Raw genomic sequence first — 72,089 nt, 5'->3', positions numbered from 1 at the left:
GTAATTAGGCTTCTAAATATAAACAATTCTGGAGTTCATACAAATGTTTGGAGATGAGAAACGACTTCTACTACATTTAAACCAAATGTTTTGTTCATTAGAATAAAATCGAACGTACCTTTTTATCTCCTTCTAGTGCTTCTTGGAAGTTTTCTTAAGTTGCCTGTGTCCCCCCGTTCCTCGCCTCTGAAAACAAAACCTCTTTGAAAACATTGTAACAAATGCTATTTTTGGACAATTTAGTTTAATTCAACCACAATGATTTTATTTCGGTCGATGTCACGTCGTCGTTTCTTGTTATCTTAGAGGGAGGGTAAGGTTTTTTGGGTTTTTTTTCTATTAGCCACATCCATGAGAATTCGGCTTGAACCATTTTTTCTGGGATACAGAGACTTACTTTTTGATCTGTTCTCTCTGCAACCCAGAATCAGATGTCATCGGAAACTTCCGCCAAATCGACATTACGCTATATTAACAACTGCTCTGCCTGTCTGACCTGTTTTCGTTATGACACTTTTGGTAAATAAAGCAAGCTACAACTCTCCAAATAACTTTTACTCTAAATATATGAGCTCTAATTCTCAATTCTGTATATGGCACTGGTTATAACTGCCAGCCTGTCTACATCGGCCCATTGCACAACACACACGTACACACACACGTACACACACGCACACACACACACACACACACACACACACATATATATACATAAGTATATATATATGTGTGTGCGTATATATGTCTCTCTCCTCTCTCTCTTTCTCTCTCTCTCTCTCTCTCTCTATATATATATATATATATATATATATATATGTATATATATATGAAAGTGAAAAGTCGTTTGCTTGAAGAATGGCTGTTAAATAAATATGGTAGCTTTAGCATCGTAGGGACGCGAATGTTGACGTGAAATATAAATAAAAACAGACACATGCACGAAGGTTCTGTAAGTATTTTTCTATCTTTATATTCCAAGTTATATTCCAAACAATCATAAATGCAAATCAGAAAATATTAAATAACTGTTTGAAATAACCGGGATAGTGCGAGTTTGGAATATGTCAAGAATATCATATTTTTTCAAAAAGAAAGGTACCGAAAAATGCTAAAAAATGGAAAATATCATGAAATCGGAATCAGAGTTCATTAGTTGAGCTGTCAATCTTAAATAATACTTGAAATTAGGTTGGAATTCTAATCATTGTGTTATTTATATATATATATATATATATATATATATATATATATATATATATATATATATATATATATATAGTCGTGTGCGTGCATGCGAGTGAAAGACATTTGTGCGTGTCTGTGTGTGTGTATGTTAATGTTTTAAATATTGATTTTTAATATATTTTTATTTTTGTTCTTGTAACGAGGACTTCAAATGCTATTCGTGTAAATCATACAGGGAAAACAAAGAGTGGAGAATAAACTGAACAATAAATACCGTAGATACAAACTGCCAATACGCATGCGTCCTTTAACATTTCTTAAGAAACCTGAAGGATAACAAATAACAGAAATCAATGCGAGAATGCAGCTTTATTATGAAAAGATTTTTTAAAAAACAGCCTCCCACATGAATAGTTTTCTATGCGTAACTTTGTTTTCCTGCTCTTATAATTTGCCATAATATAATGTTAAACTATTGGAAAGGCGAATGTATTTCTTTACAATTGTCGGTGCCTGAATCTCCCATATTCAATGATGAGATTTTAGTTATCGAAAAGATATTCACAGTATTTTATAATAAAACAGCGATGATCTACAAAGAAGTATTTTCTTTGCAATGACCTTCATAAATTGGTTACCAGTGAAAAGAAAATGATTTTGAAAATTTGCTGAACAAAGAAAGAATATGCAGAGACGCACATACAGTTTTTGAGCGTCCATAAAAATGTATTTTGTCTCGCAGCCTGTTCTTAAAGCAACATTTTTATTTTTTCCAAATAGTGTTTTTAAGTGATTTATAAAAGAGTATTCACAAATTTGTAACCTTCTTCCTTAAGTATTTATTCCTTGAAATTTAAAATTGTTTTCTTAGTGTTCTGCAATTTATTTGTGCTCGTCATTTACCTTTCGAGTCGCATGAAGCGAATACCTTGTTTATAATGGATGTAGACTACACGCAACAATGTATAGCAAAAAGTAGAGATTAAATAATGTTTTACATCGAGAGGAATGGGTAATCCGTTATAAGCTGGGGATTTTATGTTGATTATTTGACAGTGAGAACGCATTGTTTTCAAGTGGGGTGTAAAAAGTGTGAACATTTCAAAATCTAACGGTACTACGGCTGTAGCTTAGTCCAAGTAGACGTCAACTACTTCTGGCCTCACTGAGTATTAAAATGGGAATTTCAAAATTAATGCCTCCTATTTTTTTTCATCCGAATGCATCAGAGAGATTGCAGATTGTATTGTTATGATGACTTAAATTATGCATCTATGACCTGACAGTTATATCTCTTTGTTGCAGATATTGACGGTGTGAGACCCTAAAAATCTCCTGTCATTGGCAATCCAACGTTGAGATGAATTAAATTCCAATTTTCTCCTTAGATTATTATTCGACCAAACTGACAGAAATATCCTTCAAATAATTGAACTCAACGCTAGATTGCCCAGGTCGTATGATATCCTTTTTCTATGAATTTCAAATGATTTTTAATAACATTTTCAATATATGTGCTGACGAGCAAAATATATGTTTATTCATAACTGATCATTTATCTAACTGGATTTAATTTCCTCTGATGATATAAGCCCTTATTGAAAATCTATACATTAAGGAAATAAATAATCCTTTCCATATTCTTTGTTTATAATAATAAATTCTTAACTTAAATATATATTGATGTATGTTTTAATCTAAAAAAAATTCTTTTAATTTTTACACTCATATTGTGCTCTATATTGGACTTTACCTTTATATATATATATATATATATATATATATATATATATATATATATATATATATAATTTGTCTTTACTTAAGCAGTGGTTTGTTGCTACACAGCCAGGAGCATATTTCGGTCTACTAGTATTAACTAACTAGAGACCTCTTCAGACAACAACCTTTATTTCCGAAAACGGTCTCTTGTTATTCAATACTAGTAGACCGAAACATGCTCATGACTGTGTAGCAACAAACTACTGCTTATGTAAAGACAAATTTAAAATGTAACTTGCTCTACTTCTATATTGAGCACTCTTGTATAAACCTCGTTATATTTCATTGGTTACCCTACCTTTCAAAAATAGCAACCTCAAAATGTCTTTGCGCCTTATCTGTTGAGCACTATAACAACGCAGGAGTTTCTACGCAGAAGCAATGGAAAATCCACTTCAACATCTCTCTTAAGAAGATTTCAAACACAAACAAATGAAATTACCAACTTATCCTTACAATGAAAATAGAGGATCCACTTCGAAGAATGAGATGGAAATCGCATTTTTCCTCAAAAACATAGCAAATTAAGACCATAAGAACTACTATGGTTTTTAAAAGCCAGGAATCAGCACCTCACATGGAACAATTGGATTACTTCGAGGCGGATCTTGCAAAGATAATCAGGAATATAACCTTCTATAAAAGGAAAAATAATTTTCCAAAGGAACTAGATAAAATAGTGAAAAAAATCCAAAACACAAAGGAAATTCTTGTCAAGGCGGATAAAACACACAATTTTTATAAGATAAGCATACCTGAAGACCTTAAATTATTGGAAAAATGTTACTAGTCATTATAAGAAGACAGATTTCGATTTGGTGGGAAATATAAACTCTGACAGCAAATCTATCACTGACAAACTCTATATTAACAATAGAGTCAATAAACAAGCAAAAAACAAGCACGCATCCTCTTAAAGGACGTTCCGATGAGCTCCGTTGACTCTGAAGAAGTACAGATTTAGTGGGACTATGCATCCTATATAACCTTACTAAGGATATTGAGGTTGTCACGATCGGCCTCTATAGAGACGATGGCCTTCTTTTCGTTATCATAAAAGAATTTCAAAGGAAATTCAATAGAATTAACTTTAAAGTTGAAATTACCACGAACATTAAAATAGTCCACTTCCTACATTCACACTCATCCTCAACAAAGGAATTTATTAACCCTATAGGAAAGAAAACAGTAACCATTTATATGTCAACCCCCTCTACAACCATCCTAAAGCTATAATTAAAGATATACCCAGATCTATTAGCAGAAGAATTAGCTCAAACTCCTCATCCAAAGAAATCTTCGATAAGCACAAATATCTTTACAACAGATCCCTAGTTAACAGTGGATAAAAGGAAACCAAATTAGATTATATAGAACCAACAAGTAATACACGCACATCTAGAAAAACCCGTAAAAGCAAAATCATTTCATTCACTCCTCCGTTCAACCAAATGGCCAAAACCAACTTGGGGGGAAAATTCATTAATCTGATTAAACTGCATTCCCTCCCCCAGACACATGCTCCACAAAATATTCAACAAAAACACCATCAAACTGAGCTACAGCTGTGGTAATAACTTAAAAATCATAATAAAAAAAATGAAAATAAAATTTTAAGCAACGACACAGAACACAATTTAGGGAGCAGGGTAACAAGAACATGCAACTGTATCAAGCTAATATTAGGGCAAAGAAAGATCCCACCACTTGCAAATCCTACATCGGCCAAACTAGTAATACCTTTAAACAGAGATACACAGGCCACAAAAGCTCTTTTCTAAGGCCAAATTACAGAGATAAAACATCATTGGCTACATACTACAATGATCTAACGAGTAAAAATTTGACACCTATTGTTGATTGGCACATCCTAAAAAAGCAAAAACTTGTCAGTCACTAAATTCACCTTGCCATCTTTGATTAAATCAAAAATTATTTATCATAAAATTTAAGGATAGGGAGAAACTCTTAAATAAGAAACAGGAAATCTCCATTAATTGCAGGCATTACAAATCGCATCTGCTCTCTAACTTGCAAATTACTCCCCTATATATATATATATATATATATATATATATATATATATATATATATTAAGTAATGTGATTTATAATTTAAAAGTTTTAAAATTTTTTAAATTTAACAATCAAAATTTAATTAAATTAAAAATCAGTTTCATAAGAAGGAACAACAACAAAGTCAATTATCTGTACGATCGTTTCGGAAATCCGTGCTTTTTATTTGTGGTATACATGAAGTCACGTAGAATAATTATACATAGTTTTTTTGGTAAGCACGGTCTCCTCATCAGCAAATTTAGGAGGATTTCTATTGAATTGAAAAGACACCAAAAATAAACCTAGCATTAAAAGTAAGGCAGATGAATCTGAAAAATTGAAGTAAAAGGTTTGGATATAAAATTTATAAGAAAATTAATAAGAAAATTTGTATAGGTTAGAGATAGAAATGAGTAGAAAAAATATATATATTTTTGAATTTACATAATAAATTTGATTTAAAAATATATAGATATATAATTACCTTTTGGTTTTTCTTTTTTTGAAATCAGGAACTGTATTTAAAGTAGTCATTTAGATGTTTGCTATAGCTTTTTATTTTATTGAATGATGAATTTTAAAAGGGCGACGCTCGTGCAGTAAATTGTTTCCGTTAGCGTATTTTGATTTAGAGACGCTACAGTTAATATCTATAGAGAGAGAGTTTTTTTTTTTTTTTTTTTTTTTTTTTGCAAGTTTTTAAGGGGAGATAATTGTCATGGCTTTATTTATTATTTGATTTACGAGTCTAAGGGCGGTAATTGGTTTAACTTATATATATATATATCCAATCAACATATTAAAAGAAGCTCTCAGCAAAGCATCGCACATTAGCAGACACAACCTACTAACATACAAAAACAACAAAACATCCACACGAATACCTATGGTATTTCACTTCAATAATAACACTAAACATTTATACCCCCCCCATCAAACAGATGTTCAAACAATTACAACAGGACCCCACACTAAACACAATATACAAAAAGCCACCCATTTGTGCCAACTTATATTCCTTACTCACATCCACTCGGATTAGCACCCTCACATTTCAAGGAAACAAACCTTGCAATAGGCCCAGATGTCTAATATGTAGACATATTAACACCAACAGCACATTCATCCCTACAGGCACCAACATCCATCTCAAACTCCCCCCTCTAAATTGCAATAGCTCAAATGTAATATATCTGCTATACTGCACCGAATGAACAAAAGGCAATTACGTGGGGAAACAGGCCTGCAGTACCGCCTACGCCTTTATACTCACGAACATACCATTAGAGACAACTCTACACAGCATCCAGTAGCTATCCACTATAATTTACCTAACCACACATTAGACAACATCAGATACATTCTCATAGCATCCAATTTTATTACAGAACACCAGAGACGAAAATATGAAAAAAATAATTCTAAAACTCAACACGCACACTTCAGGCTTTAGAAAGAACCTAGGACTACTCAATGACTAAATTTTTATAACAACAGAGATTTTTCATAAATATTTTCCTTAGGACTGAAATGCACGGTGAGATGGCGTAAACTTTTTTCTCTTGCTAACTCTTTCCGAAACCTTCACATTTTCCCTAATTTGTCTTTCCTTATACTCTCATAAATATTGGTCTATGTATGTGTATGTGTGTGCGCATTATATACGCATATATGTATGTATTCAGACGAGTGTATGTGTATATGTACCTGAAAGTGTATGTACACGTCAGTATATGTGTATATATGTATATGTATGTGTATGTATATATATGCATATATATATGTATATGCAGATATATGGGTATGTGCGTGCATGTATGTATGTGTGTGTGTGTTTTCAAAACACATTTTCTATAAGTGTTAAGTTTCTTCATATTAGAGTATATATATATGTATGTATATACAGAGTGTCTCAAAAAATGTACTCACACTTTAACCCTTGCTAACATGCTGTATTTTTTGTGTTGCAGGTGTGAGGTGTGCACCACATCATGGCAGGAAATCAACTTAGCTTAGAAGAGAGGAAGTTTTCCTGAAATGTGATTGGAAGACAGAAAACGCCATTGAAGTGCAAAGACGATTCAGAAGGGAATTAGCAAGACCACCACCTACGCGCCGGACCATCGTTCGCATCAAAGAGAAATTTGAAGCAAATGGAACCGTCCAGAACGTCAACAAGAAACGTTCTGGACGACCCCGGACATCCACGAGCCCTGGAAAAGAAGAGCAGGTGCAGGAAACACTCTTTCAATCACCACAGAAATCATGAAGCGTCTGCACTGGAAATGCTACATTCCAACACTAATTCATGCTCTCAACGAAGACGATCCTGACCGGAGAGGCGAATTCTGTGAATGGTACCTGGCAAAATGTGCAGAAGATGAAGGATTTCCACACAAAATTGTGTGGAGTGATGAGGCAAACTTTAAATAAAATGGCTCCAGTAATCGCCATAATTGCACGTACTGGGGTCCTATAAATCCTCCTGTAACACTTGCCAGGAGTAACAGTGTGGTGTGGGATATCCGTACTGGGCATCATAGGGCCACTTTTTTATTAACGAAACTGTCACTGGTGAGAAATACCTTAACTTGCTTCAGGAGTTTGTTGATCCACAAATTTCTGAGATGTTTGGTGATGACGGCGAGATTTATTTCAGCAAGATGGAGCACCTCCCCACTACCATCGCGATGTACGAGCTCACCTCGATGCAGCTTTTCCAGACCCATGGATTAGACGAAGAGGTGCCATAGACTTCTTTTTGTGGGGATATCTCAAAGACAAAGTTTATCGCACCAAACCAAGAACAATTGATGCATTGAAAATGGAAATTGAAAGACAATGTCACAATATTCCTAATGGCCTGTTTCGTGACATTTGCGAATCCCTTGGTGCACGTTATCAGTGTTGTCTGGACAATAATGGTCATCGATTCGAACATTTGCGAACATGATTCTTTAATCACATTTATCTTCTGTATTCGAAGCTATTCCATTTCACTGTATGTTCATAAATAAAGGATTTCTCGCCATTCGAAGTGTGAGTACATTTTTTGAGACAGCCTATATATATATATATATATATATATATTTTTTTTTTTTTATTACATTTTCACCCCAAACAAGGCACATTGCCACTTTAATGTAGGGGGCTACTATCAGGGGAAACATCTACTGGGGTACTATGTAGGGATTAGGGCAGCGAGATGTTGGTTCACATTGCACTTGAACTTATGCATGTCAGTACAGTTGGGGAAGCAGTGACCTGGAATGGAATTCCAAAGTCTAGCAGTTCTGGGGAAGAAACTACTGGAGTAGAAAGATCTTTTACATCTACGGATCTCTACAGTGTGGGGGTGGGATTTTGTAGCTTTTCGGGTCTGTCGAGGGTGTTCACGTCGTGGGGGCACAAGTGCTTGCAGTTCTTCAGAGCATTCACCATTATAATACTTGCAGGACAGGCAGAGGGATGCAACGTTTCGACGATGGGACAGAGGCTGAAGTTTTGATGCCAGTTTAGGGCCTATCAGATTTGCGACTCTCTTTTGAACCCTGTCAAGGAGCGAGAGACTAGTAGCCGATGTACCGGCCCAAATGTGACAGCAATAAACCATACATGGGCGAATAGTGGCCTTATAAATGTACAGGATACTTTCGGGTGTTAGAAGTTTTTTAGCACGGTAGAGAGAGCCCACCTTCCTCGCAGCGGCCCTGGCAATGCCCTCGATGTAATTGTTCCAGCTCATGTTTCCTGTGAACGTTAGGCCAAGGAGCTTGAAAGACGTACTCTCAGCTAAAGAGTTGTTGGCCATTGCTATAGGTGGTAGAGAAGGTTTCTTGTAATTATTGAATGAAACCAGTTTTGTCTTGGTGGCATTGAACGTTACCATCCATTTTTGTCCCCATTCCACTACTGATTTGAGGTCATCCTCTAGTGTTTCTGCCATTACTTTAGATATATGTTCATTTGTTTTCCTGTCGTGCCTGCTATAGAGTGTGGTGTCATCAGCATATATACCCATCTCAGAGGCAATTTTGTCGGGGAGGTCATTTATGAATATCAGGAACAGCAGAGGACCAAGGATAGATCCGTGGGGCACTCCCGCATTTATATTATATTGTTTAGACGTACGACCGTCGAGGACAACCTGGATTTTTCTCTTATCTAAGAAGGATTTAATTATGTTAAGTATTCTACCAGTGATACCGTAAGATCTAATCTTCCTGAGGAGACCCTCATGCCATACCCTGTCAAAAGCCTTAGATATATCTAGAGCTACCGCTCTGCCCTCTCCCGCTTTGTCCAGTGAATGGTATATGCGTTCAGAGATTACAGTGAGGATGTCTGCCGTGGAACGGGCTTGTCTAAATCCATATTGATGGTCGGTCAGAAGTTTAGCATCTGTAAGGTGCTGGACTAGAGCATGGTTAATTAAGGTCTCAAATATTTTGGCAAAAAGTGGGAGGAGGCTAATAGGGCGATAATTTAATGGGTCAGTTCTTTCGCCAGAATTCTTGAATACTGGTATTACAGAAGCAGTTTTCCAACAGCTCGGAAAGCAATATTCATTAAGGCATTTGTTGTAGAGTTTGGAGAGAACTGGAGCTACTTCGGCTGAGCACTTTTTGAATAGCACAGCTGGGATGAGGTCGGGTCCACATGCTTTGGAAGTGTCAAGGTTTTTTATGATAGCATGCACCTGGGCAGGGGTGATTTCCAGATCGTCTAGCGTGGCGTCTGTCCGCATAGGAAAGTCAGGTAGGGGGTGGTTTAGAGGGTCCAGTCTAGAGTTGGAGGCAAACCGACTGGCAATCATGTTAGCCTTCTCGGTTGCTGAGCAAAGAACCTCGTGATTGTTGGTTAGTGGGGGAATTGTTGATTGCCCATTATTTACTACACTGTTGTAGATTTTCCAGAAGTCACGAGTTCCTAATTTTTGTGCTTCGATGCGTTTTTTAGTGGTTTCCGTAAATTCGTAAATATATATATATATATTTCTCGCACTCCTATAACTCTTTTCTCGTTCTTCTCTTTCTCCCTCCCTCTCTCTCCCTACATTCGCTTATGTAGACTTGTGTATATATGTATAGCTGTCTCTACATGTAAATATATGCACAAACATTTATGTATGTGCATGTGTTTTTGTTAGTATATGTCTATGTGTATATATGCATGCGTTTATGTGTGTATATATACATATATATGTATATATTTGTACATGTGAGTATTTGTTTGTATACGTATGTGTATGTACATATTAATATATAAATTAATAAAAAGCAGCGTTTCGTTTCTGTCTTAAGACGGTTGCATTTAGAAACGACGTTTTCGTTCTTTTTCAGACGAGAAATGGCCGTTGATTTACAAATGAGCATCATAGAGTTTCTCCTCATAACGTCTTATATCCTTTGAATTCTTATTCTCTCTTGGAATAAATAATATCATTAGAATCCAAAAAATTGGATAGTTAAAGGCGCGTTTCTTCATTTGTATTTAGTGTTTAATTTTTAAATTTTAATTTATATGTGTATATGTACTTTGTGCATGTGTGTATGTGCGTACTTATATGTGTATATATTTAAAACTGACGTTGCACCTTCTCATTGGCTACATATCTTCCTCCTTCCTTTTCCATTCCCCTTTTCCCCGTGTATGCTCAGCACTTTCACTACACCGATGAAGACTGAAGGATCGGTCGAAATTATGTCCATGTAAAAAAATTTTTTAATTTTTTTTTCATATTATTTTGTATTCCTGCACGTCACCAATTGAAAACGAATAAAGAACAGTTATAAGACTTTATACTTTTTGTATTCTTCTTTATTCATTTCCATTCATATATATATATATATATATATATATATATATATATATATATATATATATATATATATATATGCTAGCATGGATACCCAGCGTTGACGGGGTCGACATGAAGTGAGGTTTGGCCACACCTGCTGTACTAAGAATATTGAACAGTTTTTCATAATTAGATGTCAACTTCATCGTTGCCCCAAGAAACATTTCAAAAATAAAAGAACGAATGAAAACACGAAAATGTACCCCCCCCCCAAAAAAAAAGAAGTACGTCACAAACTCTCCAACAGATATTTCGGCAGAAGGGATACGAACAGAAGTTATTCTCCGGATATTGAGCACCTTTTTATAACTATATTCCAGTTTAACCGAATTTCTTTTATACTAACTCAGTCTAGAAAGATTTGTTACTGTATGTTGCAACGAAAACAAACATGTAAATAATTCCGTTTCAAGAATACCAAAGTAGAATTTGTGGTAATCGAAAGTTTATCTTAGAAAAATGATGACTTATGACTTATTGCGTTATTAAAAGAAACAAAAAATAGCTACCATGTCAAAAAAACAACGTGAAGAGAAAAATGGTAAAAAAACGTAAATGAAAGTTTTGTTTTGTTTTTGTCTTAAATAAAGAATCCTAGTTGAATTGACTTGTTTGTTTATTTTAAAATGAAAATTCAATGGACCACAACGTTAATTGCGAAATCACAGAAATTATTTTATTTAAACTAATTCCAAAAATAATGCTTGAAAGTGTTTAGTTTTAATATACGGCGAAAAAGAAAACAACACCAAAAAAAAAAAAAGAACACCGGTCGTGCCCAAGGGAACTAAGTCAAACCGATTCATAAACAAATCGATGTCTGTAAAATAAATTAAATTTAACATGCCTTCAGTATAAATCAAATTTAAATAATTAACTTAAATAATAAACTTAAATAGAACACTTAATATAATCCTCTCACTTTAAACAATAACTAATACACAACTATTTAATAAAGTCGATTTTCCTTAATGTAATATGCAAATGAAGTCACCTCTTTAATCTTATATTTGACAATAATCATAGTATATATAGGAATAAGTAATAAGATAAACTAATGGGGATTTCTATATATTAATCAACTTGTGAACAAACAAATACACAGACAGAAATACGAATCTATATACATATACTATTTTACCGTTATTGGATATTTTACCCTTAACTATCCATTCACGTAAAATCACATTTTTCGTCGCCCTATTCCCTCTGCTTCACTAGTTGTTACCAAATTACTTATAGTTCCATTAAATACTTTTGCAAGCAAAATTCGATCTCGCAATTTGCTAAATCCTACTCTCTGATGAGAAGGAAAGTATTTATTCGAAACTCCGCCGATTAAGGACTATCCACTTATTTTGTGATTCCTTTCTAAAAGTAAATATATTTAACTCTTTTTCAAAGTGTTTTGTAACATGTTTTATTAACTACTTGTTCTTATATATATATATATATATATATATATATATATATATATATATATATAACTACTGAATTACCTCACATAAAATTAATATACGAAAGTATAGATTTACGCGTAAACTTTAAGTATTTACTTCAAAAGTGCTCAATACGTAGGTAGAGCTAGTTAGTAAGTTATAAAATGTATATGGCGATTAAGCTACACTGAATATTCCGCGTTTCATCCACTCTAGGACTCTTCAGACCAAAACATAAGCCTGAAGAGTCCTAGAGTGGATGAAACGCGGACTATGCAGTGTAGCTTAATCACCATATACATTTTATAACTTACTATACATATATATATATATATATATATATATATATATATATATATATAATTTAAAGGAGATTAGAATAATAGTCTAAAGAGCTAAGTGTATTTTAATGTAACAGTGAAATTACTAGTTTAATTAAAATACAGGAAATGCTCGTTGTAATTTAGATATATAATAAGCTCGATAGTAAAATTGTTTAATTTTTAAATTGTAAATCACATTACTTAATATATATATATATATATATATATATGTCAACATGATTGTGCCGTATATATATATATACATACTTACCCACCCGCACAGCAAAAACAGCATATCCACCCCATCTCATTCACACTCCCATCAAAAACTCACAAGAATATATATTTCCCATTGGATCCTGAAATTAAGAGGTCAGCATATCTGACCGAAACCTACCCCCCCCCCCCCCGAAGAAATTCTATTACGCACACGCCTGCTCACCCAAACCTAAAATTCACCCTTCTCTCTCTTTACCCTCTCTACCGTACCCTCCCCCTCCTCAATCCCTCATCTAAATGGTTTCCTTCACCCCTTTTCAACAAGAAAGCTGACCAGCAGAATACCAGGAAATCAGCCCATATCAGAAGCTAATCATCTAACACATCGGATCGAATAAACATCTCTGCGAATATTTTTCAACCCACACCATTGATTTTCGAGGTCCATCGCACCACAGATATGCATTTATAACTCGGCGTTCAAATTCCATCACCGACGGGAATATATGCAATGGAATGAAACATTCATCCAACATCTGATACAATGTTTCTTCATCTAAAAAGACTTTGGATCACATCTACCAAAACATATTCAACTCACCAACGAATGCGGGAGCAACGATACATTCTTGTTATATGGGATTACTGCCTTCTCCCCTGGACCAATATTATACCTACCTGGCAATAATACACCAGAATATATTGTACTCCTTTCGATAATGGACTGCCCAGGTTGTGTGAAATTACTTTTTCTATAACTATTTTCGTATAATTATTATTCACCACCCAAAAAACTTTTTCAATATTCGTGCTGAAAAGCAAAATACGTGTCTATTCACAGCTGAACATTTTGCTAGCCGTATTTCATTTCCTCCGATGATATGAGCTGTTATTGAAAATCCATGGATTAAGGAAATTAACATGACCCCCTTCCATATACTCCTATTTTCAAACAATAAATCTTTAACTCGAATATATGTGTCTATATTTGATTTTCAGAATTTAACTTTAACCAGTAAGCTTATATATTGCTCTATTCTTAAATATTGAGCTTCTCCTTTTTGGATAGGATCACCCTGAAAGTATTACCTCACGTAATATCTATCAGGATATTTCACATGATTTTTAAGCTGTGTCTTATCTCGCTTATATATATATATATATATATATATATATATATATACCGTACTTTGGGGTAATTGCGCGAACTAAAAACAGTGCTCTTTATATGCGTCGTTGCAAAAAAAAAAAAAAAAAAAAAAAAACACGTTAAGCTAGCTGCGCAATTACCCCGGACTTGGCGCAATTACCCCAAAGTACGATATATATATATATATATATATATATATATATATATATATATTATATATATATATCCTAGCATAGAGACCTGATGTAGTATTGAATGATGATCAACAGATGTTTCAAACTCCATATTTTTTTCTTATCGAAATCTGTGAAATCGCTTGTTTTTTCAATCAGTAAGACTGCCTGCTCTAGGTGAGGGCCCATTGCTGTACACTGGAAGGAAGCTTCACATGCCTCTCCCAGTGACGTAGTTCACAATACTTTGCAGTCTACACTGCAGCGTAGGGAACCCACTGTTGATTTTATAAAAAAAAGTATTTTATATATAATGCAAAAGTAAAGTATCATGCTTCAATTTTGCTTTAAAAAGAAACATTCTTTTTCCTAATCGAAAAAAAAAAAAACCTGGACTCGATTCTCAGCGACACTCTCCGCTCTAACCAGGTTCCATCCGGTTCTCGAAAAGTCAACGGCTTGACTCTTCGAAACATCTTAACTCCCGGCCTTATATTATCTCATTCATGCAAATTAATGCGCAATCAAACCTGTTGATTCGTAGCCTTCTCATCTCCTATCGATCAGGTTTCGAGTTCGCACATGCAGCCCACCTCCGTGACTGCAGTCACACTCAATTTTCACTACACCCCCCCTCTGATCTCATGATCATAAACTGGGTATGGAAGTAGTATCCGTCTCCGCTAGACACAGGTAGCGCCCAACACTCCGCTAGGCGCAGCTTGCGCTCGACACTCGGCTAGACATAGCTAGCGCTCGACACCCCGCTAGACATAGCTAGCGCTCGACACCCCGCTAGACATAGCTAGCGCTCGACACCCCGCTAGACATAGCTAGCGCTCGACACTCCGCTAGACATAGCTAGCGCTCGACACTCTTCGACAAAGACAGATACTACTTAGCAAAAGTGGGGCTACACGACTAAATACAGAAATTCATTTTTAAATTTCTCATTTAAAAACGACTTTACATACAAGTCGACTAAATCGCAGTGTAGCTCTTTTTAACAGCGACTACTTTTTCTTAAAAAACAAAATCGACTTGAATTCTACTCTCACCAAAATAACTATCGTTCAAAAACGACTCTTTTTCTCCTTTTCAGCACGACACGATTTCATGTTAAATTCCGTATTTAAAAATAACTTTTAAATACATACAAGTTGTCCGAATTACATTTTAAGTCCTTTTAACAGCGATTACTTTTTTTCCAACAATAAAATCCGACTCGAATTGTACTTTTATAAAACAAATCTATCTTTTAAAAACGACACCCTTTTTCCTTGTCAGCACAACAGGATTTCATTTTAAATTCCGCATTGAAATAGGACTTCTATACATACAAGTCATCTGAATCGCGTTTCAGGTTCTTTTAACAACGATGGATTTTTTCAAACACAATAAAATCCGACTCGAATTTTACTCAAGTAAAATATTTTTCGTTTAAAAACGATAACCTTTTTCTTTTCAACACAACAGGAGTTGCCTGTAAATTTCTCGTTGAAAAACGACGACTTTAATGCACACAGGTGATCTGAATCGAATCGTTAAGTTCTGTTAATAGCGACGACTTTTTTTAAACAAATATAAGCGAATTTCATTCCAAATTCCACGTTTAAAAACGACGGCTTTAATACAAATAAGTAGACGGAACTGCATTCCAACACGTTCATTTGACGGCGATACATAGAGAAATACAACGAATCCTACTGGGATAACAAATAAAAAGACAAAAATGTCCGACTTCATATCTTCAACCTTCGCAGTTTGACACGACTCATTCAATTCTCTCTTCGACAACGCTTTTAAATTTTTAACGCGACTTTTAATTTTTCCGGGTTCGACGCGTATCATTTAAATTTCTCATTTTATCTTGGCCGCATTGATTCCATATTTAACGGGGAAATAGCTTCTAATCGAAAAGAAAACCTGGACTCGATTCTCAACGACACTCTCCGCTCTAACCAGGTTCAATCCGGTTCTCGAAAAGTCAACGGCTTGACTCTCCGAAACATCTTAACTCCCGGCCTTATATTATCTCATTCATGCGAATCAATACGCAATCGAACGTGCTGATTCGTAGCCTTCTCGTCTCCCCTCACTCGGGGTTCGAGTTCGCACATGCACCCCACCTCCGTGACTTAAACACTTAAAATTAAGATGTTTAAAATTCAACGTTATTTCAAGCCGAATGGATTAGGTCCCCGCTAATCGAGCCACAGATGTCTCGTGATGCGGGGTTCGAATCGTTCGACTGGTAGTAATCGTGACACCCTGCACTGAAGATTCCCGAAAGGATGACACACTAGTGTCTGTAGGTATTTAATTATTATAGTAAAAAAATAATTATGACAGCCCCTTTAAGAAATTCGTTTCTTATAGTTGAGCACTTTCAGTTGAATTAAAAGTCGGTCAATTTAGCTCTTATGCGTAGATCATCATATAACGATTAGATCACTGTCCGACTGACGTAAATGAACACTTAAAATTAAGATGTTTAAAATTCAACGTTATTTCAAGCGGTTAATGGTAGCCGAATGGATTAGGTCCCCGCTAATCGAGCCAGAGATGTCTCGTGATGCGGGGTTCGAATCGTTCGACTGGTAGTAATCGTGACACCCTGCACTGAAGATTCCCGAAAGGATGACACACTAGTGTCTGTAGGTATTTAATTATTATAGTAAAAAAATAATTATGACAGCCCCTTTAAGAAATTCGTTTCTTATAGTTGAGCACTTTCAGTTGAATTAAAAGTCGGTCAATTTAGCTCTTATGCGTAGATCATCATATAACGATTAGATCACTGTCCGACTGACGTAAATGAACACTTAAAATTAAGAATTTTAAAATTCAACGTTATTTCAAGCGGTTAATGGTAGCCGAATGGATTAGGTCTCCGTTAATCGAGCCAGAGATGTCTCGTGATACGGGGTTCGAATCGTTCGACTGGTAGTAATCGTGACACCCTGCACTGAAGATTCCCGAAAGGATGAAACACTAGTGTCTGTAGGTATTTAATTATTATAGTAGAAAATAATTATATATATATATATATATATATATATATATATATATATATATATATATAATAAAACAGCGTTATGGTCGAATACCCTAGAGATTAATCACGTTCAAACCCAGGAGGCATTCCCTTTGCTTGCAACGAGAAGGTTTTCCAAGTCGAGCGTGAATAATCTCCAAAATCGTAAGCTGATATAATGAATGAGCACGACTAAGAATAGAAAAAGAGTCTGTGCTAAAGTTCGTTGCATAAGACGGGGTTTTAAGTAAATGATCAGTAATTGAGAACCGGTATGTGTTAGTAACAACGTCAGTTGTCCGCTAGGTTCCATTCCTAATTTTACTGGGTACAAGCGTTACGGCAAGATCCATCATTAGTCATTACCAGACCAGATAAAGGGTCAGGAGTGGTTATACATCACGAGTACGTTGCAAAATGTCAGTAATACTAGATGACAAAGCCAAATTTGAAAAATTGGGCCCTGTCGCAACTCATGATTCAACCGCCTCCTTGGAAACCAAATTTCAAAAGAAACTGGTCAAGTGGGTAAAAAACAGTGTACTTCCGACGAACGTAGCTAATGAGATATGACCCTCTGGATCTTTCCGCCCAAGGTTATATGGTCTCCCTTAAACCTATAAAGCGGATATCCCATTAAGGCCCATTCTCTCCATGGTATGTCCATCGCAACACAAGGTCTCAAAATGAATCTTTGACATTTTATAACCTGTTTTACAACATTATAGTAAATATTGTCTTAAAGATTCATTTTATTTTGCTGATTTTATTAAAAAGTCTAAGATTGTTAATAGATTTATGTGCTCTTATAACATTAGCAATCTTTTTACTTGTGTCCCTGTTTTGGAAACTATAGATATCTGTGCAGATTTTTTATATCGGGGCCGGACATCACTTCCTCCTATTCCTGAAAACTTTTATTGAACTTATGAAATTTGCCACGACATATGTGGAATTTAGCTTCAACAATATTATGTATCGGCAAAAAAATGGCGTAGCTATGGGGTCTGTACTTTGACCGACCATGGCGAATATTTTTGTGGGGTTCCGTGAAGAGCGCTTACTATCTGGACACATAAAACGATTAGTGTACTTCCGATATCTTGATGACACATTCTGTTTATTTAATAACCAAACGGAAGCAAACTCCTTTTCCCCCTTACTTAATGGAATGCATCACCCGTTAAAGTACACCTATGAGGGAGAGTGCAATTCATCTATAGCCTTCCTTGAGGTATTGGTAACAAAAACGCCATCTAGTTACCATACATATATATACCGCAAACCAACATTTACAGGTTTGTACACTCGTTGGGATTCATTTTGCCCTAAAAACGTAAGATAAATCTAATTTGGACCCTAACACATCGTGCCCTTATGATTTGTTCCAAGTTAAAATTAGATGAGAAACTGGAAACAATTACAGATACTTTATCCAAAAACGGGTACCCACTAGATGTGATTAGGTCAGTTATTCAAAAGAAATTCGCTGAATTCTCTCGAATTAAAGAAAATATAGTGGTCAAATGTTCATTTATCTTCGTTTGCCTTGGTTGGGCACAGAAAGTGAGAAATTTGCCAAAGAAATAAGTTCAGCAGTTTATGGATGCTATTTTGCTGCCAATGTGCGTGAACTACGAGAACTTTATTACCATCTTCTCGAAAAGATGTTCTACCCCTCCCATCATAATAGCAACGTTATTTACAATTTTGAATGTGGTTGCGGTGCCAAGTACTTGGGTCGAACTACATTTAGATTAGATGGAAGAATCCAACAACATGTACTCAGTGAAATTAGGAATGGGACCTTCCCACCCCTTTTTGGAGAAAAGATTAAAGGAATATATATATATATATATATATATATATATATATATATATATATATATATATATATACAAATTTACTTTTAATCATGAATCATAAAAGTCTTCCCTTCCTAATTGCAATATATTTATATATACTATAATATGTCAATTTGTGTGTATGAGTACCTTCCTCATAGGTTCCGAACCAGCTGAACCTATATTTAGCTTATTTCATATAAATGGTAATTTATGTGTCTGGCAGTGTTCTTAATATATTTTGTACAATTATTTATTCCATAATTATGGAAAATCCAAAGACTCCGATCCTTAAAATAGTCTTTCTTCTTTTATAAATAAAAATAATATTTTTACAGGGAATATTTTACGTTACACCGGCTAAGAGAAATAATTTTAATATTTCTCTTGACAAGTGTAACGTAAAATATTCACCCGCAGAATTCTTCTTTTTTATCTGTAAGAGGAGAAAGACTATTTTTACGATCGGCAAGGCCAAATATTAGCTGACGTGATATTGTAAACGCAGATGAATATTCATTTTCATGTGCTTATACCCGTTTTGCAAACTTTGTTGAGAGAATTGAAATATCTTACAGACCCCATAAAGATCAGCAAAATTTTTCGATGTTCGCATTATAAGTGTATCCCTACGATTTGTACGTAGCATCGACTTGTTTTAGTGAACCATTAAAGTTTAAAAGTAAAGTTTAGGATTTCTCAACCAACTCCTAGCAAAGTGTTATATGCGTGCTTTTATCATATTCTACGCCCCCAAAACAACTTTGTTGCATGGTTTTATAATTAATCATCCGAAAATCATTTTCCTGGCTTACAAGGATTGCTACATCTCCTGACGGTTAGAGACGACACAAGGCCTGCTTGATATGAAGGATGTCCAGCGCATTACCATGTACCGCTTTGGCGGGTCAAAAGAAAAGTTGCCAGGTGATATAATTGTCGTCGTCGCTAACCAATCACTAATCTCTAAAGAACATCTTATCTGAAAATCGAACTTGGCACACTTAACCACCGTCATCTTATAATTATTATGTATGTGTGATATAAACACTTTTAACTATGAAAAAAGGTCAGGTAACATAATTGCAGGTGTAAGAGCTTAATCTATTCGTGAATAATATTTTAGTTTTTTTGTGTAGATTTCTTGCTTTAAATTGAGAAAGTTTCCTCTCCAGATTTAAACGTAACTTTCTAACATAACATATAACTTATCATCAGTTTTTAATACAGTAAAAAAGAAACATTTCAGTTCTATATTTTGCGATGAGGACTGATTGCTTGTATTATTGTTTTGATCGGACTATTGTTTTCATCTTGGGTATTATTTGTGCAACGTTTCGGTCGATGTAGGATTTCCCCTTTCGTCTAGCATGTTTGACGATAGCTTGGAAAAGAATGGAGAAAAGTAACTACCTCCGTACATTAAAATTCAAACGGTAAAAGGGAGGAACTTCCCTGTCAAATTTTATTAGAGTTACATCTCTTTGTCACCTAAATGTTTTGCACACATACGGAACCCCAGTGAAAAAAAGCAAAAATAATTCCAAGAATACGAAACTTCTAAGGAGCCAATAATTTTTCTCCATTTTTCCAAAATGGCGACCGATATTTCTGACGAATGTCGAAGGTTACATAGACCGAAATGTTGCACAAATAACATTCAAGACGAGAACAATAGTCCGATCAAAATATGTAATAAAGTTTTCAAATCAAGAGAATAACAAAGCCATAGAATGGTTAACCATTAATGGAAAGTTTAAAAGTAAATTTATACATGATCGATAAAGGGCGAAGAAGTAAACTATTGCTATGATACAGTGAAAAAAATTGCTCTAATAAGTTAATAGTTAAACACATAACTTTAACAAAAACAACATACATAACTTGGGCATTCACTATTTTGAGATTGCATTAAGATATTTTGATGTAAGTCATCAAATACTATAAATTTCATCATTCACAAATAGAAAGAAAATATTCACTTACAAAAGTCTCTCTAGTTATCCACACACACACACACACACACACACACACACACACAGATATATATATATATATATACATATATATATATATATATATTTCCGTAATTTATTTAATTTATTCGTATATTATTATAGAATCAATTCTCTATTAATTATTATACATCACGAGGAATAATTTACCCGATGGATAATTCGCAAGAAAAAATTAAATAATAAAAAATAATAATGATAATGTCGTTCATTAAATTTCTGTGTTTATTTACAATATCACGTCAGCTGATAGTTGGGCTTAACAAGGAATGCGCTGGAAAATTCACTTCTAATTAATATTTAGTTTTAAAAGCGGAAAACGAAGAAATGATTTGTGGCGATTTTAAATGGTACAAATTCTTTGATGGTAAGTTGAACTCATTAATAAGAAAAACATAAAATAAAATGGTGAGGTACACCTGGGATTGAACAGGGAATCAATCAATTTGTAACTGAATGCTCAGCCACTAAGCTGTATCTGCAGATCATAATAAACCTGTTTTTTTAAGAAGAAATGATTTGCTAAGATTGTATTATATCACTTTGCTTCTAATACGTAAAGTATTCCCCGTGAACTTCTTTTTATCTATAAAAGAGAAAAACTATTTTTAAGTTCGTATTATTTTGATTTTTTATACTCATCGGAGGAATTTCTGTACAAAACATATCTAAGAACATTATCAGACGTATAAATTAGCTGAGTGTGAAAATTGCAAAATATATGCTCAACCGTTTCGGAAACTATGAAGAAGGAACTCACCTCCCACACAAAGTGACTTTTATATAATAGTATCTATCTATCTATCTATCTATATTATATATCTATCTATATTATATATCTATCTATATTATATATATGCACACACACACACACACACACATATATATACATATATAATTAAAAAGCTTAGATTGACATTTAATAAGACACTGAAATAAAGCAATAAAAACGGTTAAATTAAATTAAAGCTAAACTGAAAGATAAAAAAATTATATTAAATGATAAAAGAAAGAAACAAAGGAATAATAAAGAAATAAAATGACAAATGAAAATAATTACATGTGCATGCATGAATTAAAAAATTGAACTTAAAAAAACATTTAAATCGAAATTGATTTGGCGTTATCTGCGTTCGTTCTATTAACGGCCGACTAAGGAGAAAAAATATTCGACCAAACATATCTATTTCTAACGTCATCCTTATCCATGGGAATTTAATCCAAAAAATCTGATTCTACGCTAACAACACCTTGTACAGCTAAGCAGTAATAAAGAAAATTATTGAACAAAATTTGTTATTTAATATTTTCAAATACTTGTAAAAGCGGGGGAGGCAAAATTACATTGTATTGCTTCCAAAACGTTTCATGTTTTCACAATCATCAGTGCAGATCGTAACATTCCCTAATGGTCTCGAGATTCGAACCACGTTAGTCACAATTTACTCTATTTGCTAAGACGTTACCTCCAGGTCTCTAAGAATTGCCATGGGAACAAAGAGAAATTTAACATTTATAAACGCCAAATACGGACACAGCTGTGATAATCAAGAGTGTTCAAACTAACGAAAATCGTGAACGTCACATAACGCTAGTTGACTGCTGATTCGTTTTTATTTTCCAAGCAGTATTCATATGTGTCTATACATATTTGCAAAAGATATACGCATGTATATATATATATATATATATATATATATATATATATATATATATATATATATATAGAGAGAGAGAGAGAGAGAGAGAGAGAAAGAGAGGTGGAGAGAATGAATATGAAAAATGTTTATGAATATTAAAATATTTATTTAATTTAAGTAATATTACTTTTATATAAATATAATATGAGAATCAAGTTTTGCAACGTTGCATGTTCTGTATTTCGGATAGATAGAACACTGTCTGTTTTTTACGCTCTTAAAATCAGCCATACTGATGATTGTTGATAAACATGAAACATAGGCACCTGTAGTATTTTTATGTTAAATCAAATTATATATCCATAATTTATCTTATATATGCCATTATATCTTACCAAAAACAATAGTTTAATAATGACTAAATCTGTTGTTGATTAGTTTTCTTTTCTAATTTGTGTTATACACCCGATGAAAGCTAAGTTGTTTGTTCAAGAGTTAAGGTGTAACGATTTTATGAAATATAATTGCCCCTGATAAAGTTAATGTTTACCATAACGTATTAGGTTTCTAACATGCGTACATTTAATGAAGCAAATAGCAAAGTCATATGATCATTAAATATAACTATTTCAAAATAAGAACTTAACATTTATATTGTTTGTATAAAAAGAACTAAAAATTCATACCGTAATATATTTGTTAAAATATGTTTATACCACGTAAAGGATTATGTTATCTACTTTAAAGATTTTTCTCTGTAATACTTGGCGATTTTATCCCAAAATATCTTTTGTTCACCCTCTTGCAGTTTAGATAAACAAAAATATGAGGAAAAATCTGGAACATATTTCGGGTACACCGTCTGCAAGAATTTAATTTGATTGGTTATTAAAATTGACGTAATTATTGTAAAAGAATTTTTTAATTTAATTATTTTAAAAGAATTTAATTATTGCTTAATATTTTTTTTAATTAATTATTTTTTTCTGTCAATGTTTTTTTCTTACTCACGCTCATATCGTAACTTGGACATAAAGTTTTTTTTTTACACAGTGATCACCACTTATCAAGGCCCGGAAGCCACTCAGGGATAAGGGTTATTGCAAGTACATTACGTTAGGGTTACTATTTATAACTATGCCTAGGAAATATTAGCAAGATGTTGAATTACGTTACATTATAATTTCTTCACATCAGTACAGCCAGAGAAGCAGAGCAGGAAGGGAATTCCAAATTCTTGGAGAAAGGAAACTATTAGAGTAGAAAGCTTACTGGCATTTAGGGACCACGACAGTCTAAGGGGTGTGAATTTATTGCTAAGAAGGTTTGTCGAGGATATGTACGTCGAGAGGGCAGAAGTGCAACGAGTTCATCAGAGTACATTTCATTAAAATATTTGTAACATTGCAGTTTAGTTAACAAAGTGGGACCAATTAGATTGACACTTTTTTGAACCCTATCCAACGGGGGAGAGACTAATGGTAGATGTACCCGCCCAGATGTGGCAACAATGCCCATGCATTGGTGAAGCTGGCCTTGTAGAAGTTCAGGATACTCTCAGGTGTGAGTAGTCTTTTACAGCAGGATTCGAAATGTCATCAATGTATTTATTCTAGTCCATATTGTCCGCGAATGTTAGGAAAAGAAATTTGAAGGAATAATTCTTAGATAAGGTGTTATTTGTCATGGATATCGGTGGTTGAAGAGGGGTATTGTAATTGTTAAGAAGAACAGCTTAGTTTTACTAGCTTTAAATGTTACTGTCCATTTGCGCCCTCATTCCACTACGGTCTGGGGCTGCCATTGTCTTAGATTTATGTGTATCCGTTCTTCTCTCATGCATGTTATAGAGCGTTGGATCTTCAGCAAATATACCTATCTAATATACAATATGTTTAGGGTAGTTCGTTAATGAATATCAGGAATAATAGTGGTCCAAGGATCGACCCCTGAAGCACTCCCGATTTATGTTATGCTGCTTGGATGTACGTCCATCAATTGCAACCTATTTTTAAAAATATATAATTATTGCAAAGGGAAACTGGTAAGTAAAAATAGTCCTATTTAAGTAAAGAAATTTGATTGGCTATTCATTTTACTTTATATTTAAATAAGAAAATTACAGTAAAATCTCATTAAATCATCAATGAACTAAATATCGAAAATGCAACGTGCATAAGAGATCTAGAACAAATTGTTGATCATTAAAAATGACATGACGTAAAATGGATTTTTTCATGCTGTGAAAAGATTGTTGAGAGATGAAATCCATATGGCTGCATCAATAGGGTTAATCCGTAACTTTAACAAGTGTGAAGCTTGCCAAATATATTTGTGTTGTTTCACAAATTCCTCTAAGACAGACGGCTGCACGAAACTATCCATACATAAACCGAAGAAGCTTTGTGATCATATGGAAATGGAAAATAGACAATCTATTAGGAACTACAAAAGAAATGTTCAATTTACATTTCTTGGAATTTATATTGTGGAGAAGGAAATCGAGTCAGGTATTCTCTCTTATATTATAATATCATTTCTAATTATGTTTATTTGTTTGTTTCTATATTTAATAAAAATCATTTAACAAATAAATCAGTATTTAATAAAAATCATTTAATACAAATACTGTTTTCTTATATTGTTTCAATTGAATTTTTTTACATCTAGTTCGATATTATCTCGTTTTAATTTTAAAAGTATTTTACAATAATTACGTCAAATTCAATGTCCAATCAAATTGCATTCTTACAGAAGTCTACCATGAAATATGCCCTAGTATTTTCTTCATATTTTTGTTTATCTAAAAACTAAAAGCTTCAATTATCTAAATAATTTGCGATATCCATACTTTTAGATAAGAGTTTTGTCTATGTACTCCCATTTCTGAGAACCTTACATTATTACATTAGTCTTCTCTAAATTTAAATCTTTTTTGTGATGTATGATTAAATAAAACACGTGATCTACAGAAACAACGCTGTCAAAATACCTTTATTATTCCTGCAAACCGGGTGAATCATATTAATATTTTATTATTCTTGTTTGCCCCAAATAAGACATATTCCCACTTGTGTTTAAGGGACTACTATTTGGGACCATGTGTACAGGGGATTACGTAAGGAGATGATAAAGGTGAATGCTTACATTACATTTAAGCGTCTGCATCTCAGTACAGTCAGAAAAACAATTAAAGTAGAACGATTTTCGACATCTAGAAAACTCTATAGTGAAAAGGGAATTTTGTTGATGAATAGGTTTATCGAGGGAGGGGGTATGTATAGGGGATACAAGTGCTCTGAGTTCATCAGTGCTATTTAAATCAAAACAGGTAGAGGAGTGCAACATGGTAGAGATGGAACAGAGGGTGGAGCTTTGTTGATAGTTCGGGATCTATTGGATTCGACACTTTTTTTGACCTTTCTGAGTGGCAGATATAATTGGCGGATGCATCAGGTCAGATGTGGCAGCAATATTTTACGCTTGAGCAAATTGTGATTTTGTAGGGATACAGGATACTAACAAGTGTGAGTAATTTTCCAGCATTCCAAGTAATATGTAACATGCCTATGTAACATAAGCTTAGAATTTTGTAGATCTTAAATTACTTCCTACTAATCTCTTTTCCATGATACACTCAAAATTTGTTTATCTATTTCAAGTAAATGTTGTATAATAGCATAATACTTTCCCTGAAGTATTCCGTCGAATTATGACTGTATCACCTGAAAAACATTTAAAACAGCAAATGAAGTTAGTTTATCGGACATCATTAAAGTATTAAATGTTGTTTAATGTTTAGAAATTAAAAGAAAATCTCAAAATGGAATCTATAATATATTAGGCATCTGAAAGACATTGCGTTGTTTAGCTGACTAATAATTTTTGAAGTTCAGTAACATACGCTATCACATTTATCATTTTTCTGCATCCTTCCCCTCCCACACTTTCTAAATAACAAGATAATGTGCATGTAGATATAAATAATGTTATTCTCAATGTGATTTATTACGTTTTGAAGATTAAGAGAAACTGTGTACATTTCAGAATTTTATTGTAAAGATGACGTGCAGCCTTGATCAGAGGCTGATCATCTGTCGTCAAATTCTCGAAATAAATATCAGGTTGACAAAAAATTATTATGGTTTTTAATTTTTAAATCCAGACAAACATATCTCGTCTCAAACAAAAAGTTATTGATTGAAATAAGCACCATCAGAATCAACACATTGTTGTCAACGCAAAACAAATTTATTTATGCCAGTAACGTAAAAATCTTGCGTTCTGGTGGCAGTGAAGTCACTGAATGCGTTTTTGATATCGCTTATGTTTTTGAAGCATTTCTTACGCAGAAAGTGATTGGACGGTCTTGAACAGTCGCGTGTGGAACGGCTTCAACATTTTTTGTTATATAATGCATTTAATCGTTTCTAACATCAAATGGCAGATCACAACGCTCATCATCTTAAAGAACTTCGTCGCCGCTACGAAAATTCTTAAACTACAAATACTTCGTTGATATCACGAGTTGTTTTAGCAGCTTCTCACTTTAGCTTGGATTAAAATAACAAAATTGTGCGGCTCCACTTTTCATCGTGTACTGAACGTACTGAAAAGAAGACATAATTATGTTAAAACGATTGTAATTTAAACGATTATGTAGAGCGAAAAATACTCTTTACAATGGTATATAAATACAGGTATTATAACGAAAACTTGTTTGAAAAAACATAATTAAAAATACAAATTTAAAATTTTATAATAATTCCTTGCCAAACAAATATTATCAATCTATGAGTTTTTCCAATTTCGTAGTGTGTGTGTTACATCACTTTCTTTCATTTCATGCATCAGTAAATATTGATTAATGTCCGTCAGCTACGTAGTTATTATCCTATATTATTCGTTTTGTTATATTATGCATTTTTAAAAAGTTTGTTATATTATGCCTTTTAAAACATTTTTGTAACATTATGCATTTTTAACAAATTTTGGTATATTATGCATTTTAAACATTTTTGTTATATTATGCATGTTTAAACATTTTTATTATATTATACATTTTTAAACATTTTTGTTATATTATGATTTTTAAACATTTTTGTTATATTATGATTTTTAAACATTTTTTATATTATGCATATTAAACAGTTTGCTATATTACGCATTTTAAACATTTTTGTTATATTATGCATTTTTAAACATTTTTCATATTATGCATTTTTAAACACTTTTGTTATATTATGTATTTTTAAACATTTTTGTTATATTATGCATTTTAAACATTTTTGATATATTATGCATTTTAAACATTTTGTTATATTATGCATTCTTAAATTTTTTGTTATATTATGCCTTTTAAGCATTTTTGTTGTATTATGCATATTTATTTATATTATGCATTTCAAACATTTTTGTTATATTATGCATTTCAAATATTTTTGTTATATTAAGCATTGTGAACGTTTTTGTAATTTTTTAAAAATTACATTTTCACCCCAAACAAGGCACGTTGCCACTCTGGTGTAGGGGGCTACTATCAGGGCCAACAACTACTGGGGCACTATGTAGGGATTTGGGCAGCAAGATGTCGGTTCACGCTGCACTTGAACTTCTGCATGTCAGTACAGCTAGGGAAGCAGGATCATGGAATGGAATTCCAGAGTCTAGCGGTTCTGGGAAAGAAACTACTGGAGGAGAAAGATCTTTTACATCTAGGGATCTCTACTGTGTGGGCGTGAGATTTAGCTACCTGTCAGGTTTGTCGAGGGTATCTGCGTCGTGGGGGCATAAGTGTCTGCAGTTCGTCAGATCATTCACCATTAAAATACTTGTAGAACAAGCAGAGGGATGCAACGTTTCGTCGATGGGACAGAGGCTGAAGCCTAGATGCCAGTTCAGGGCCTATCAGATTGGCGACTCTTTTTAAACCTTGTCTAGGAGCGAGAGACTAGTAGCAGACGCACCGGCACAGATGTGACAACAATACTCCATACATGGGCGAATGGTGGCCTTATAGAGATACAGGATAATTTCGGGTGTCAGTAGTTTTCTAGCACGGTGGAGAGAGCCTACCTTTTTCGCAGCGGTCCTGGCAATGTTTTCAATATAATTGTTCTATCTCATGTTTCCTGTGAACGTTAGGCCAAGCAGTTTTAAAGATGTACTATCAGACAGGGAGTCACTGGCCATTGCTATTGGTGACAGAGAAAGTTTCTTGTAGTTATTGAAGGAAACCAGTTTAGTCTTGGAAGCATTGAATGTGACCATCCATTTATGCCCCCATTCCACTACAGATTGGAGGTCATCCTCTAGTGTTTTTGCCATTTCTTTAGATATGTGTTCATTTTTTTCCTGTCATGCACGTTATAGAGTGTAGTGTCATCAGTTGTTATATTATGCATTTTTTTAATTTTTGTTTTATTAAGACTTTTAACCATTTTGTTATACTATGTATTTTTAAACATTTTTGTTATATTATTCATTTTAAAAGACTTTTGTTATATTATGCCTTTTAAACAGTTTGGTTACATTATGCATTAATAAAAATTGTTGTTATATTATGCTTTTGAAACATTTCTGTAATATGAATTTTACACATTTTTATTATATTGTGCATTGTTAAACATTTGTGTTACATAATGTTTTTAAACATTTTTGTTATATTATGCATTTTATAATATTTCTTATATAATGCATTTAAAACATCATTGTTATATTTTGCATTTTTAAACGTATTTGTTATATTATGTTTTAAACATTTTTGTTATATGCATTTTAAAAGATTTTTGTTATATTATGCATTTTAAAACATTTTTGTTATATTATGCAATTTAAACATTTTTTATTTCATTAATTTTTCAACATTCTTGTTATATTATGCATTTTAAACATTGTTGTTATATTATTTTTTTAACAATTTTTGTAATATTTAGTAGTTTTAAATATTTTTGTCACATTATTTTTTTAGGCATATTTTTATATTATCTATTTTAAACATTTTGCTAATACTATTAATTTTTAACATTTTTTGTATTATGCATTTTAAAACATTCATGTTATATTATGCATTTTTAAACATTTTTGTTATGTTATGCATGTTATATATATTCTACATTGTAACCAATTTTGTTATATTATGCATTTTTTGCATTTTTGTTGTATGAAGACTTTTTAACATTTTTGTTTAATTATGTATTTTTAAACATTTTTGTAATATTATGCATGTAAAACATTTTTTATATTATACATTTTCAACATTTTGTTTACATTATGCATATCTAAAGATTGTTGTTATGCATTTTAAACACTTTTGTAACATTATGCATGTTAAACTTTTTGTTATATTATGACTTTTAAACATTTTTGTTATATAATGCATTTTAAACATTTTTGTTAAATTATGCATTTATAAAAATATTTGTTATATTATGCCTTTTAAACATTTTTTTATATTATGCATTTAAACATTTTTGTTATATTTTGCATTTAAAACATTGTTTTACATTATGGATTTAAAAAGATTTTTGGTATATTATGGATTTTAAACATTTTTGTTATATTATGTATTTTAAAACATGCATTTTAAAAATGTTTGTTATATTATGCATTTGTAAACATATTTTACATTATGCTTTTTTAAACATTTTTGTCATATTATGCATTTGTAAACATTTGGTTATATTATGCCTTTTAAACATTTTTTTATATTATACACATTACAATTTTTTATTTTATTATGCATTTTAAAGCATTTTTGTTATATTATGCGTTGTTTAACAATTTTGTTATATTATGCATTATAAAACATTTCGTTGTATCAGGCATTTAATATATTTATTTATAATATGCATTTTTGACATTTTTGTCACATTATGCATTTTATGGGGGTATTATGCATTTTTATAAATTTTGTATATATTATTCATTTTAAAAGATTTTTGTTATATTAGGCATTTTACACATTGTTGTTATATTATGTTTGTTCACATTTTTGTTATATTTTGCATTTAAAACATTGTTTTACATTATGGATTTAAAACATTTTTGGTATATTATGGAGTTTAAACATTTTTGTTATATTATGTATTTTTGACATGGCTGTTATATTAGGCATTTTAAAACATATTTTTATATTATGCATTTTTAAATATTTTTGTTATGATTTTTAAACGTTTTTGTTATATTATGCATTTTAAACATTTTTGTTATATTATGCATTTTTAAACATTTTAGTATTATGCATTTTTAAACATTTTTGTTATATTATGCATTTTAAAACATTTTTGTTATATTATGCATGTTAAATATTTTTGTTATATTATGTATTATACCATTTTTTATATTATGCATTTAAAATCTTTTTCTTATATTATGCCTTTTAAGCATTTTTTTTATTTAGACTTTTAAACATTTTTGTTATATTATGTATTTTTAAACATTTTTGCTATATTATGCATTGTAAAACAGTTTTTTTATATTATGCATTATAAACATTTTGGTTACATTATGCATTTATAAAAATGTTGTTATATAATGCATTTTAAACATTTTTGTTATATTATGCATTTTAAACATGTTTCTATATTACGCATTTTTAATATTTTCATTATAGTATGAAGTTTAAAACATTTTTATTATATTATGCATTTTAAACATTTATTTATATTATGCATTTAAAACAAATTATTTTATGCATTTATAAACTTTCTTGTTATATTATGCATTAAAAACATTTTTATTATATTATGCATTGTAAACATTTTTATATTATGCATTTTGAATCATTTTTGTTATATTATTTATTTTAAACATTTTTGTTATAATATGTTTTTAACATTTTTGTTTATATTATGCATTTAAAACATTTGTGTTATATGATGTTTTTAAACATTTTTGTTATATTATGCATTTTAAACATTTTTGTTATATTATGCATTTTAACATATTTGTTATATTATGCATTTTAAATTTTTTGTTATATGATGCATTTTAAAATTATTTGTTATATAATGCATTGTAAACATTTTTGCTATATGATGCATTTAAAAATCTTTTTATAATGTGGATTTTAACATATTTGTTATATTGTGCATTTCTAAACATTTTTGTTATATTATGCATTTTAACATATTTGTTATATCATTCATTTTAAAACATTTGTGTTATATGATGCATTTAAAAATTATTTGTTATATAATGCATTGTAAACATTTTTGTTATATGATGCATTTTAAATTTTTTTGGTTATATGATGCATTTTAAACATTTTTGTTATATGATGCATTTTAAATTTTTTGTTATATGATACATTTTAAACATTTTTGTTATATGATGCATTTTAAACATTTTTGTTATATTATGCATTTTAAACATTTTTGTTATATTATGCATTTTAACATATTTGTTATATCATTCATTTTAAAACATTTTTGTTATATGATGCATTTTAAAATTATTTGTTATATAATGCATTGTAAACATTTTTGTTATATGATGCATTTTAAATTTTTTTGGTTATATGATGCATTTTAAACATTTTTGTTATATGATGCATTTTAAATTTTTTGTTATATGATGCATTTTAAAATTATTTGTTATATGATGCATTTTAAACATTTTTGTTATATGATGCATTTTAAACATTTTTGTTATATGATGCATTTTAAACATTTTTGTTATATGATGCATTTTAAACATTTTTGCTATATGATGCATTTAAAAAAAAATTTATAATGTGGATTTTAACATATTTGTTATATTATGCATTTCTAAATATTTTTGTTATATTATGCATTTTAACATATTTGTTATATCATTCGTTTTTAAAAAAATTTGTTATATGATGCATTTTAAAATTATTTGTTATATGATGCATTGTAAACATTTTTGTTATATGATGCATTTTAAAATTAGTTGCTATATGATGCATTTTAAACATTTTTGTTATATGATGCATTTTAAATTTTTTGTTATATGATGCATTTTAAACATTTTTGTTATATGATGCATTTTAAACATTTTTGTTAAATGATGCATTTTAAAAAAAAATTTATAATGTGGATTTTAACATATTTGTTATATTATGCATTTCTAAACATTTTTGGTATATGATGCGTTTTATACATTTTTGTTGTATGATGCATTTTTAAACACTTTTAAACATTTTTGTGATATTATGCATTATTTAATATTCCTCCGGGTTTAAAGAAATACTGTTTAAGAACTATTGTCGCATTAATATCTGAATGTCTTTTATTTAAATGCATTTTTGTTACTTGGGTTATTATACACTAGAAACCCGGGATACAACCGTTATCCGTTTCGGGGTTGGGATCGCAAGGTTAAATCACCGTATGACGTGGCCCAAGCAAAATTTTATACAGTACGTATTAAAAATGTGTAACAAAATACAGTACAGTATATAATACACATGTATAGGATCAAATCATATTATAAATGACACAGTAAGGCGGAGGAAAGGCCGTAACTAGGGTCCGGAGAAATACCGTATTCCACACCGTAACCTGAATAAACTGTATCCCGCGTCCACTGTATTCCGGGGTTCTACTTTATTCTGCACGTTCTTTTATCATATTTATGTATAAATCCTAGTCACAGTGTTTTTTTTATTGTGTTTAAAAGAATGACGACACGCTATTAACTAACAAATATAACTATGTTTTTATTGCCATGAATAATACGTATTACCATGGATAATACGGTAATATGTACTTACGGAAATTCCAATGGTCACCCAAAAACGATATCGTTTTCAGCATTTGTGATCACCTGAAACGCCCCATTTTGAAATAGTATTGCTTTATGACTACACCGCGGGGGTGTTTTATTCGGCCCTTGTGATTCACTGACTGACTGATTTCGATTACACTTGCAAAATATTTGTCCAATATGACTTTTCAAATATACTTTCAAGTTTTCCTTTTGGCAATTCCAGGTTTCTTAATACTGTAAGGGCAGATTTCTTGGCCTTCGGACCAAGATCAAAGTGTAGTATCCCTCCTTCAGATGCTATACTTTAATTTCTTGTTTTCTCTCAGTGGAGAATAAATCTTTCACATCTAAGACAATTTTTATTTTTTTTTACTTTTCTCCGTTAAAAAACGACCCAGGTGTCATGCTTTGCCCCTTGTGGGGCACTAGGAATTAAAAATAAATAGGAATTGCAGTTTTTTTTTTATACGCAGGTACTTGTCTGGTTTATTATTTTTATTTAAATGACATTTTTGTACGTTTGATAATTATTATAATTCTGCTGATATAGGTTCATGTCAAAATGATCTTCAGCACTCACGGTATTCAAGTGTCAGGTGCATAATTTCTACTCAAATTAATTTTTGGTACAAAAATGATTTTCGCCACATACGCCTCAAATATCCTGCAGCAGAACCAAATATAAAAAAATACTGTATACACTTAACTTTAAAAGCACGTTTGTATCAAAGAGTTTTTTAAGCAGCAAAAGATATAAAGAATAAATAAATTGATCTTAGCATCTTATGGCTACACTGTGTTTTTAAAAGATGACAATTATTACAATGAAGTCGACAAAATGAGAGAAAGTTTTAATTTGAGAAAACAATAAAATGTGATAACCAGAAGACAACTTGATTCTCAGTCAGATTTGTCGTCATATTTTGTCTGCAGAAATGAGATACACGCACCATAATTGAACGGATGCCAGCAAAGAAGACCTAAAACTCTTGGATCAATATATGAAGTCGAAATTATTATATAGTATTATTACTTTTCACTATTTTTTAATGCATCTATCTATGAATTTCTGTCTGCTTCGAAATGTTTGTCCATCAATGTCATTCGAATTTTTCAAATTAATTCATATATCATTTATATAGTCTATAGCTTTTTATATATCCGTTTCTGTCGTTCATACTTGGCAAAGGTGCATTGAGGATGATGTTGTCTATGTAGAACAAAATTCTGGAGCAAAAAAAAGGCCACTCGTTTTAATAGTTCCACTACTGTCTTCGTAGCTCCTCAACGTTTTCATTTTATAGTTTAAAAATAGGAGGTCTTACTTTGGAACGCCCATCGTATTTAATCAAATGCTAATGAATCTAGTAAACCTTCTATTAGCCTTAGTCTTATGTAATGTTGGATATTTTATATTAAATTCTTTATTTGGTAATCAGTTGTAGGAAGTGGTTCGCCTGGATGTTTTGCATTATTAATGCCAAAGTCTATATCTGTAGAATGTTGAATAGTCACAGAAATACTAGATTACCCGATGGGTCGAAGAAACAAATAAAACGTGGGCAGTCAAATGTTATCTAAAACAAAATATTTATATAGCAACTTTTTAAAGTCGCAGTACAAAGGCTACCAGTTAATATATTTAAGCCTGATAAATATGTAGAACAATAAAATGTTTACATGGTTTTTAATAATACTAGCTAGACGGCTGGCGTTGCCCGGTCGTACAATACGCTAAAACACGATATTTTAATTTATGCAGATTGCGCATGTATTATTATTAGGAAATTGATATATATATATATATATATATATATATATATATATATATATGTATGAGTTATATATTAGTATTAGTGTGTTCGTATATATTATCGTAACTCGTTACTAAATTTGACCTATCTTGCCTTGCTTTTTTTAAATTTGTTTTTGTTCTGAAATCTTTGTCAAATATGATATTAACCAATATTATCTTGTTACATGTAAAACGGAAAGAAAAGGAAAGTCACCTATGAAAACTAGAACCTCCCAAATTAAAACCTGGAATAATTATCTAAACTCAAATGTAAATTTATATTAAGCCGACTTCACAAAAGTTTATTATTGGATTTTAATTATAAAGTTAATCTCAAATGATTCAAACTCGAGATAGATAACGCCAAAAACATCCGTCCATTAATATGGGAGGGGAGATTATATTCAAAAGCATCCTGAATTGATAATTGAGCACCGAACTTATACTAACTAGATATTAATAAGTCCCCTGTACTCATTCACCCCGCCTTTTTAAGCAAATTTGGATGGTAAAAACCCTTCTTATGGTCCCAGTCTTTGTACGCATCAAGCGGAGGCCTGGATAGTGCTTTCTCTCCTCGGTCTTTCCATCTCTCTTGATCTTCCTCGCTTATTTGGAGTAGTGTCAGTTTTTGATCACACACACAAATGGGCAGGAAGGTAGGTGCGAAGGTAAGTAAACTTACAATTATAAAGTTTCAGTTTTCTTGATTCCATGCGATACTTTGTGTTTTACATCCGTAGCAGTTTCTGTACGTCCAATTTGTGCCTACAGTTCATGTGTGTTAGTCTTCACATTCAACGGTTGTTATTATTATTATTATTATTATTATTATTATTATTATTATTATTATTAGTGTTGTTGTTGTCATATTTTGTGTTTGGCTATTGTTATTACAGATTCTATGCAAATAGACGGATCATAAAAAATGACCCAAGGCTATCAACATCTTTCTATTCTTAGTCTTCCAGCAATTTCCTCAAGATTCTAATGGTTCCCTACAGGGCAGTCTTCTGCGGTATTCCAATATTGCAATGGATCCCAATTTTCTCAATCCACTTGTCTAATCTTTTTGTCACACTCCTCAAGACCCCATAACAATTGGTACAACTTCTACAATGTTTTATCTCCTTTTTCAAGCCGTGGTAATTCGCAACCTTCTGTTCTGTTGCCTTCACATTAACATCAGCTATATTATTATTGCTTTGCATTCCTTTTTTAGTGGCGTGCAAGCGACTCTATAAATCACTCGGTCGGTCGGTCAGTCGGTCGGTCAGTCGGTCTGTCGGTCGGTCTGTCGGTCGGTCTGTCCGTAACACTTTTGCGCTAAGTTTGGTTAAGATCAAAGCTATGTTGTTAATAGATGTTGTTCTTAGTTTTTATACTTTTCTTGGTCTTTTCACCAATATCAAAGTGTAGTATCTTTTCCGACAGATGCTGCAGCCAGGGACCGTGTATGGGGGTAGCCCCACATGTGGGACCTTGGTCGGTGTGGGGGCGGCCCTTCATACCAATTTTCACTATCCAGCTCCCATTTCCCACCCATCGGAGCTGGTCCCCTTTTCCTTCCCCATCACTCTCGTTCCACATTAAAAAACGGTCTTGTGCCTAATTTGCTCAGTGGGGAAGCAAATAATTACAATCTGTTCCGACAGATACTGCAAGCAAAGACCATATGTGGGGGCATCCCCAAATATAAGACCTTGGTCAATGTAGGGGCAACCCTTCATACCAATTGTTACTATCCAACTCCCATACGCGCCGAGGAGTTGTTCTCCATTTCCCCTTCACTCCTCACATCAAAAATCGGCCTTGTGCCTAATTTGCTCGTTGGGGGAGCAAATAAATACCCTTTTCTTGCCCTTTTGGCCAAATCAAAGTGTGGTATCTGTTCCTGCAGATACTGCAAGCAAAGACCATATGTGAGGGCAACTCCAAATATAAGACCTTGGTCAATGTAGGGGCCAACCCTTAATACCAATTGTCACTATCCAGCTCCCCTATCCATATGAAGCTGGTCCCCATTTCTCATTCACTCCTCACATTATAAATCGATCGTGTGCCTAATTAGCCCGGTGGGGGATCAAATAAATGCCAACTCCACATATAAAACCTTGGTCAATGTAGGGGCAACCCTTCCTACCAATTGTCACTATCCAGCTCCCCTACTCCGCAGGGAGTTGGTCGCCATTTCCCCTTCATCCCACAAATAAAAATCGGCCGTGTGTCTAATTCGCTCCGTGGGGGAGCAAATAAATACAAACAATATATATATAAGAACTTGGTCAATGTAGGGACAACTCTTCATACCACTTGTCACTATCCAGCTCCCCTACTTCGTGGGGAGTTGGTTCCCATTTCCCATTCACTCCTCACATAAAAATTCGGCCTTGTGCCTAATTTGCTCTGTGTGGGAGCAAATACATATCGCTTTTCTTGGCCTTTGGGAAAAGATCAAAGTGTAGTATCTTTGCGGCAGCTACTGCAAGCAAAGACATATGTGGGGGCAACTTCACATATAAGACCTTGGTCAATGTCGGGGAAATCCTTCATACCAATTGTCACTATCCAGCTCCCCTTCTGCCCGGGGAGTTGGTCCCAATTTCCTCTTCACTTATCCCATTAAAAATAAGCCTTGTGCCTAATTTGCTCTGTGGGCGAGCAAATAAGTACAGAGTTTCTTGGCCTTTTGGGGCCAAGATAAAAGAGTAGTATCTGTTCTGGCAGATACTGGAAGAAAAGACCATATGTGGGGCAAATCCCACATATAAGACTTTGGTCAATGTAGGGGCAACCCTTCATACCACTTGTCACTATCCAGCTCCCCTACTCAGTGGGGAGTCGGTCCTCATTTACCCTTTACTCCTCGCATTAAAAGTCGGCCTTGTGCTTAATTTGCTCGGTGGGGGAACAAATAAATACCGTTTTTCTTGGCCTTTTGGCCAAGATCAAAGTGTAGTATCTGTTCTGGCAGATACTGCACTTAAGATAATTTGTACCAGTCAATGGAGGGGAAACCCTCTATACTGGGACAATTATTATTTTTGGTAACCAGAGTGACCCCTTTTAGGGGAGCTGGTTTTTACCTCACATTAAAAACGGCCTTGTGCCTAATTTGCTCAGTGGGGGAGCAAATAAACACCATCTGTTCTGGCAGATACTGCAAGCTATGACTAGCAAAGACCAGATGTGGGGGCAACCCCACATGCCTGACCTTTAACCAGCTCCCATTTCCCACCTCTCGGGAGCTGGTCCCCTTTTTCCCTTCCCCCTCCCTTGACTCCTCACATTAAAAATCAGCCTTGTGCCTAATTTGCTCGGTGGGGGAGCAAATAAATACCATCTGTTCCGGCAGATACTGCAAGCTATGACTAGCTATGACTAGCAAAGACCAGATGTGGGGGCAACCCCACATGTCTGACCTTTAACCAGCTCCCATTTCCCACCTCTCGGGAGCTGGTCCCCTTTTCCCCTTCCCCCTCCCTTCACTCCTCACATTAAAAATCGGCCTTGTACCAAATTTGCTCGGTGGGGGAGCAAATAAATACCATCTGTTCCGGCAGATATCACACTCCTTGGCCTTCGGGCCAAGATCAAAGTGTAGTATCTGTTCCGGCAGATACTGCACTTAAGATAATTTGTACCAGTCAATGGAGGGGAAACCCTCTATACTGGGACAATTATTTTTGGTAACCAGAGTGACCCCTTTTAGGGGAGCTGGTTTTTACCTCACATTAAAAACGGCCTTGTGCCTAATTTGCTCAGTGGGGGATCAAATAAATACCATCTGTTCCGGCAGATGCTGCACTTAAGATAATTTGTACCAGTCAATGGAGGGGAAACCCTCTATACTGGGACAATTATTATTTTTGGTAACTAGAGTGCCCCCTTTTTGCCTACTTTTAGGGGAGCTGGTTTTTACCTCACATTAAAAACGGCCTTGTGCCTAATTTGCTCAGTGGGGGAGCAAATAAATACCATCTGTTCCGGCAGATACTGCACTTAAGATAATTTGTACCAGTTAATGGAGGGGAAACCCTCTATGCTGGGACAATTATTATTTTTGTTAACCAGAGTGCCCCCTTTTTGCCTTCTTTAAGGGGAGCTGGTTTTTACCTCACATTAAAAACGGCCTTGTGCCTAATTTGCTCTGTGGGGGAGCAAATAAACACCATCTGTTCCGGCAGATACTGCAAGCAAAGACCATATGTGGGGGCGACCCCACATATAAGACCTTGGTCAATGTAGGGGCAACCCTTCATACCAATTGTCACTATCCAGCTACCCTACTCCCCGGGGAGTTGGTCCCCATTTCCCCTTCACTCCTCACATTAAAAATTGGCCTTGTGCCTAATTTGCTCGGTGGGGGAGCAAATAAATACCATCTGTTCCGGCAGATACTGCAAGCAAAGACCATATGTGTGGGCAACCTCACATATAAGACCTTGGTTAATGTAGGGGCAACCCTTCATACCAATTGTCACTATCCAGCTCCCCTACTCCCCGGGGAGCTGGTCCCCATTTCCCCTTCACTCCTCACATTAAAAATCGGCCTTGTGCCTAATTTGCTCAGTGGGGGAGCAAATAAATACCATCTGTTCCGGCAGATACTGCAAGCTATGACTAGCAAAGACCAGCTATGACTAGCAAAGACCAGATGTGGGGGCAACCCCACATGCCTGACCTTTAACCAGCTCCCATTTCCCACCTCTCGGGAGCTGGTCCCCTTTTTCCCTTCCCCCTCCCTTGACTCCTCACATTAAAAATCAGCCTTGTGCCTAATTTGCTCGGTGGGGGAGCAAATAAATACCATCTGTTCCGTCAGATACTGCAAGCAAAGACCATATATGGGGGCAACCCCACATATAAGTTCTTGGTCAATGTAGGGTCAACCCCTCATACCAATTGTCACTATCCAGCTCCCCTACTCCCCGGGGAGTTGCCCCCATTTCCCCTTCACTCCTCACCTAAAAAGTCGGACTTGTTCCTAATTTGCTTTATGGGCGAGCAAATAAATACCAACCCCACATATAAGACCTTGTTCAATGTAGGCGCAACCCTTCATACCCATCGTGACTATCCAGCTCCCCTACTCCCAGGGGAGTTAGTCCCCATTTCCCCTTCACTCCTTACATTAAAAATCGGTCTTGTGCCTAATTTGCTCGGTGTGGGAGCAAATAAATACCCTTTTCTTAGCCTTTTGGCCAAGATCAAAGTGTAGTATCTGTTCTTACCACATGATGTACTTATGTTTGCAACTTTGTGATATAAAGTGGGGGATCACTTTTTTGTATTAATTTAACGTTAACTTTACTACCAGTCAGTCTTAAATCCATTCAAGTCATTCTCCATATCATACAAGTTGTTTTTGAAGCATTACAGTTTTTTTAAGCCTTCAATTAATTCTCAAGGCCATTCAATTCGTCCTTAAGTTCATTCAAGTCATTCTAAGCCATTTACTTTTTATTTATTTAAGTCATTGCAGCCCATTTTTCGATCATTTTAGTTTATTTTTAAGAATTTCATGTCAATCCTACATTCACGCATTCATTCATTACACGAGAGCACGAGACTAATGGCTATCGGCCTTGTTTCTAACAAAACTAAACTTGGTTTCTTTGCTTCAATCACATTATCGCATTAGATATTCATACCCCACAATAATTTCGCATTTTCACTGTCCACCTTCCGAAACATGCTCGTGCCATTATTCACTGCGTTCAAACCCTATTTTCTTGCATAAATCCCAATAGACTTTTATTGCAATATTATCACGTTGTCACTTGTATATCTTTTGAGCTAACTTCCCAGAAATACTAACGAGGGATTTTACATTTTTACTTTTCTTTTTCTTAACACTTTTTTAAAACTTATCAACGCTCTGAGGCAACTCGAGGATTAGGGTTATAGATTGCACAGTAGTTAATGGGATAATATTGTACAAATCGTTACTAGTGGAAATTTGGTAAATTGGATTGCTTAAGGAAACATGTTTATGTTGGACTAGAAGACAACCAAGTTGTAATCAGCTATGAAGCAGTCTAATGGAAGAGTTCAACAGATGTGCAGTTCAAAGAAAGAAACTTCATGTTCATGGAATTTACGTTTTTTTAGGCATAGCTAAAGAGTGGAGAAAATTATTGATAGTGGTTTTAGGAAGACGGGTGTTTTTTGTGAAGGATTGGCGAGGGGTGAGCAGAGATTGGAGCTCAGAAGATCACTTGCTATGGAAATAACGATAAAACAAAGTCGGGCTCGCAACGTCTCTTCTATGTGAAAGAGGTTGCAGTGAAGGGAAAAGGGTATCCCCCAATAAGCTACAAAGTATATTTAGAACTCTGTTAAGTCAGGATAAGCTGCTTCTAGCAGCTCCTATCCAGATGTGGCAACAGTACTCCATCCTCCGACGTACTTGGCTTTTATATAAATAGAGATTTTCATCACATATGATATATCTACTGGAGCTGTAGAAGGATCCAACCATTTTTCCAGCGACCTTGGCAAGAGATTTGATGCATATGTTCCATTTCAGTTCAGGCGTAAAGGTCAAGCCCAGACGCTTGTATAGAACATGGACCCTCCCTAAGACGAGATCCATTCATTTCAATTGATGGCAATTGGTGATCAGAGCGTTGATGATGTAAAGATAGAAGCTTGGTTTTAGATGCATTTAAAGTAACCAGTCACCTCCTCCCGCATTGTACCACACGCACAAGATCGGAGGAGATAGAATCAGAGAGAACCTTTTCATTTACGGCCTTTGATGTATTTCATAGATGGTAATGTCGTTAGCATAAATGTCAACGAATGATCAAAGTAAGTGTTTTGGGAGATCATTGATGTAGATCAGGAAGACAGTTGGGCCCAGGATGGACCCCTTGGGGATTCCAGCATTAATACTGTGCACTTCTGGTTTCTGCCCATCAGCCACTACTCTTATGAGCCTATCAGAGAGAAATGATTTAGTAATTGATAAGACATGCCGTAGCTTTACCGTAAATATACCGTAGCTGGAAATCTTGTGAAGTAGGTCTTTATGCCATATTCTATCAAAGGTCTTTGATATGTCAAGAGCAATTGCCCTAGAAAGGAAGTCATTGTCGAGAGATTCGCTAATCCTATGCAGATATAACCGTTAGCACATCTGCTGTAGATCTAGCAGAACGGAAACCATATTGCATGTCACTAAGAAGGTTATTTCTGCTGAGGTGGTTGACCAATCCTTTATTTAATATGGATTCCAGCAACTTACACATGATGCACAGGAGACTTATTGATCTCGATTGATATGAGATGACCTATCACCTGAATTCTTAAATACAGGGCATACTGATGAGGTTTTCCAGGGTGTTGGGAAGCAATTCTCCTTAAGACAACGTTTAAACAGTTTTGTATGTATGGGAAAAAGTTCTGGTTGAAGCTTTTTAACACTATAACTGGAATGTCGTCAGGGCCACTTGCTTTACTGACATTTCTTGATTAGCGACATCACGCACAGATATTTGTATGTCGCATATCGTGTTGTCTGTTAGAGGAGGAAATACGAGGAGGGGTTGATGGCCTTAGTCGCATAGCGTGGAATTAGCTGCAAAGTTCTTGGCAAATAGTTTGGCTTTGTCTGATGCTGATGAGATGACCCCAGATCCATTGATGATACTTGGGATAGAACGCACGCTTCTGTTCAGTATTCTGTTTGCTATTTGCCAAAACTGGTGGGAACCAAGCTGCTGCTCAGCTACTTTGGATTTAACAGACTAAGCATACAAATCTCTTGCATTTTTATTACGCTTTTAAAGTGATTACTGACATTCCTAAAAGCTGCTTTAATCTCAGTACATCTATTACGTTGGTACAAGGGGCGTTCAATAAGTAATGCCCTTGCCCCACTTCCCATAGAAGTAGAGCAACGAAACTTGGCACAGTTATTAGTCTTACTCTACATAGGAACCACCCAGAGTTATGTATTTCTCCCATTGATACAGCTCTGGTGACCGTTTTTGTAGAAGACCCCATGTTGGTCCTCCAACGAAGACCTGACTTCAGAAATGAAGTCTGCATCATCTGGGAAACGCTATCCTTTCAAAAACAACTTCATGGCTGAGAAGAGGGGAAGTCAGAGGGTGCAAGGTCAGGAGAGTAGGGAGGATGGGGAAGGATTTCATAACCAAACGCCAATGCTTCTGATCGTGCGACATGCGAGTTGTGGACCGGAGCCTTGTCCTGCAGGAGGGGGGTATCTTTGCTGATCTTGCCCCGCCTCTTGATTTTGATAGATTGCCTTAATTTCCTGAAAAGTGAAGCATAATAGGCTCCTATAATTGTGGTACCCTTTGCCAGGAAATCTGTCATCACTACACCGTCCTTGTCGCAGAAGACTGTGGGCATGACCTTGCCAGTAGAGGGCTGCACCCTTGACTTTTGGAGGTGGTGAGTCCAAGTGCTTCCACTGCATTGACTGGGCTTTTGGCCTCTTGATCATAGCGATGGACCCAGGTTTTATCCTGTGTAATCAGTCTTTTGAAAAACTTTGACTCATCTTCTTGGCACTTCTCGAAATGCATCCTCGAGCACTCGACGCGAAGGGGGGCGACCAGGTCTGGGAGCTGTTTCAACAGACTTCCCTCCATGTTTGAATTCAGGATTCCAGCGTTTTACAAGTTCATATGATGGGACATTATCACCATAAGTTTCTTTCATTTCATCAAAAGTCTCCTGTGGTGTGCGTCCTTTCAAATACAAAAACCGGATCACTGCTCGACATTCAACAGGCTCCATTTAACACCTGACTCAGTTGAAACACCTGTAAAACAGAAACCACAAATATTTCAGAGCTGTAATTTGTCACATCACCCGTAGAGCTATAAATCACTGCACATGCAAAATTTCAGCTTTATTAGAAAACTGGAAGTGGGTCAGAGGCATTACTTATTGCACGTAGCTATGGAAAAAGTGATTTCTGTGCGGAATGGCAGCAGCACATGCTACAGAGAACCATGGCTAGCTATTAGGTTTTTGTTGGAACTTTTTCGAGAGTATGAAACGGTATATACCTACAATTTACCATTCGGTCAGGTCTGATACTATGGAGGACACATTCTTTTTAAACATGGAACGCAGAGGTAGATCAGATATAAATGTAAGAAAGCTATCCCAGTCAGTCATAGAGTATCGATATCCAGTACGATGGAGAGGTACGTTTGAGGACTTATCATATTTCATTTTTATCTTAACTGGTAGGAAGATCCCAGAGGAGACAGAACGGAAGATGAACACAGCTCAGGGGAAGTTGTGAGAAAAAGGTCTAAAAGGCTTGCATACTGAGAGGTAGTATCGAGCACACGTGTGGGTTCGTGAACAATCTGAGTGAAGTCATAAGCAATGGAGAAATCATGACAGCACCTCTCCTCACTATCTGTCTTGTTTGAGTGGTTCAACCGTTCCACATTGGGGACATTGAAGTCACCACAAATGTGAATGTTAGCCGAAGGATTAGCAGACAGGATGTGGTCAATTTTCTCAGATATACTCTTAAAGATAGTATCTCGTAACTAGTAGCTGTTGTGAGGGAAACAGAGCAAATATAAATGCGGTGGTGTAAGCAAGTGCGACCTGTAAGCAACTATAGGGTAAATTAGGGTCTTCTATGGAGATGCCCCATTCCACATGGAAAGCCATCTTTAATGTAGACACATATTTCATGCTCATGGCGATCTTGGGGGTTAGATTTGGATCCACACAGTCGACATAGAGGGCTTTCAGTTGTTTTATCATTGTGACACTTCACATAATGTGTCCAAAGCGTTGCCTCTCTACAGCACATAGCAGGGTTTCTGTCTGGACGTTAAGTTAACATTGTTATAATTATCACCAGGTTTTTTTCTTGTCCAATGCCTCTGCTAGATCTCTACTTAATGTACTATGCATTTCTTCTCAATCCACTTGTCTTTAGATTTTTCCTCATTTATTGACTTAAATTCCTAGCTCTTTACTAGTTCGCTGTCTTGCAATTTTTCAAATTTTGATACACCCTTTGTAAGCCTTTTTATACAGGTGGAAATGTAAATTTTCAGATGATTTTCCTCTTTTTATTTCGGAAACATTCTATACCTTCTTAACGAAGTGATATGAAATGTAAGTTTTACGTTGTTTTACAGCTACTGTATCAAGGAAATCATATTTATAACTAATGGCGAAGCGATCAAGTGGACGTGTTGCAAAACAAACAGAACAATGAATTAATTATTAAATATTTGTCAGAACGAGTTCCATCGTTTTGCGATACTTTCTAGGCTGCGTTCAGGGAAGATGTGGTTTTAGGAATCATTGTCCATTCAACATGACCATCAAGTTTGTCTAGAATTTGTCTTGACAGGAGAACAATAACATCCGCCAGATAACATCATAAATCGTGATTAGAATTCTAAACACGCTAAACGTAATTAGTTGTCTGCGTTTTGCAATAGATGGCCCAACGAATCGTGTTGAAATCTCGACGACGTTATTAACAATTATTGAATTTTCGTTTTACGAATAAGTCTTTTGACAATTCCAAGTTCCATATGCTGCAAGAGAGAATGTTTACTTTTTGAAAACTGAAGTGAAACGATGGAATAATAAAGCGGATAAACGTAATAATCAAAATGGTAAGAATGATGCAGGATATGAAACAGAAAAAAGAGAAGAGAAGGAAAAGTAAAAGTAAACTTTTTCTTTCATTTTACTGAAGTCTAAATTGTCAATGATCAAGGGCATACACTTGATCTCTATATGAGATGTATATTCGAATATACCATTATAAGTCTCATCTATCAAACGATAAGATAATAAGTTAGTAATATTAATTTTCCTCTAACTTATTGGCCAATTAACTAAGTCATAGTATATTTCTCTTTCTAGTCTGACTTTATTACAGGAAAAGAATTAATCTCACCTCATAAAGTATCTAGTTTAGTGCTGTTAGTATCATTTACACAAATTGTACTAGTCCTCCTCCAAGTCAGCCAGAGCGAGAGGATGTTATTTTGACTGCAACTGCTATGTTATTCTAGATATTACGTCAGATTTTACTTGTGGGGTGGAAATTTTTTTATTCTTTTTTTTTACACGGTGGTCACCACTTATCAAGGCCCGGACGCCACTCCGGGATAAGGGTTATTGCAAGTACAGTACGTTAGTGTGGAGATTTGATGAAGTGTTTACTTAAGGGGGTAATTTATTAGGAATTTGTTAGCGTTGGACTTGAAGACATCCAAGTTGTTGTCAGGTGGGAAGCAGGCAGACGGAACAGAGTTCCACAGGCGTGCAGTTCTAAGAAAGAAGCTTTGTTCATGGAATCCACGTTTTGATTTAGGCACAGATAAAGAGTGGGGGAAATTTTTCACAGTGGATTCAGCTAGACGGGTGTTTTTCGTGAAAGATTTGGGAGGGGAGACCAGAGATTGGAGTTCAGACGATCACCTGCCATGGAAGTAATGATAAAACAAGGATATGCTTGCAACGTCTCTTCTGTGGGAGAGAGGTTGCAGGGAAGAGAAAAGGACATCCCCCCACTAAGCCACGAAGTCTATTTTGTACTCTGTCAAGGCAGGATAGGCTGTTTTTAGCAACTCCTGCCCAGATATGGCAGCAGTATTCCATCCTTGGACGTACTTTGCTTTTATATAGATAGAGAATTGCATCAGTAGTGAGATATCTTCTGGAGTGATAGAAGGATCCCTCCATCTTTCCAGCGACCTTGGCAACAGACTTGATGTACGTGTTCCATTTCAGATCAGGAGTAAAGGACAACCCCAGATGCTTGTCAAAATACGGGGCTTCTCCCAGACGAGAGCCATCCATTTCAATTGATGCCAGATGGGGATCAGAGCGTTGATGATGTAGAGAGAGGAGTTTCGTTTTAGATGCATTAAAGGTAACCAGCCACATCTTCCCCCACTGAACCACGCGCTCAAGATCAGAGGAGAGAGAATCAGAGAGAACCTTGTCATTTACAGCCTTTAATGTGTTGCCGTAGATGGTCGTGTCATCAGCACAGATGACAACGAATGATTTAAGTATGTGTTTAGGGAGGTCATTGATGTAGATCAGGAAGAGAATTGGGCCCAGGATTGACCTTTGAGGGACTCCAGCATTAATACTGCAGGCCTCTGATTTTTGTCCATCGACCACTACTCTTATGAGCCTATCGGAGAGAAATGATTTAATGATTGAGAAAACATTTCCAGTTATACCGTAGCTGGAAATCTTGTGAAGTAGGTCGTTATGCCATACTTTGTCGAAGGCCTTTGATATGTCAAGAGCAATTGCCCTAAAAAGGAAACTTTTGTCAAGAGGTTCACTAATCCTATGAGATATAACCGTTAGCACATCTGCGGTAAATCTTGCAGAACGGAAACCATATTGTGTGTCACTAAGAAGATCGTTTCTGCAGAGGTGGTTTACTATTTCTCTATTTAATATGGATTCCAGCAACTTACTCATAACACACAGGAAGCTTATTGGTCTGTACTGAAAGGGAGATGACCTATCATCTGAATTCTTAAATACATGGCATACTGATGAGGTTTTCCAGGGAGTCGAAAAGCACTTCTCCTTAAGGCAATGCTTAAACAGTTTCGTAAGTATGGGAGCAAGTTCTGGTTGAAGCTTTTTAACACTATAATTGGGATGCCATCAGGGCCAGTTGCTTTACTGGAATCAAGGTTCTTGATTAGCTTGGCGACTTCATGTACAAATATTTGTATGTTACCTAGCGTATTCATGCCAGTTTTTCTAGGCAAACCACTGTACAAAAAGACCTTATACACTCATGGGCAATGTTTAGTAAGCATTAAATTTCCCTTAGAGGCATTCAAGTTCACTCCAGTAGGTTTTTTAGTTCTCTCCAGTAAGCTTTGATTTGTCTCCAAGAAATTATTTTGAAAAATAAGTGAGGAAAGAATTTGAAACATAAAAACAAAATAAAAGGAAGCTGGAATTAAAAGCAGAAATAATGAAAATAGAGAATTAAGATGATAAAGAAATCCATAGCATATATGAATATCTAAAAGGTATTTGTGGGCGAAATTCAGTAAAAATTCGCAACAAGCAGAAAAACAAAAGTCCAAAATATATATTTTTTTAAAAAGAGAGTAAGAAATGGAGAAAGACATAATATTCGACACGATTAAGTTAAAAATAGTCGCAATAAAAACATCGGGGGAGAAGGGCGCCAGTGAGAGGAGGGTACAAAATTGTAGTACTCCTTCTGGAGCCAAACTAGTGTCTGTTTGGACATGTGAGCCGGCAGCCACTTGATTGATCCAGGGGATTGCCACACTCTTCATCAAATCCGGGTACACTTTGGTATTGACTTTCAAGTCAACTTCGAAGATGTGAGGTGGCATGATGTAGCTCTCATTTGAAACCACACCAAAGACCATGACCGTGCCCGGGAACTTCGTTGAGCTATGCCCTCAAGCGTTGAACCGTCCGGATTTTCATTGTTAATATGCTAGCAATGGTCCTGTTATCATGACTTGGATCGGTAGAGAACATGAGTTGCACATCAGAGCATCTCCGATCTCGCTCGTTTAACATTGTACCACTGTCAGACATGATATAAGTCTTCTATCGCTCTTGGGATTTCTACAGAACTGGGCAACTAGTAAACGGTCTGCAACAAATAAATTGTTTAATCAAACGGAAATGGAATCCTGTCGTCTTTTTATGGCGAGAATTTTATCGTTTCATCCCGTAAAATAGTAAAATAAAACGCACAAATAAAAGAGAGTAAAAAAGTCACGAAAGAATTCGCAACAAATAAAACTGTGAGAAATAAACGGAAAATGTTAAATTGATTATGAAAGTGACGATGAATAAGCTCAGGAAAAGCAAAGAAGTCAAGCGAAAACTGAGAATTGAAAAGATGCATCCATTACATAAAAGAAAGAAGGGAAAATAAAGGTGGAAAAAGACATAATACATATAAAAATGGAAGAGTAATAAAGGGACAAAAGAGATAAGGATATAATAAATAAATTGAAAGCCGTTTTGATGGTGAGAAACATCGATTAGAAAATAATGCAATAAAAAACAAAGAAGGTTTCAGAAAACATCAGAAAGAAACAAAGTAAAAAGAGAAATAAAAGTAAGGATATTTATATAATATTTATAAAAAAAACCTTAACAAAAATAAAGAAAGGAACTAAAGAAAATAGACACATGACGGAAGTATATAAGAAAAAGTAAAATAATAATAAAAAACAAAGAAGGAAAATATTTATTAATATTATTCCAAAGAAGACACGACAGAAATGAATTACAAAATAAGAGAGAAGAAAATAAAGAAGTATCGCCATAAGATAATGCGGGGAAAATCAATAATACGTGTAAAAACAAAACATTGTGTAGAAGAAATGAAATAAAAATTTGCAACAAATAGAAAAAGAAAGCAGTGTCGATAATCTTTAATTTATTTTTCAGTTCCTTACACTTACACACAAGCACACATACACACACACATACATACAGAGAGAAAGTCAGATACAATGGAAAAACCCATTTTTTGGAAAATCTACAACAGCGTAGTAAATAATGGACAGTCAACTATTCCCTCACTATCAAACGATCATGAGGTTGCTTGCACGGCAACGGACAAGGCTAATCTGCTTGCCAGTCGGTTCGCCTCAAACTCCACACTGAACTCGGTACACGACTCACTCCCTGATTTTCCTCTGCGAACAGACGCCTCACTAGACGATTTGAAAATCACCCCTGCTTAAGTACATGCTATTATAAAAAACCTAGACACCTCTAAAGCATGTGGACCAGATCTCATCCCGGCTGTGCTATTAGAAAAATGCTCTGCCGAGGTTGCTCCAGTTCTGTTTAAACTTTACAATAAATGCCTTAACGAATCTTGTTTTCCCGACTGCTGGAAAACCGCCTCTGTGGTACCAGTCTTCAAGAATTCTGGTGAAAGAACTGACCCACTAAATTATCGCCCCAGTAGCCTCCTCCCGCTTTTCGCCAAAATATTTGAGTCCTTAGTTAATCAAGCCCTAGTCCAGCACCTAACAGCTGCTAAACTCCTGACTGACAAACAATATGGATTCAGGCAAGCCCGTTCAACAGCAGATATCTTAACTGTAGTTTCTGAACGTATATACCGTTCATTGGATAAAGCAGGGGAGGGTAGAGCGGTGGCCCTCGATATATCTAAGGCTTTTGACAGGGTATGGCACGATGGTCTTCTAAGGAAAGTTAGATCATATGGAATCACTGGAAGAATTCATAATGTAATTAAATCCTTCTTAAGTAATAGAAAAATCCAAGTTGTCCTCGACGGTCGTACACCCAAACAATACGACATAAATATGGTAGTAGCTCAGGGGTCTATCCTTGGACCTCTATTATTCCTGATATTCATAAACGACCTCCCTGATAAAATTGTTTCGGAGATGGGAATATTTGCTGATGACACCACTCTCTATAACAGAAATGAGGTGAAAACAAAGGAACACATATCCAAAGAAATGGCAGAAACACTAGAGGATGACCTCCAATCCGTAGTGGAATGGGGACAAAAATGGTTGGTCTCATTCAATGCTGCTAAGACTAAGCTTGTTTCCTTCAATAACTACAAGAAACCTTCTCTACCACCAATAGCAATGACCAAGAACACATTACCTGAAAGTACTTCTTTTAAACTCCTCGGCCTAACGTTTAAAGGGAATATGAACTGGAATAGATACATTGAGAGCATTGCCAAGGCTGCTGCAAGGAAGGTTGGCTCCCTCTACCGTGCCAGAAAACTACTTACGCCTGACAGTATCCTATACCTCTATAAGGCAACCATTGTATGGAGTACTGTTGTCACATCTGGGCTGGTGCATCTGCTACTTGTCTCTCGCTCCTGGACAGGGTTCAAAAGAGAGTCGCCAACCTGATAGGTCCTAAACTGTCATCTAGGCTTCAGCCTCTGTCCCATCGACGAGATGTTGCATCCCTCTGCCTGTTCTACAAATACTTCAATGGTGAATGCTCTGACGAACTGCAAACACTTGTACCTCCCCGACGTAACTACCCCCGACAAACCCGACAAGCTACTAAGTCTCATCCCTTTACAATAGAGATCCCTAGGTGCAAGAAAGCCTTTTACTCCAATAGTTTCTTCCACAGAACTGCGGGTCTTTGGAACTCCCTTCCGGGATTCTGCTTTCCCAACTGCACTGATATGCAGAAGTTCAAGTGTAATGTTAACAAACATCTTTCTACTCATCTCCCTTCATAATGACCCCGCTAATTAAGTCCCTGATAGTAGCCCCTGCTTCAAAGTGGCACTGTGTCTTGTTTGGGGTGAAAATTGAATAATAATAAAAAAAATCTAATGTTTGAGCTTCATGGAAAAAATACGAACTTTGCTGTTTTAAAACGTCCGCTGAAAAAGATACATATTTTTAATCCGAAAAAAATATTTAAATGTACTTTTGGATATCATCTTTTTCTTGTATACATTTATGCAGAAATTTTTCCCACGTTGTTGTGGGAGTTGACAGCGATTATTATTTGATCTTCCTTAATATAATAAATAAATGGTGTAACCTCTTAATCGTATATTCTTTAAAGAATCATACTATATATAGATCATACTATATATATAATCATACTATATATAGAAATGAATGAAATAGTAAACTAACGGACCTTTTGTATATATTAATCAAATTGTGAACAAACACACAAACAAATAAACAGACATGAATACGAATTTATATATATATATATATATATATATATATATATATATAGTACAAAATTTTGAGATTCAAAGACTCACTTTTCTCTTGCAAACGAAACAGCTGTAATGAAAAAAATCCAGGAGAAAATAAACCACCTCAGCAGGAATAACCTTCTTAGTGACACACAATATGGTTTCCGCTCTGCAAGATCTACCGCAGATGTGCTGACGGTTATATCCCACAGGATTAGTGAATCTCTTGACAAAGGCTTCCTTTCTAGGGCAATTGCTCTCGACATATCAAAGGCCTTTGACAAAGTATGGCATAAGGGTCTACTTCACAAGATTTCCAGCTACGGTATAACTGGAAATGTTTTCTCAATCATTAAATCATTTCTCTCTGATAGGCTCATAAGAGTAGTGGTAGATGGACAAAAATCGGAGGCCTGCAATATAAATGCTGGAGTCCCTCAGGGGTCAATCCTGGGCCCAACTCTCTTCCTGATCTACATCAATGACCTCCCTAAACACATACTTAAATCATTCGTTGACATCTATGCTGATGACACGACCATCTACGGCAACACATCAAAGGCTGTAAATGACGAAGTTCTCTCGGATTCTCTCTCCTCTGATCTCGAGCGCGTGGTTCAGTGGGGGAAGATGTGGCTAGTTACCTTTAATGCATCCAAAACCAAACTCCTATCCTTACATCATCAACGCTCTGATCCCCAGCTGGCATCAATTGTGATGGATGGCTCTCGTCTGGGTGAGGCCCCGTGTTTTGACAAGCTTCTGGGTTTGACCTTTACTCCTGATCTGAAATGGAACACGTACATCAAGTCTGTGGCCAAGGTCGCAGGAAAGATGGTGGGATCCTTCTACCGCTCCAGAAGATATCTCACTACTGATGCAATTCTCTATCTATATAAAAGCCAAGTACGGCCAAGGATGGAATACTGTTGCCATATCTGGGCAGGAGCTGCCAAAAACAGCCTATCATGCCTTGACAGAGTACAAAATAGACTTCGTGGTTTAGTGGGGGATGCCCTTTTCTCTACCCTGCAACCCCTCTCCCACAGAAGAGACGTTGCGAGCCTATCCTTGTTTTATCGTTATTTTCATGGCAGGTGCTCGTCTGAACTCCAATCCCTGGTCCCCCCTCGCCAATCTTTCACGAAAAACACCCGTCTAGCTGAATCCACTGTGAAAAATTTCCCCCACTCTATATCTGTGCCTAAATCAAAACGCGGATTTCATGAGCAAAGCTTCTTTCTTAGAACTGCACGCCTGTAGAACTCTGTTCCGTCTGCCTACTTCCCTCCGGACTACAACTTGGATGTCTTCAAGTCTAATGTTAACAAATTCCTAATGAACCGCCCCCCTAATTAAACACTTCATAAAATCTCCTCACTAACGTGATGTACTTACAATAACCCTTATCCCTGAGTGGCTTCCGGGCCTTGATAAGTGGTGATCACTGTGTAAAAAAAAAACAAAAAAAAAAACGAAAGTTATAATAAAGAAAAGTAAGTCGATTTTACGATTTAGTCGTCCATAAAAATATCGTGTCGCCACCAACTTCTCCAGATGATTTTTCCATATGATTTTTTAACAACTATAAGTATATTTTACACGATAAACATGGTATTTGGGGAAAAGGAATTCCAAAGACATATGCTTCCACACTTCCGCCATCTTTGTTGTTATGCTAAGATGATTTTTTTGTTTTAACCCATAATTTCGTATTTTGATTCTTTGATTTTTTATTTATTTATTATTTATTTTTGCTTTAATTTCCCGTTTTTTTCTCGTATATATATATATATATATATATATATATATATATATATATATATAAGTGGACTTGTATGTGTGCGTGAAAATTCTCTACCAAACTCCTCTCTGAATATAGCTTTTGAAAATTATTATGATATATTGGATACTAGGCAATGCAGACTTGGCTTTATAATAATAAATAGAGCATCTGCATGTGTTAAAATATTATATTTAGTATTTTACAACCGCATATATGTAATTTCAATAATACGTAACATGTAAGTGACAATAATGCACTGTTAGCCAGTAAACTTACAATTCAATTTGATACGATGTGCAAGTCCAAAAAAGCTTACAACTGAAAGTTATTTACTAAAGAAATTATGGAATCTCAGACATAGGTTTAATCTTTTATTCTCATTATCAGATATGCACATAGACGTATACATGTTCTTTTCCTGTATTTCATGTATCAAGCGAAGACTTTATGCTACGCACAAACTAACAATATACTGTTCTTTTCCGTTAAAATTTAAGAATTTTTATGTCTTTTTTTCAATCACAGCAGCGTAAATATCATCAGATCTGTATTAGTTCATGCAAAAATTCAAACAAAATGCATAGGGTTACGTGATAAAGTCGTGAAACCGAATAATAATAATAATAATAATAATAATAATAATAATAATAATAATAATAATAATGAAGAAGAAATGTTATCTTGATTGTTATGGCAGTATATTGAAATAATCGAAGACTCAAAGCCCCAGGATATAAAAAAAATGAGATCGAGGTGGAGATAATAATTATGACTGCGGGCAATCGGTTTAAAGAGCGTTTCTTAATCAAACTGTTATTTACGATAGCAATTTTCGAATAATTTTCAAATTTGCAACTGGAATCCTTTCGTCTATTCTGGCGAATGCACCGAAGATGTAATGTTTGCAGGTTTCTTATACCCAGAAACTTTTTACTTGCCAATGTTCTTGGGTGGAGACGTGCGAATACTTTAGTTCGTTGCAAAAAGTGTTGCAATATTTTTATTTTTTAAATATGAGGATTGCTCCGTTATATTTGGACACATGTTCTTATTTTGTGTGTTATATTTACAAAGTTTCAGTCGCTGAAACTTTTTTTGAAAAAAGATCGGGTCCTGTCTGAACGAATGTATGCTACTTTTTTTTGTTTACATTTTCACCCCAAACAAGGCACATTGCCACTTTGATGTATGGGGCTACTATCAGAGGCAACAACTACTGGGGTACTATGTAGGGATTTGGGCAGCAAGATGTCGATTCACGTTTCACTTGAACTTCTGCATGTCAGTACAGTTGGGGAAGCAGTGACCTGGAATGGAATTCCAAAGTCTATCGGTTCTGGGGAAGAAACTACTGGTGTAGAAATATCTTTTACATCTAGGGATCTCTACAGTGTGGGGGTTGGATTTTGCAGCTTGTCGGGTCTGTCGAGGGTGTTCACATCACGGGGGCGCAAGTGCTTGCAGTTCATCAGAGAATTCACCATTAAAATACTTGTAGACCAGGCAGAGGGATGCAACGTCTCGTCGAAGGGACGGAGGCTGAAGCTTAGATACCAGTTTAGGGCCTATCAGATTTGGGACTCTCTTTTGAACCTAGTCAAGGAGCGAGAGACTAGTAGCCGATGCACCTGCCCAAATATGACAGCAATACTCCATACATGGGCGAATGGTTGCCTTATAGAGGTACATGATACTTTCGGGTGTTAGTAGTTTTCTAGCACGGTAGAGAGAGAGCCCACCTTCCTTGCAGCGGCCCTGGCAATGCCCTCGATGTAATTGTTCCAACTTATGTTTCCTGTGAACGTTAGGCCAAGGAGCTTGAAAGATGTACTCTCAGATAAAGAGTCGTAGGCCATTGCTATAGGTGGTAGAGAAGGTTTCTTGTAATTATTGAATGAAACTAGTTTAGTCTTGCGGCATTGAACGTGACCATCCATTTTTGTCCCCATTCCACTAGAGAGAATGGAGATCACCCTCTAGTGTTTCTGCCATTTCTTTAGATAGATGTTCATTTGTTTTCCTGTCGTGCCTGTTATAGAGTATAGTTACCTCAGCATATATACCCATCTCACCGGCAATTTTGTCGGGGAGGTCATTTATGACTATCAGGAAAAGTAGAGGGCCAAGGATAGACCCCTGAGGCACTCTCGTATTTATATCATATTGTTAAGATGTACGACCGTCGAGGACAACCTGAATTTTTCTCTTATCTAAGAAGGATTTAATTATGTTAAGTATTCTACCAGTGATACCGTATGATCTAATCTTCCTGAGGAGACCCTCATGCCATACCCTGTCAAAAGCCTTAGATATATCTAGACCTACCGCTCTGCCCTCTCCCGCTTTGTCCAGTGAATGGTATATACGTTCAGAGATTACAGTTAGGATGTCTGCTGTGGAACGGGCTTTTCTAAATCCATATTGTTGGTCAGTCAGAAGTTTAGCATCTGTAATGTGATGGACAATTAAATGGTTAATTAAGTCTCAAATATTTTGGCAAAAAGTGGGAGGAGGCTAATGGGGCGATAATTTTTCGCCAGAATTCTTGAATACTGGTACCACAGAAGCAGTTTTCCAACAGCCCGGAAAGCAAGATTCATTAAGGCATTTGTTGTAGAGTTTGGAGAGAACTGGAGCTACTTCGGCAGAGCACTTTTTTAATAGCACAGCCGGGATGAGATCGGGTCCACATGCTTTTGAACTGTCAAGGTTTTTTATGATAGCATGCACCTGAGCAGGGGTGATTTCCAGATCGTCTAGCGTGGCGTCTCTCCGCATAGGAAATTCAGGTAGGTGGTGGTTGGAAGGGTTCAGTGTGGATTTCAAGGCAAATCGACTGGCAAGCATGTTAGCCTTTTCGGTTGCTGAGCAAACAACCTCGTGATTGTTGGTTAGTGGGGGAATTGTTGATTGCCCATTACTACACTGTTGTAGATTTTCCAGAAGTCACGAGTTCCTAGTTTTTGTGCTTCGATGCGTTTTTTAGTGGTTTCCGTAAATTCTCTCTTAGCTGTCGCTATTTCTTTCTTAACGTTACTTCTAGCTTCTATGTACTTCTGTCTGTTTTAACTTGACTTATGTCGGTTAAATCTGCGGTATGCATGCTGCTTTTGAGCAATGGCAGTTGCGCAAGTCAAAGTAAACCATTGGGTAGAGTGGGGCTTGCTATAGAATTTCCGCATGGGAACATGCGCTTCGATTGCAGTTTTTAACCATTCAGTGGTCTCGTTTGCACACTGTTCAGCAGGTAGAGAAAAAATATTTCCCCATCAGGCATCTCTGATAAGATTTCTGATGGCTTCGCACTCAGCCTTTTTATAATATCTCATTGTTTTGAGCACTGGCTCTTCAGTTTTGGGTCTAGAGTTTAGGGTGATTTCTACCATTATCACTGCATGATCAGCGTTCCCAAGTGGGCTGTCGGCATTCGTTATACAATCATCAGGAACTGTGGTCAAAAACAGATCTAAAAGTGATGCGTGTTGTTCATCCTGGTCAGGGAAACGGGTTGGAAAATAACCATTTGAGATAGGGAGTGAGATATAGAGAAGCTATGAGCTGTGCTGCCCGCTGCATCTGTGTAAGTAGAGAATCCAAGCCAGTTTTTGTGATTGATAATGAAGTCACGAAATACATGTACTTGGGCGCTAGTGTCGAGGGAGAGTGCCGTGTCTATGCGGTAGAGAAAGTAAAAGTAGCTAATGTTGTGTTGCATAATTAGTCTAAAGCACATAAAGGCTTGATCGACCGATTCTAGGTTTGTTTCTCTAGTTAAGGGAAGGGTATTACGAATGTAAACTCCAAGTCCGTGCATGTGTTTGTCAGAGTCCTTACGGCAGAGTGGGAGGTATCCATGCATGTTAAAGTAGTTAGAGGGGATGGAGGAGTGTAGATTAGTCTCACTTTGTGCTAAGATATCCGGGGTATTTGTTAGGAGAAATGCTTCAACATCAGCTAAATTAGTTCTAAGCCCACGGATATTTGTGAAGGCAAGCCTCAAGGGAGGAGGCAAGTTGGATTTGTTTGACCCTAAGCCTCGTTTAAGCTTATTGTTAGATTGTACTGTCATCACCATGGATTAAGAAACAGGTCCCGTTCAAAATTCCGTGCAGATTACTAAATCTCACAGAAAGATTCTACGTGTGCGATAGGGCACTCCTGAAAAATTGTTTAAATTCGAAAACGTGGGTATGTAATTTTGAAGCTTTAAAAATCAAATAAAATGATTTCTTCCAATCGATGTATTTTATGAAAACAAATACGGGTTGAGTCTTAAGCATAAGAAGCTCACCAATCTATAGTGACCGCCAAATTTATGGAGTGTTTTTGATTTTCGTAACATAGTCTGTCTTTAAGAATATACCAACATTCAAAATATCATCTACTTAATATAGAATTTTCACCGATTAATAAGTAAAGAATGCACTTTACAGGGGTGTAACTTTTTTTTCATATGCATTGCATGAATATATTTTGGTGGACTTCACGCCCTCTTCCTCATTTGCCCCTTGTTCAACCCATAAAGTCCAAGTGACGCATCAATATCGAAATAAAGTCCAAGTGCGCGTTTGATATCGAAGATTGAAATTTGAAATTTAAATGTGTTTATTTTTTATCTTTTGCGTTTTGATGAGTGAGATTCATTGAATATGTTATCAATAATTATAATCTTTCAGATGAAGATAACAAATATTTTTTAAGAAAACGCTAAAATAGGAATACTGTTAAATCTTTAAAAATAAATTTTAAAAATTTATGTTAGAATGTGTAAACTTTCAGTGTAGCAGAACATAAAGTATGCTTTACAGAATCGATACCAAACCTAAAGTAAAAAACAAAAAAAACAAAAAGAGAGTTTTAATTTTATAAGTAGTAATTGTATCTGTATTATAGCTGTTTTTTTCAGTATGTGTGAGACTAACCGTAGCCCTCGGCGCAAGAGGGTCCGTGTGTGCCTGGCGTGTGGGGTGGTGGCTGATCCTGTGGTCGGGGCAGCGGAAGAAAGAGTTTCAAGATGGCGCCTGCCTGCTTTTATTAGAGACGGAATCTCGCAGGATCGCGCGAGATCTCGCGGGGATGCAAATTAGCTAGGCCATCTTGAGTAATAAAAATCGGTCCATTGGAGGTGCGAGGCAGTCGGGTTCTGACGTTCGTGGCGATCAGTACAGTGACCGTTGGGTTCCGTTTCTATTCGTGCAGTCAGCTGAGCTTTGTTAGTTACCTTCGTGCCGTGGCTGTCATTGTTTGTTGGTTTGCTGTGTGTTGCCGTGGTTCTTCAGTGAAACGCTTCGTCGACCACGACGAGACTCCCCGTCTCCCACACAAGATACTCTTACAAGCTATTTCGCCCCCCCCACTCCGAACTTGGTTTTCTTTTCTTCAATGGCGGATAGGTTCGATCTAAAGTTGATACCGGAATTCGACGGATCCGACCCGGTACTCAGCTGGGTTGAGAAGGTCGAGTTACATTGTCAGTTATCCGGCGTGAAAAATGTCGAGCGCGTGATTCCTCTGCGGCTGACCGGCGGGGCCTTCGCTGTATATCAGCAACTCAGCGCTGAGGAGAAGTGTGACTACTCGAGTATCAAGGCGGCGTTGTACAGGGCGTTCGCCACTGACCCTGCCACTGCATGGGAGCAGTTTGAGACGAGGTCTATACGCTTGGGCGAAACTGTGGACGTGTATCTCGCCGAACTTAAGAAGCTGACGGTGTTGTTCGGCGGTCTTCCCGAGAGGGCCCTAGCCTACAAATTCCTGTCAGGACTCCCCGCTGGAGCAAAGCAGCTCCTGCGAGCAACCTCTACCATGTCCTCACTACCGCTGAGTGACCTAGTGGACAGAGCCAGGACAATAATGAAGGATGACTCGACGGTGCAGGAACCGGTAGTCGCCGTCGCACAGGCCCCACCAAGTGGCGAAGGACTGTCTCAGGGACCCAGCCCGCAAGGTGATGTCATCTGCTACAGATGCAACGGGCGGGGCCACATGGCAAGAAATTGTAGAAGGCGGTCGACGGCTGTTCGCTGCTACCGCTGTAACAAGACTGGGCACATGGCCCGAGACTGTGCGGGAAACGGGGACGGGGACAAGGTGCCAGTGCCGACCTCTTCCCCGAACAGAAAATAAACAAGGCGCTCCCTGTCATTCAGGTCCGAGTTAATGACACGTTATGTTCAGCCCTCCTTGATTCCGGTTGCTCCCGCACCATAGTGTGTGCGGACTTCTGTCGGGCGTGGAAAAAGAAGAACGTCAGGATAACTACCATCACTGGAAAAATACGAATGTGTTGCGGCGTGGGTGTGGTACACATTCGCACAAGAACTGGGAACTCGGCCAACGTCGAAGCGCTGGTGACACGCGAAAAGCCGCTGAGTTTCGACCTGTTGCTAGGCTACGATGCCATCAAAGCCCTGGGCGGCGTGCGCATAACGCGCGCTGGCGTTGTAGAGTTTCAGGATGGGCCCCCGGTGTGCGCAGCACTAAGAGTCGACCAGCCGGACTTCAGTGCGGAATTCGACGACCAACAGAAGGTGTGGACCGCCACTTGGAGGTGGTCAGAAGACAAGGAACCGGCCAAACTACAAAACAAAGTGGCAGAGTACCGTATGCCCGACCAGATAAGGCCTGCATACGAAAGCGAGCTCCGTGAATGGATTAAGAACGGTTGGCTGATTCCATACCCCTACGACAAACTTGGACCCCCCAAGGGCCTGATACCGCTGATGGCAGTTGCCCAACCTAACAAGTCAAAGGTGAGGCCGGTAATGGACTACCGTGAGTTGAATGCGCACGTTGATGCGTTCACAGCGGACGCCGACGTCTGTGCCAGCAAGCTGCGAGAGTGGCGCCGGCAGGGGTCCAATGTGTCCCTACTGGACTTGAGAAAAGCATACTTGCAGGTCCGGATCGGCGAGGCGATGTGGCCTTTCCAGACAGTGATGTTTTCCGGGAAGAGATACTGTCTAACGCGACTCGGATTTGGGCTAAACGTAGCACCCCAGATAATGAAGGCTATCGTCAATGCCGTGTTGTCACAAGAAGAATGGATCAGAAAGGGAACATCGGCGTATATTGAGGATATATACGTGAACGAAGATATCGTGTCCTCTTCGCGCGTAAGAGCCAAACTTGCCGAGTTTGGTCTAAACTGCAAGGACTCTGAGCGGCTTGAGGATGGTGCCCGCGTATTGGGCTTGAGTGTTCAAGAGGAGCGAGGGATCCTGAAGTGGAGGCGTGGAACCGCAGTTCCCGACGTACCCGACGTTTATACAAGACGTGCCGTGTTCTCCCTGTGCGGGAAACTTGTGGGGCACCTTCCAGTATGCGGATGGGTTCGTGCAGCGACAGGCGTCATAAAAAGGAGGGCAAATGCGGTCACCAAAGGCTGGGACGATGAGATAACCGACGAACTATTGGTTCGAATGTTAAAGGAGACCGTCGCTAGTGTGAAAAAGAATGACCCCGCCACAGGGGACTGGTGCGTGCAGGGAGACGAACTGAGCGTGTGGGTGGACGCAAGTTCTCTAGCGATCGGTGTAGTTTTGGAGAAAGATGGGGCCGTAGTTGAGGATGCCTGCTGGCTGCGACCGGCGAATGATGCTGCCCATATCAACCTGGCAGAACTCGACGCTGTAATAAAGGGCATTAACCTGGCACTTCAATGGGAAGTGAAGAAACTGCGTGTGCACACTGACTCACTTTGCGTGCACCACTGGGTGTCGGACACACTCACGAGCAAGGCCAGGGCACGCACCAAGGCAGCCAGCGAAATGCTGATAAGACGGAGGCTCGAGACTGTGAAAAAACTGGTGACGGAGTACAACCTGTCCATAGACGTAGTGCTCGTCACCTCGGACTACAACCTCGCCGACAAGCTCACTCGGGTACCACGGAGATGGTATGAGGCTATGAAGAAAGAAGCTAAGCCATTGCCTCTGTGTGCTGCCTCCGTCGAGGAGGACGAAATCAGGAAGATACATCACGACAGTGGGCACCCCGGAGTACAACGAACCTACTACTTTGTGAAGTTGGCTAGACCATCAATACCAAAAAGCGCAGTAAGAGCAGTGGTCAGGGAGTGCCAAACGTGCCAGTCCATCGACCCCGCCCCAGCCAGATGGCGGAAAGGACAGCTGGGAGTGGACGCGACTTGGAGTCGGTTGGGTATGGATATAACCCACTACGGCAGCCAACACTTCCTCACGCTGATAGACTGCGGGCCAACGAGGTTCGCGATTTGGCGCCAATTGGCAAGGCAGGATTCCACCAGTGTCATCCACGAATTGGAATCCATATTCTACGAAAGGGGGCCGCCTGAGGAGATCCTCACGGATAACGACACGGCGTTCTGCAGCAGGGAATTTAGGCATTTTATGGACGACTGGGGGATCCGCCTTCGACACCGATGCGCGTATGTGCCGAGCGGCAACGGCATAGCGGAGCGATGCCACCGAACCGTGAAGAGGATCGCGGCCAGGAAGAAGTGTACGATCGCGGAGGCGGTTTACAGATACAACACAACGCCTAAGGACACCGTGACTGGCGGCAGTGCGCCCGCTGATGCGATTCATCACTATCACGTGCGCGTCAAGGACGTTGAAGTGTGTCTACCCGACCAACGAGAACCCCAGGGGGCGTACCAAGTGGGAGACACTGTCTGGGTGAAGCCACCCGGCGGCCGGTGCACCAGCAGCTTTTGGAGGGGGCGGGTCACCGGGTCATCAGTGAACAGGCCATACTAGTCGATGATACTCCGCGCCACGTAAGGGATGTCCGGCCCGCTCTAAGCGCTGACCAATCGGCAAGCAGTGGAAGAAGCGAGTCATCCGACGATGAGCGATGGATCCAACCTGTGCCCCATGGACCTAATGACTCAACTGCGAGCTCTAATGCTGATGCTGATGCTTCCGATGCCACTTCTGAGAGCTCCGATGAGGAAGTCCCGGCAATACCCCTCCGCAGGAGTGCTCGAATCAAACGGCCACGTCCGCCGTGTCACGTATGTGGTCTGGAGACCAGGGGGGAGTGTGAGACTAACCGTAGCCCTCGGCGCAAGAGGGTCCATGTGTGCCTGGCGTGTGGAGTGGTGGCTGATCCTGTGGTCGGGGCAGCGGAAGAAAGAGTTTCAAGATGGCGCCTGCCTGCTTTTATTAGAGACGGAATCTCGCAGGATCGCGCGAGATCTCGCGGGGATGCAAATTAGCTAGGCCATCTTGAGTAATAAAAATCGGTCCATTGGAGGTGCGAGGCAGTCGGGTTCTGACGTTCGTGGCGATCAGTACAGTGACCGTTGGGTTCCGTTTCTATTCGTGCAGTCAGCTGAGCTTTGTTAGTTACCTTCGTGCCGTGGCTGTCATTGTTTGTTGGTTTGCTGTGTGTTGCCGTGGTTCTTCAGTGAAACGCTTCGTCACCAACGACGAGACTCCCCGTCTCCCACACAAGATACTCTTACAGTATGGTCTAGTTTATGGGAGAACAGTGTAATTCATTGGTTACTAATAAATAGAAATTAAAAAAGGAATAATTATTTTAATCATGAAATTAAAAACTGATTTAAAGTGATATTAAATCTGAGAAATATCATGTTAAAAATTTATGCCCGACGTAAAAATAGAAAACAAACAATTTCTTTTTTTACTTTTAACAAGTATTAAGAAAAAATAAAAGCTTGATTGATTAATTATTATGAACGAAAAAGTATAAGGCTAAAAATAACATATTAAGCCATAGATAGCGTTTGTAATTCTGATTTAATTAAATAATTTTTAAAAATATGTATTCGCCTGTCTAGTTGCATTAAAACTTATGTAAATGTTTAGATAAATATTGCGATACGACTTGGTTCTCATACCTAAACTCCAAGATGGCGGCGGTAAGCACACCGTTCCTAAAATGTACGCGATCGTGCTAAATTATTGAATTATTTGTATTTATTTAAATATAAGGTAATTATATTCTATTTTTTTACATATTCTTTTACACAATCATATTAAATTTTATTTAGACATAAAAAGTTAGTTGTATTGATTCTACAAACGTTTAAAAATGTTTATATTTTGCTGACATTCGGCGAAAGCTGAGTCAAACGCGTTTATTTGAAAAAAAAAAATTAAACTTAAATTATATTAAAAATTATAGAAAAGTATTATATTATTCTGCTTTTAACATAATAAACTGCAGGCTTTTCCCGTACTGGTATAATCAAAGTTGTTCAGAAATAACGGATTTTAATAGATTTTAATAAGCGATAGGTAAAGAGTTCTCGATCGATTGGCTGTCGAGTAACATACATAATACACCTTTTAAAGACATCTATCGAAAATAGTTAAAATTTTAGCATAAGAGATCGACAAGAAATATTTTTCAAATATAGTATATCAAGATTAGTAACTGGCCAACGAACAACTACGCCTATTACAGCCGGGTTTGAGCGCATTTAATTGTACTTTAAAACGTTCCGGCATTACGAAAATGCAGTATGTATGTCAAACAAAAATTGTCAAGAGTCCGACAATAAATGTCATTTCAAGTTAATGCGACTATATAAGAAACTGATCAACGAACATATTCTGATTTGATACTCAATTTCGAGTGTGACCCGTTATCAGAAAAAAATCGTATTAAAAGAGTATAATCTAGTTTATGGAAAAAGATCGTTGCGCATTGGTTATTATTAATTAGAAAATAAGAAAGGAAAATGATTTTAATCATGCAGTTAAAACTGACTTAAATGATATTAAAACTGAGAAAGATAATGCTAAAAAATTTTGTTTGATGTAAAATAGAAAACAAAAAGTTTTGTTTACTTTTAACAAGTATTGGGAAATTTTAAAGCTTGCTTTTGTATGAAGGAAAAATATAAAGCTAAATATAACATATTATGCTATAAATTGTGTTTTCAATTATAACTTAATTAAATTATTATATAAAATATGTATTTGCCTGTGTAGCTATATTTAAACTCATGAAAATGCTTACATAAATATTTAGACGCGACTGGGTTCCAATATCGAAATACCAAGACGGCGACGGCAAGCACATGGTTTCTGAAATGTACGAGATCGTGCTAAATTATTGAATTATTTGTATTTATTTAAATATAAGGTAATTATATTCTATTTTTTACATATTCTTTTAGCCAATCATATTAAATTTTATTTAGACATACATAAAAAGTTAGTTGTATTGATTCTACGACCGTTTAAAAATGTTTATATTTTGCTGACGTTCGGCGAAAGCTGAGTCAAACGCGTTTATTTGAAAAAAATTAAACTTAAAATTTTATTAAAATTAAAGAAAAATATAATATTACTGTGTATTAAAAATTATAAACTTCAGGCTTTTATCTTACTAATAAAATCAAAAGTTGTTCAGAAATAACGGATTTTTATAGATTTCTATGAGCTATAGAAAAGGCAATTTCTAATTGGCCGTCGAGTAACATACATAATACACCTTTTAAAGACATCTATCAGAAATAGTTAAAATTTTAGCATAAGAGATCGATGAGAAATATTTTTCAAATATAATATATCAAGATTAGTAACTGGCCAACGAACAAATATGCCCTATTACAGCCGGGTTTGGGCGCATTTAATTGTACTTTGCACAGTGCCACTTAGAAGTAGAGGGCTACTATCGGGGGCATAAGTTGCAGGAGTATTATGAAAGGGAAATGAGTAGCAAGATGTCTGCTCACATTGCACTTGAACTTCTACATGTCAGTACAGTTGGGAAAGCAGAATACCGGAAGGGGGTTCCAAAGTCTAGCAGTTGTGGGGAAGAAACTATTGGAGTAGAAGGCCTTTTTAAACCTAGGGATCTCTACTGTGAAGGGGTGGGATTTTGCTGTTTGTCGTGTTTGTCGGAGGTATTCACGTCGAGGGGGTACGAGTGCTTGTATTTCGTTAGAACATTCACTATTAAAGTACTTGCAGAACAGGCAGAGAGATTCAACATTTTGTCGATTGGACAGAGGCTGAAGTCTAGATGACAGTTCAGGACCTATCAGGTTTGCGACTCCTTTTTGAACCATATCTAGTAGTGAGAGACAAGTAATAGATGCACCATCCCAAATATGACAACAGTACTCCATACATGGGCGAATGGTGGTCTTATAGAGGTACAGGATACTTTCAGGCGTTAATAGCTTTTTAGCACGTTAGAGAGAGCCCACCTTCCTCGCAGCAGCCTTGGCAACGATCTCAAGGTATCTATTCCAACTCATGTTCCCTGTAAACGTTACGCCGAGGAGTTTAAAGGAAGTACTTTCAGGTAATGTGTTCTTGGCCATTGCTATTCGTGGTAGAGGAAGTTTCCTGTAATTATTGTAGTTATTGAAGGAGACAAGTTTAGTCTTGGAAGCACTGAATATGACCAATATTTTGGACCCCATTCCACTACAGATTTAAGGTAATCCTCTAGTGTTTCTGCAATTTCCAGAAAACACCGGTTGCCCCCCCTTATGAGTGCCTTTCGAATTAAAATGGCTAAATTCTTATTAAAAGAAACGATACCTATGATTTTTATAAAACTTTCTTAAAAGATGTAACTAACTGATTTCTATATAATTTTGTTTGTCTATACTTCGCGATAACTGGGTGCACAGCAGGGGCTCATTTAGGGCTAATAAAATCACTCCATTTTTGGGTCAATTTTACAATATGTGTTCAAATTTTCTGTGTATGTCTATTCAGCAGTCTTGCATGGTGCTGAACTAAAATTTAAATATGTTAAGACCTTGAGGCTTAATAGTGGCGGCAACTGATGGACTTAGTCATTTCTTTTTTTTCATGGTGCACAACTTAAATTTACATATATTAAGAACTCAAACTGCAGCGTTTGTTCATTTTCACCAGAATTTGGCGTCCCCTCGGTATATTTGGGGCTAAATGGGGCAGAGCAATACTGAACTTAATCGTTTATTTAATGTCTCGTTCACTGTGCACTCACGTGTGACCACGTATGGTTTACTTGCTACTGTTTAAATTTTACTATACATTATATATATATATATATATATATATATATATATATATATATGATGTTGTAAATATCGTTAAAAATGCAAAAAAAAAAAAAACTTTAATTCAATAGACATAAAATGGGCGGTAAATCATCGTAGCTCATTTTGTAGAACATAAATACAGGTGTCATTAGTTCGATTCTAACTCATGTTAATGAGGCTGAAAGTTAGAAATAGGAGTGTCCGTGAGTAAACATTTTAGGCACGCAATAACTTTAATAATAACAAGTGAATAAATACGTCCCCGAAAACATAAGGCACGATTCATTCATACGCGTATGCATACGGGTATATATATATATATATATATATATATATATATATATATATATATATATATATATAGTAATTTATAAAATATATATGGCGATTAAGCTACAGTGAATATTCTGCGTTTCATCCACTGTAGGATTCGTCAGGCTTATGCGCGAAATTTGTGGTTGCTTCTTGGTTTTATATATGTTGAGGATTTCTAGTTAGCCAATCAGCTTTCTAGTATCCATCGCGCCCCTCCTATCAGCCAATGGGCATGCATTTTATCGAACAAAGGATCTGTTTTAGAACTAGGTTAGTGGTTTAAGGTGGATCTTTCCCTCCTTTTTATATATATATATATATATATATATATGAATATACCTATGTGTATATATTTTTTATATATGAATATACCTATGTGTACACACATAGGCACACATATATACAGATATATATATATATATACATATATGTGTGATCGTTTTAAATTCAAAGTTTACGCATAAATCTATACTTTCGTATATTAAATTTGTGTGAGTAAATGAAGTAGTGATATATATATATACCCGTATGCATAAAATATATATATGTATATATATATATATATATATATGTGTGTGTGTGTGTGTGTGTGTGTGTGTGTGTGTGTGTGTGTGTAACCAAAAAGCCTATAGCCCTTAAAAACCGCTAAGGTAGCAACAACAAAAATTAATAACATCATTCATTCTGATGGAGCTAATATCGCTAAAAACACCACCTATATATATATATATATATATATATATATATATATATATATATATATATACGAGAACCCACATGAGATATTATTTTATTTTCCAATAAACATTAGACATCAGGATCTCGTTTTTTATCTCTAATTTTAGCAGAGAGTATAAAAATGTCAAGTCTCGAAACAGGATCGTATTAAAAGAATGAATGCAACTGGACGCATCTTTCTAATTTACGTTCGTCATTATTCCATTGCGAATTCCTCACATTTTTCATGAATTTTGATTAATCGAATCGGGAATTGATATTGATGATTGATCATGTCTTTTGGGACGGAAACAAAACATTCGCCATCCATCAAATTCGGAGTCAAATATTAACGGATATAAATAAAATGGAGTAAAATAGAACCGCATAAAAAAGAAATGTGTGATACGCATAAAAGTAGGAAACATCGGATTCTGTTAAAAAAAAAACGTAATTAATACAGCGAGATCTACTGTTTTTATTATTGTGAATTCAGTTTTCAATACGCTGTTGTTGGGAAGTATGAGGTCTGTACATCACTTTAAAACGTAAGCGAAATTCAAGTTGTAGAAAAAAAACTCTAAAATTTGGTATATTTCAATTTTAATAAGTTTTCAGCCTTTATTAATTCTTTCTGTCAATATTGCTCTAAAAGTTTATATTATTCGTGCATATGTATTGATGGATACAATTCCCGATTTCGATTCTAATTCTTTTAATCTTTGAATATTTATCCATAGAGTATTTTTCTTAATGGGATGATCGAATTACTTCAAATACTCGTGTAATATGCGTATACATTTTGTAAACGTTTGAATACATTCATAGATGAGGGGGTCTATAGATTTTAGTCTTACTGGTATTTAAACATCTATGAATATTTATTATTTATCTTTAGTACCCGTATTGGAGAATTCAGTTTTAAACAACGACCAAACTGAAACGATTAAAAAATCATTTTTGGTATCGGAAAAGTATACACAATTTTTCGATTCTGATACAGATTCCGATGCATCAAAAGTTCGGAATTTTTCCGATTAATCGTCCAAACTGTAGTATATATTTCATTTTTTAATGAACTCTCTATAATTTACAAGTTCTAGTGCAAGCTTGATGTCTGGATACATTGAACGTATAATTAAAAGCATAAAAAATTACATAAATACAAATAAGATATGTTTTTTCTTGTTTTCAAAGCTAAAAAACTAAAGAAATCAATTAAACTATTTGTCTATTAACTACACAATCCAACCTGATTATCTGCCTACAAAGAAAGTTTTATAATGATTCACAGCCGTGCATATTCTTTATTTCAACTTCAGAATTTGAAACTATATACACATTTAACATTGCAACACGCCTTTTACTTTGTTTCTATTTTTCCCTCTTTCTGGCATTACAAGCTAGCACAACTAAACAACTAAATGATTAATGTGTGTAATATTTATATCTCCGAAGCGCTGCTAAGAATCAATCTTTCGCCTTTTAGAAGAAAAGTTTTGTCTTTATATAATCTGACTTTGGAGTTCATACCAGCCCTATAAATAGTATTGTATACTATGGGCACGGCTCTTGACCACCACCACCACCACTACCAACACCACCACCACCACCACCACCACCACCAATAATAATAATAATAATAATAATAATAATAATAATAATAATAATAATAATCTAGGATGCCAGACATTAATAAAACCAAGTTCCCAACAGATGGCTTCTGGTTTATCTAAGAAATTGAGAAGTTAAACGATTGAGGATACCCCCAGAGCCCTGCTAAAAGCACGTTCCCCTAATGAAAAAGAGTATATTTTATGTTTCTCATTTTTAGAGTACTGGCTGATCCTTCCAGGATAGCGAGCACTTTAGATTGTGGTATCTGACCAATAACAAGGACAAAGACGTTGTTTATACCAGACGATGTCATGTTTAAACAGAAATGAAATTAAGGCGGTCATAAAAGCAATATTAAAACAAAGTTCTTTGATAGAAAAGAGAGCTAAAATTATTTACTCCATAATGTGGCCTGGAAAAATCACTAAGAATGACTCGAACACGAATATAGTTTAGAAACGTTATTTGTAATTACACAAATAGAATTAGACAAAGAACGACGGTTATAGTTGATGCAAATATAGCGCCCTACGAGTGACTATAGATGAAACCTCTTGGTATTTATTATATATATAAATCCGTAATCCTGTCTGTTTGTTTGTTCATAATTTGATTAATATATACAAAAGTTTCCTTACTTTACTCTTTCATTTATTTCTATATATAGCTTCATTCTTGGAAACTAGATACAATAAAAAGATTATGTCATTTGCATATGACATTAAGAAAAATCGATTTTATTAAATAGCGGTATCTTAATTAATGTTTCTAGCGAGATAATTGTTTTCAGTGTTTTATTTAAAATTGTTTTTAATACATTTTAAACAATAATTATATCGATAAGATTTATTTTTTTGGGAATTATTATTTCAACATCGAATTTTTAAAAAAACTTTTAGAGTTATTTGCCCCTTAGAATCTTCCGATCATTTCATTTGTTTGTTGTTATTATTCTTTAAACAGCTATACAGAAATCGCAAATTTTACGATGTGACCCATCGTTGTTTAATACCTTAAAAACATAGAATCTACTGCCCCCCTCTGAATTCCACAATTTACACTTTTCTTTCTTTTTTTTTCACGTTAATCTCATCGATTACAAACTTTAATTTCTAATTAAAAAAAAGGTAAATTTTTACGACTTGACTCAGCGTCTTTTAACCCCTAAAAAAATTAGGACCTACTTTTTTGGGCCCTAATACGTTTAAACAATCTTTATAAATAATATGAAGGAATAATTCCGAAAAAAAGAAAATTAACATTTTAAAGTGGGGGATCACTTTTCTATATAAATTAAACGTAAAAATGAACACCAATTTGGCCACAAAGCATTCAACGAGATATATCATCTCTAGCATTTTTTTTTTTAAATTTAGCGATCGAGATGGATGGGGCAAAACATGACAAATACAGTTTTTTTTGTTTGGTGGGCGTGGGAATTACATTTGAAACATAAAATAATTATAAATTTAATTAATTTTTATGACACCATTCTGTACTTTCACCTTACACTTTTATAAACAAAATGAACCCCAACATATGACAAATTCATTTTTGTTATTTTGGAGGAAGATTACATTAGAAGCATAAAATGATGAAAAATTTAATTTAATTGTTTTGAATTAATTGTTGATAGATCTTCATTTTTTTAGGAGTTCTATCTACTTGGTTATTTTTATTTATTTATTTATTTTTGCGATCACGCGGGCATTCGCTGTTATCTTTAGTGAAACAAAAGTTCTAATGATTTATTTTTAATTATTTATTTTTAGGGTGGATATTTATAGTACTCAATATCCGGGAAATAGTTTCTTCTATCTGTATCCATTCTGCCGAAATATCTGGTGGAGAGGGTATCAGGTACTTCTTTTAAGGAACGATTAAATTTACATGTTTTTATCCGTTCTTTTATTTATGGAATTGTTGTGAGGGTATCCATGCTACCCATGATGAAAATGATTAGTGTAGCAGGTGTGTTCCAAACGGAACTGTATGTAAACCCAGGCAACGCTGGATACTCATGCTAGTATGTTTATAACGATAGAAAGGTTCATATATTCTGTATGAGTGGGTTTTCATAACACCTCACTTCTGTGATTTTTTACACCGTGAAAGGTTAATATTTTTGCAATCGAGAATTAGTAGGTCGGTGAATTTTTTCTTTCTTTCCGAACGTTGCTGAGCTGGTATTGGTTAGGTGTGGTCGAGATCGAATGTCTCAAATAAGGCGTTGGTTGGCCTTTCCTCTACGAGTGAAAATGTCTCTATTGTCATCTAAATGACGACTTTAAAGTACAGTTTAGTTTTGTCGATGAGTATGTCTCAGACCATGTATGATAAATAGCATATCGTTAATCCTGTTGATGACTATACTCGTTTTTAAAGACGAAGTATCATTTTAAAACTTTAAAAATTCTCTCCAAAATTTAACCATCTTTGAGCACGCGATTTTAAGCAATATCGTGATATTATTGTTTCGAGAGGGGTTTTTCAAAAACAAAACGTGGGAGCCCTCGGAATAGTTTGATTCGGCGTAATTCTATAATAACATATATATATATATGTATATATATATATATATATATATATATATATATTTATATATATATAGATAGATGTGTGTGTGTGTAAGAGAGAGTAAT

At 35.8% G+C, this 72,089-nt stretch overlaps 2 pseudogenes; both read left to right on the top strand.

Annotated features, from left to right (window-relative positions):
• Positions 1-38,175: 38,175 nt before the first annotated feature.
• On the top strand, positions 38,176-38,388 carry LOC145288377 (U2 spliceosomal RNA; annotated as a pseudogene).
• Positions 38,389-40,436: 2,048 nt separating this feature from the next.
• LOC145288351 (U2 spliceosomal RNA) lies at positions 40,437-40,590 on the top strand (annotated as a pseudogene).
• Positions 40,591-72,089: the final 31,499 nt, after the last annotated feature.

This window comes from Euprymna scolopes, chromosome 11 (assembly GCF_053919585.1).
Source record: "Euprymna scolopes isolate OS-2025 chromosome 11, ASM5391958v1, whole genome shotgun sequence".
Taxonomy (NCBI): Eukaryota; Metazoa; Mollusca; class Cephalopoda; order Sepiida; family Sepiolidae; genus Euprymna; species Euprymna scolopes.
Note: the sequence above shows the minus strand (reverse complement) of the source record. Positions and strands in the feature narration are given on the sequence as shown.